Source organism: Schistocerca cancellata, chromosome 2, assembly GCF_023864275.1.
Source record: "Schistocerca cancellata isolate TAMUIC-IGC-003103 chromosome 2, iqSchCanc2.1, whole genome shotgun sequence".
Taxonomy (NCBI): Eukaryota; Metazoa; Arthropoda; class Insecta; order Orthoptera; family Acrididae; genus Schistocerca; species Schistocerca cancellata.
Genome location: NC_064627.1, coordinates 865,676,079 through 865,748,167, shown reverse-complemented (window position 1 = coordinate 865,748,167; position 72,089 = coordinate 865,676,079). Strand labels below are relative to the sequence as shown.

Here is a 72,089-nt window from a genome sequence, read left to right as displayed (position 1 = left end):
TGATCGACGGCAGAGGATTTTTCTCTTCAGCGGCCTCACCTCCAAGGAAGGTCATACCCTTGTGATGGAGACCTCGATCAGTATGTTGGGAGCGTCCTCTCCAGTGGCTAGCTTTTGGCGATGGTGACCTATGTCGTCCTGCACCCACATCTTCTTGTTCATATTTGTCATCCCGGAGTTGGCGTCAGCTAAGATTGGTCTGCTATCTTCGGCGTACGCATAATCAAATATCTGCCGTCTTTCTCGACAATAGCACACCACATGTCCCTGTTGTCTGCAGTGGAAAAATACTGGTTGGTTATTCTGGGTCCTCCAATCATCAGTCTTCCTTGGTGCCCAAACAGGTTCCTCATGCGGCATTGTAGGAATGTAACTTCGCCTGCATCTTGACTTTTTACCATTTTAAAGGGAAATGAAGGACAACAGATTGGGTTCAATGTCTGTTCCACTTCCTCCCTTATAACCTCTTGAAGTGTCTCAGTTTTCCACTTGCTGCACAATCCAACTGCCTTCAGAACTTCCTCTCTCACTATCTGATGAAGACCACTTGTGAAATCATTTTCTTCCTTCATCACAGACATCGATACAACATTTGGAAGCTGTTCAAACTACTTGTGTGTAATTCTTTTTTGATGCATTGTCTCGATATACTGGCACCATTTTATGAAGTCGTCTGCTGTCAAAACCTCCTTCAGAAGTAGGGCTTGATACATGTCCTCAGCAACACCCTTCATGAGATGTGCAACCTTATCTTCCTCCTTCATTCAAGGATCCACTATTTTACACATATCCAAGACGACTTGAATGTAGGATGCTGTCATTTCTCCTGGACCCTGTGCTCTGCACTTGAATTAATCTTCAGCCTTGCATTTCTGTCATTGTGTGTTGCCGATATACTTGTGCAGTTCTGCCTGGAATACTTCCCAGCTTGTGAACTTCTCCTCGTTGTTCTCATACCATTGCTTGGCAGTGCCCTCCAAGTAGAAAAATATGTTAGCCAAACACATGGTGTCATCCCATTAGTTAAATTTGGCTCTACACTCATATACTTTCAGCTACTTGTTTGGATCTTGGCTATTGCCACAAGAGAACCTGGAAGGATGTCTCATGTGGTGGCACACAGTTGCTGTCATCGTGACATTCTCTTCTTCTTCTTCTTCTTCTTCTTCTTCTGTCTCCAATAGATTGCAATCTGTTGAATAAGGCTCGAACTCAGGTTTCTCGCCACGTAAACGGTGGCTCTGTCATAGGCTGATGGGAGCCACTGTATCGTCGATAATGTGCGGTATCACAAGTTCCAATACCCAGCGTCTCCACCAGAATAATGTCACGTAGAGGGCGGTGTAAGCAGATGAATAACGAACACTAACGCCACTTAACGGAGGTTTATTCAGCACTTGCACATACAAGAGCGTGGAGCGAACTGCCTCCGGCCAGAACACATATGGTATATATATAGCTACAGAACATTCCAGTACAATGCTTCTTGCCATTTGTGGATACTTCTAGAAATTAAAATTTTTCAATTCAGGTGAGTTTTGAACTCACGACCCTCCATGCAACAATCTAGTATCATAACCACTAGACTGCAGCAACTGCACTACTCGGCTTCTTCATCAAGGAATTCCAGTTTGTGTTAATTTTTCAAGAAATTATATGTTTAGACTGGCTATATGGCTGCAACCAAGGTCAATAAATAAAATGATGATGATGATGATGATGATGATGATGATGATGACTACCTGGCAATGTCAATCATGTCCGTCCAGCACACACATTATTGTGGTGCAGTAGACACAGTTCTACTTTACCACATTCATCTCTAAAATAATGTGTGTTCGAGATGGTGGAAATAGGAGGGTCTCTAGAATTTCCCCCAAAATTCTCAAGGCACTACATATCCCTCCCCTTAGTTCGACGAACACAGGATATTTTATACATGTACATTATGTACATCAATATTGTATTCATACAATATTACTTAATGTTTCCTTCAATTTATATAACATTTTTCTAGCTATCAGTTACTTCATGTATAGCTCTCTTTCCTTTTCCATGTTAATACCATTATAATCATGGACCTTTTGATCAATGTAAACTTTGTAAGGACAAGAATCTTTCTGTTCCCTTTCCAATCATAAATTCCAAGTGTGTATTACCCAAGAGTGTGCTGTTACTTGCCTTTACTTCGCGTACTACTTTTTCTAAGTATGGATTTATTCAATACTTTTTACAATCTGGAGGAACTCTGAGTAAATAAAGGTGTTCTTTTCAACACATGTAACTTCACACAAACATAACAATGGGAGTGGAAATGAGAATTCAAACTTACCACAATAATCTCTACAAAATGTGTGACTTTTGTCATGATACTGCCCTTTTCCTTTAGGCACAGTACCTATACCTCACATACGGGTTGATACTATTAAAGCACTTTCTCCTTCCATTTTGGTAGGTATGCCACTTTAAACAAATTCCTAATATACTATGGTACAGGTCAATCCCCTTCTTGGTGCCCCTGCCCGCACAGTATAGGTCAGCCTTTCTTGGGTCTGCCTATCTGCCCTTTTCCATCCAATCAATGTTGGGTGTGCCCTCCTTCTGCTTCCTGAGTAGGCTTCATAATCCATTGCCCTAGCATACATCTTTATGTACCCTAGAATCTGAATACCTCTTAGAGAAATTAACATTCTACTTCACTCCTTACACTCACTTCTCAACACTTTCTGTAATCCTTTAGAGTCCTCCATTACTCTTCCAGTACTATGTTTCCAATAGAACCACACTTGGAAATATTATATACTCTCCTACTTATACTCTGCTTGTCCCATTATCCTACAACCTACAATTCATCAGAATAGTCATTAGACTGACACCAATTCTGTCCACTTAAGTATATGATCTAACATGTTCTCCTTCTCCAGTGTACACATACTAGTGTAATACTGTCATCATAACCATAAATACTCTTAGATCTTACATACATAAATATATCCCTCTGCATACCTTCATGTGATGTGGACCTCACATAACCAGGTGTGCATACCTATCACTATGTGCACAATTTTCCCCCTCCAACACATGACGGTTCCCACATTATTTTAAATTGTACACTTCCTGTTTGTGTCTTTTTGTTTCATTGTGTGTATGTGTATGGGTAGTCATGTAGCCTGATTCTTCAGCTTGCTTATGGAAAATAAGTTGAAGGTTACAGAAAACCACGGAAATTGAGAAGGACTTCAGCGATAAAAGTGTGTGCATATGGACAGAGGGAAAGATAGACTGGTACTCAAAAGAGAAGTAAGAAAGGAAAAAGTAGAATTGGTTGCTAAGATCAAAGAAGAGAAAGAAGATAGCCCCAAAGACTGGAAACCCTTCCCACTCCCTTCCCCAGGATCCCCACTTTGCCGGTATTTGAGTGAGAAGCCGGAGGAGGTATGATGTTAAATGTCTCCTGCAGAACGGACATTCTCACCTTCACCTTTGAAGTCCGTGTGTGTGTGTGTGTGTGTGTGTGTGTGTGTGTGTGTGTGTGTACCTACACTACCCACCCCTTTGAAAATCGATACAAACCCTCCCCATTCATATGATATCTCACCTAAAGGTATAAAATATTCTATAAAAATAGAAAATTATACACTATAATCAAATAGCTGTTCAGTTAGTCACTTCACACTATATCATTCCTAAATATACAACTCTTATTCATTTTATGTCATCGAGATAGCACTCTGCTTACCACCTGATTATTATTCTGTTTGATCCATATTATGTCTAGAGATCATTGGTTATTCATGATTTCCTAAATTAGTCACAATCGTGTAGTCATGTTCGGTCACTTAAATACTAATATGATAGGATAGTTTAAGAGGTTATGAATAGATTACAGAATAGTCAAAGATTTGTAGGGAATTTGGTGTGGGAAAACTAATGTGGAAGTAACACTGAACCCAACTCAGGAACCAACAGTCGTCACTCCACCAATTAACACAGAATGTTAATGTCCCTGGGGTATATACCACTTTATACCCTTAACATTATATTTCCCTTTTTCTTCTCCAGTTGTAGGGTCCACTAAAAATAAGATTTTTGGGTGGATCAGCGACTGTACTTGGAAAGGCCCCACATACTTTTGAAAAAATTTATGCGTTTCTTTCTTCAGGGCAGAGCTCTGGAGATGTTGTTTTACTAAGACAAGGTCATTGACCTTATACTGAGGTTCTATGGCCTGTTCATTATGCCTGCCAACTTGCTGTTGTGCTCTCTTAACTAAGTTCTCAGCAACTATCATTCGATTCAGTTGGTAATCAGTAGTAGGTTGTTACGGCCAAGTAAAACCTTTAATAAGTGGTTCACCTACAAAGGGTTTACCTAATACTTCCAAAGGTGTTAATCCAGTTGATAAATGTAGTTACTCATTTAAAATAAGCTCAAAATCTTTAATTTTTGTTGCCCATGATGTATGGTTTTCATGGCAGCAAGTGCGACATAGTTTCCCAATTTCCTTCATAATTCTTTCACACAAGTTAGAAGATGGGCTACAGTTGGATATTAATATTTGACAAATTCCTTCCCATGCTAAAAATTCTTTAAACTCGTTACTAGTGAACTGAGGTCCATTCTCAGAAAGAAATCGTTTTGGTTTACCTACTTCGAGAAAGTATTGTTGTAGACAATGTATCACTGTCGGTGTGTTTGCTTTTTAAATTGGGTAGAGTTTAACATTCTTTCACCAACACTCTATGAGGACAAAAATGTAGGCCACTCCTCCTCTTCCGTTTGGAACTGGTCCAAAGAAATCTGCAGCCATTAGATCACATAACGCTTTAGGAATAATTGGATACATTTTATATTTAATGAGGGTGTTATCCTTTTTTACTTTCTGGCAAATCTCTCAAGTCTTAATGACTGATGCTAATTTATGTCCTAGCATTTTAAAGTAATAGAAGTTATTCATTTGTTCAATACATTTCTTTATACCGAAATGTCCATATCCCTTATGAATGTTCCACACCAAATCGTCTTCTACTAAATTTGGTATACGTAAACGCCAATGTTGTGTTGTCCTACTGTCTCTCCAGAACAGATTATATCGTACAATCTTCCATCTTCCCTCTTGATTAGACACTAGCGATTTCCTAACACACATCAAAAGATGTCCGTAAAATAAGGGTCATGTTGGATGTTCTCTGTTATTTTCTGAGCCATCTCTTGCACCTTGTTGTGTGGGTAGTCTAATGTCAGAAATCTCAAAGATTACGCTAGGTCCTTCTGAATGCTTTAGTTCTTTCATGCCTACTGGTAACCGAGACAAAGCATCGGATACAATGTTCTCTGAACCCTTTACATACTGGATCTTAATGTCATACTCTTGAAGAAACAACATCCACCGCATCAATCTACTATGTAGTAATCGGCTATTCATTAGGAATGACAGAGCTTGGTGATCTGTAAAGGCATACATTTTGGACCCCCATATCAGTGTTTGGAATTTTTGTATGCCCCATACTATGGCTAATAATTCCTTTTCTACTGTCATATAATTTAATTCATGTTTGTTGAGACTCTGGCTAGTGAAAGATATTGACCTATGGTCTGTACTGTCTAACTCCCATTCATCTTGGAAAAGCTCTACAGCTATACCATAGTCTAATGCATCGGTCGAAATCTACCCTTCCCCGGATGGTCCGGTATCGGTCATTCTGATAGCGCCCTCTTTATATGTTCAAAAGCATCATGTGCCTCTTGGTCCCAACTCCAAGGTATTCCCTTTCATAATAAATGCAAAAGTCGAGGGTCGTTCAACTCTTTATTTTGTAAATATCGTCTGTAATACCCTGCCATTCCAAGAAATCCCTTCAATTGTCATGTCTCTAGGTGGTGGACACTCCTTAATAGCCTTTATACATTCTGGGTCAGGCTTAATTCCTTGTGCACCTACGATATGTCCCAAGAATATTAGTTCTTGCCTTGCAAAGTGTGACTTAGACAATTTTATTGTAATATCCTTTTCTTTAAATCTTTTTAGGGTTTCCTCAAGGTTAGGCAATGCTCTTTCCAGGCGGGTGATATATATCATCTACATATATAATTAAATCCTTTAATAACTCTCTCCCTATCGCTTCATCCAGCACGCATATAAAAACGGATACCGAGATATTTAGTCCAAATGATGCCACATTAAAATATGATTATCCATCAAAAAGGAATGCTGTATGTTGCCTTGAATCTGCATGTTACCAAATCTGCCAGTACCCAGCAGTCAGGTTCATTGAGCTAAAGTACTGTGTTTCCTCAAATTTGGATAATAACTCGTCAATGTTAACAGGTCTATCTCTTTCGGTTTCTACATGTTTATTCAGAGTGCGCACATCCAGTATGAGCCGCACACCGCCTGTAGCCTTTTTCACCACTACCAAGGGATTATTTATAACGCTAGTATTGCGTTCTTTATTTTGTTATGTACCATTTCATTTATCTCCTCCGTAACCGCTTCTTTTAAACTCACCGGTATCAGGTATGGTTTACAGAAGAATGGTGTATCATCTTTGATCTTAAATTTACATATGTAGTCACTAATACTACCTGGACTATCTGAAAATACCATTTCATATTCTAATAGAGTTTCGGCTAAATCTGATTTCTGGTCGTTGGTTAATATTGTGGATTTATTTACTTTATTTTGTATGTCAGCTCGTTGTGATGCATGACTTACGTTTTCCATCTCTGGTGACAGTTGCGCTGTCGCAGTTAATCATAAACTCTTGTGTTCAGTCGTTTGTTTTTTCAACATAACTGTCTGCTAGAAACTTAACACAATATTTATCTTCCCCGAGTCCAAAATAAAGGCAGCTCTCTTCAAAATTCAATATAACTTTATACTTTGACAGCCAATCTAAGCCAAATAACACCTCTCTATTAATATTTTCTACTACCAGCAGTGTTTGCCGGAATGTGATCTCACTGATGTTACAATTTACTTGGGTTTCGTATTTGACAACCTTGGTTTTAGTTCCAGTTATACCGATTATATATACTCCTGTTACTGGTAATACAAGTAAGTTGTTGCTAGTTCTTAACGTATTAAAGAATCCACTAGAAATAAGTGACACTTCACTACCAGAATCAATAAATATGTCCACTTCGGAATCTTCCACTTTTCCAACTATAGTCGGTTGTGGAGTAACTGTAGCTACGGCAGGTTCTTCTAATAGCAGCCATTCTTTTGTCGGTATTTTATGCATAAAGGAAACATACTTATTATGAGATAGGCCTCTTAATATATTTCTACGTCTTATGTTTTTCTTACTATTTATAATCACTGGCTGGTTACCAAACCTACATATGACATTTCCATTTTGAGCCCTATTATTGCTAGGTAAAAATTCTTATGTAGTTACTGGGCCTATATTCGAAGGAGGATGACTTTTTTGATAATTTTCATTATCCTTATTCCTATTATATTGGTGTATTCTAGCCAATTTTGTCTCATGTCTTTTGAAATTACCAGAGCTATTATTATTACTCCTCCTGTAGTTTTGATTCTCATTTTGATGCATACTCTCATTTCAGTCATCCACAAAGGATAGTAACTCTTCTACTGTCTTCCACCCACTACGTAATATGTCTTTCGTAGCGTAAGTGGGTAATCACCTTATCAAAATCTGTACCAAACCCTCTTCCTCCATTGGTTTATCTAAATATTTGGCTCTTGTTAAATGCCAGTCGAAATATTTTCTCATTGTACCCCACATACTATTGTAATACTTTCGGTCCCATAAATCAGATATTAACTTCTCCTGCGCACTTGATGACCAGTATTTCTCCTTAAACTTTCTCCGAAAGTCCGCCCAAGACGAGTAATTTTCTATATTCACTGTGCCCCATTTGGAAGCCTCTCCTAGAAGGTAACCCACAGCAAATTCTATCTTTTTTGCATCTTCCCAATTTTTTGGTAAGGCTTGATTAAATCTTTTTAAGAAATGGGTTGGATGCACGCCTTCACCTGGTCTAAATTTGGGCAATTGTCTGGCGAGTCCAGAATTTGCTCCCCATTGTAAATCTGTTACTACTTCACTAGTCAACACTACATTCTGTGAAGCTACCCCCTTCTCTATCTTATTCTGGATAAGTTTAAATTCCTTCCACAAATTGTCTATGCCTCTTTTAGTATCAGCAAGTTCTGACACTAAATGTGGTGGAACGCTGTCTGTGTTTACCGTCTCAGCAACCTTCCGGTTGATTAATTCCTCTACCTGTTCCTCCAGATCGCTTATATTTATGGTGTCTGATGTTGCTAGCTTTTCATTAAAATTTCTCTCTACTGCATCTACACAAGTGTTGACCCCTGCAATTAGCGATTGGACAATAGGGATCAGTTTGTCGTGTCTTTCAATGGTATCTTTTAAGGTATGTAATCTCTGTTTCACTGCGTTGAATGTAACATTACACACATTTTGAAATGACCCTAACTTCTCATTAAATTCAGACTCTATATTGGTACACTTGTCCCCAATATCAAATTCTAATTTCTGGGTCAACTTCTGAAATTGGTCATCCTGCTTTTGGTTAAAGTCCGTTTTGTACAGTTAAAGAATTACTTAATTCATTCTTATATGTAGTCGTAAATTTTCCACTTTATCATTTAACATCTCCAATTTAGAATTTAAAGCATCACCATGTGCTTCTAATTTTTCAAAAGTTTTACTCTGTGCTTCTAGTTTTTGAATTAAAGAAACCTTTTGCTCACTTAGTTGTGCTCCTAGTTTTTCACTTAAAGAAAGATGTTGGTCACTTAGTGCTTGTCTCTGTGCATCTAATTTAGTATTTAACTGAGTATTCACTGAGTTAAACTTCAGACTTAGTCCCTTAATTAAATTTGCTACTTCAGTCCAGTCTGACGTGACTTCAGTCCATGTCATCACCATGGCTGGTTTTACAGTTTCTGTAGGTTGTTGTTCCTTTTCCATAGCCCTAATTTTCTTTGATCAAAAAATGGTTCAAATGGCTCTGAGCACTATGGGACTTAACTTCTGAGGTCATCAGTCCCCTGGAACTTAGAACTACTTAAACCTAACTAACCTAAGGACATCACACACATCCATGCCCGGGGCAGGATTCGAACCTGCGACCGTAGCGGTCTCGCGGTTCCAGACTGTAGCGCCTAGAACCGCTCGGCCACTCTGGCCTGCTTCTTTGATCTTGTGATCATTAAAAAAAAATCACTTCTGTGAATAATGACCACCCTAATTTACATTCAAATAGTTATCATCTTGAGATCACCCTGTATAGGTTTGTAGGCTGCGTTGGTGAGATGTGGAAACGGCACCAGTGAACTGCACGGGAGCCGGCAGCATCAAATGTTGGTCGCTGCGTTGTCAGCAGGCACTCAAACAGCAACCAGCAACAATGGTGGATTATTGCATTGGCGTCGGCTGGTTACTGCGTTGGTGTCGGCTGGTCACTGCGTGTCATCTCAGTCATCTTTAAAAAATTCCTTCTTTTCATGTCCTGCTCACTTTGGTCGCCACTTTCTGGCAGTTTTAACGTGACGATTTACTTTAGCAGTTAATCGATCAGTCACACAACAGCTATTGTACACTTCAAGTGGACAAAGCAACTATACACACTGAGATTCTCTCGATCCTTTGACACATGAATATTGATGTTTAGTAAATTCCCGTACATCTTCTTAACGTCAGAAACTATTACGTACATTTTCAATAAATACAGTTTCAAAATTATCTCAAGTTTAACAAGACAACTGTCCAGACCTTATGAAAATAAGAGAATGAAGAATAAGTAATTGTCTCTTCTCTTCTTTCAACAACATTCAAATGTTCACACAATAATGTATGACGTTGCACTGTCTCAGTTACTCCTTGTGCTAGACATGTAACTTCTGAGGCAGGTTCGGCATCTACCTGCCCACGCTGAATATCTGTCCGATGCACGTACGTCCTGCACACACATAATTGTGGTGCAGTAGACACAGTTGTACTTTACCACACTCATCTCTAAAATAGCGCTTGCTTGAGATGGTGGAAATACGAGGGTCTCTAGAATTTACCCTGACATTCTCGAGGCACTCAACTCCTTCTATTCTGTTGAGGAGTTACTTGAAAAATCAACCTGATTCTTATGTTATATTGTTGATTGCATTTACTTAAACTTATGGCTTGACTTTTTGGGTTCATAAATATTTTATTTTTATCTATTATTACTTTTATGTTGTAATTTTATCTCACGTTCAATGACTGTGGAAATTTGCTCCTCAATTTGGTCCTATGGAACTAGACGTGTAAATAAAAAAATTTTGAGCTTGGTGTGAATCTGCATTGAGGGTCTTATTAGGTGTGTTTTTATGATATATATGTGCTCTCTGTTCTTTTGGTATGTCCAAAAGATTGGACACCATTTTGATCCGGCAGCCACTAGGAATCAAGACAAAAAAGAATTAAAAACATTAGCTAGAAGTAGCCATTGATGTATATCAACAAGGCAAGTTGAAAGTTTAGGGGATTCGAACCCAGGTTTCCTAAGAGACAGATATGCTGATCATTACACCATCCGGATGCAGTGATCACTGTAACAGCATGGACTACCCTACTTCTCTCGTCAGACCCAAATTCTCATCTTATACCACACACTACCAGAGTAGTGCCCTGGCTCAGATGCATATGAAAGAATCAGACACCACATATGTAATTATGATTATGGGCAATGACGACTAATGATCCCTTCAGTGCAGGTGCACACCAAGCTCAGACTCATGGTAACTGACAAGATGGCATGAGTAATGAGATTAATGAGCAGAGGCAATACATCATAAGTGTGAGGTATAGGTTGAGAATTTGAGTTTGACAGAAGATGTGCTAGGGTAGCCAGTGTGGGTGTGGTGACCACTATTTCTGGATGGCTTAGTGGTCAGTGCCTCTGCCTAGTAAGCATGAGAATCCTCATCTGGTGTAAATTTTCAATCTGCCCCACTGATATAAATCAATGTCTACTGGCTGCTAATGTCTTTAATTTCTTTGTGTCTTGATTCGTAGTGGTTGCAGTATCAAAATGGTGTCCATTCTTTCACACATGTCCTAAAGAACAGACACCACATTATATGCTTACACATTAGCTTTTGGCCAAAGCCATGTTCAGAATAGGAAACTCACATTCATTCATTCATTCATTCACACACACACACACACACACACACACACACACACACACACATGACTGCCATCTCCAGCTGCTTAGGCTGGAAAATCAACTGTCACTTAGACTGGAACCAGCAAGCTGGAGAGAGCAGGGAAGGGGAAGGGATGGCAGCGTGCAGGTGGGGGCCGAGAAGAGTGCTGTCTGGTTGAGTGTGCAGAAACCAGAGTGCAAACTGGTGCAGTGTTGGGAGGCTGTTGAGTAGGGAGGTGCAACGGGGGATGAAAAAGATGAGGAGCTGGGAAGGGGAAAGACAGGCAAGTGCATTGGCAGAGAGTGGCACACAAATAGAGTTCGGCGACGAGAATAGGGAGGAGGTGACAGGACAGAGAGAATGGAACTGTTGGGTGGTGGGTGTGGGGACAGTAGGTTACCATAGGTTGAGGCCATGATAGTTACAGCAGCAGAGAATGTGTTGTAAGGATAACTCCGATCTGGGCAGTTCAGAAATGCTGGTGGCAGATGGGAGGATCCAGATGGCTCAGATAGTGAAGCAGCCATTGAAATCAAGCATGTTATGTTCAGTTGCATGTTGTGCTACAAGGTGGTCTACTTTGCTCTTGACCACAGTTTGGTGATGGCCATTCATCCTGGTGGAAGCTGTTTGGTTGTCATATCAATACAAAAAGCATTGCAATGATTGCAGCAGAGCTGGTATATACTGCTTTCACAGGTGGCCCAGCCTCTGATGGGGTAGAATAAGCCTTTGACAGGACTGTGATAGGAAGCGTTTGTTGGGTTAATTGGGTAGGTCTTGCACCTGGGTCTTCCAGAGTGGTATGATCTCTGTTGCAAGGGGTTAGGGTTGGGAATAACAGGGATGGATTAGGATGTTGTGTAGGTCGGGTGGGTAACAGAACACTACTTTAGGAGTGGTGGGAAGGACCTTGGGTAGGATTGCATGTTGATAGTTAATCAGAGTCCTGATGAAGGCTGTGGTTTGGCTTTTCCTGTCCAGTGTGGTAATGGGTGATGAAAGGCACACTCCTTTGAAGCTGGTTCTTGATGGCATCGGGAGGACTGGTGGTGTGTCAGGAAATGGGACAGGTGATCTGTTAGTGGTCTAGGTCTGGGGGGTAGTGCCTGTCTGTGAAGGCCTCGGTGAGACCCTGAGCGTACTGGGCAAGAGAGTTCTTGTTGCTGCAGATGTGCCATCCCAGGGTAGCCAAGCTGTATGGGAGGGATTTTTGGTGTGGAAGGACTGACAGCTGTCAAAATGTAGATACTGTTGGTAGCTGTTGGCTTTAATGTGGACAGACACTTGGATGGAGCCATCAGAATCGAGGAGATCAATAGCCAGCAGCAGTAGCTGAGAGGTTCTAGGCGCTTCAGTCTGGAATCGCGCGACCACTACGGTCGCAGGTTCGAATCCTGCCTCGGGCATGGATGTGTGTGATGTCCTTAGGTTAGTTAGGTTTAAGTAGTTCTAAGTTCTAGGGGACTGATGACCTCTGATGTTAAGTCCCATAGTGCTCAGAGCCATTTTAACTATTTTTGAGGAGATCAACGCCCAGGAAAATGGCACTCTGGGTTGAGGAAGAGCAGGTGCAGCAGATGGCAGCAAAGGTCTTGAGGTTGCGAAGGGATGAGAATATGTTGTCCTCGTCCTGCATCCAGATCATGTAGATATCATCAGTGAAACTGAAGCAGACTAGAGATTTTGTATTTTGGGAGGCTAGAGAGGTCTCCTCTAGATGACCCATAAACAGATTGGCTCAGGAGGGTACCATGTGTGTGCCCATAGCTGTGCTGCCGATTTGTTTGTATACCTTTCCTTCAAAGGATAATAGTGAGTTATGACAAAGTTAGTAAGGTGTGTGAGGAAAGAGGTAGTGGGTTCAGAATATGATGGATTTTGGGAACAATAGTGTTCAATAGTGGTAAGACTGTGGGTATGAACAAAGTTGGTATACAGGGAAGTGGCATCACCAATGACATGCAGGGATCCAGGAAGTAAAGGGGTGGGTATAGTGGAGAGTTGGTGAAGGATGTGGTTGGTATTTTTGATGTGGGAGGCAATGCCAAGGGCAGTTGCTTGCACATGTTGATTAATGAGGGTCAAATTTCTTTCAGTTGGGGCACAATAACCAGCCACAATGGTGTTTAAAGGATCGTTGGGTTTGTGGATTTTTTGAAGCATGTAGAAGGTGGGTTTGCAGGGTTTCATAGAGGTGAGGAGGAAAATGGATTCAGGGGAGAGGTTCTTGGAAGGGCCTAAAGCTTTAAGCAGGGACTGGACATTATGTTGGGGTTCTGGATAGGAATCACTCTGTCAGAGTTTAGCTGCACGAATCAGGTGATTGATTGGCAGAGGTCTTCTGCCAGGTAGTCACTGCAGTTCATAATACAGTGGTGGAACCTTTGTCTTCAGGCAGGATAATTAGGTCAGGATTTGTTTTTAGGTTGTGAATGACTGTCCTTTCTTGTGCTGAGATGTTGGTTACCTGGGGAAGGATGTGAGGCCAAATTGGAGATAAGGAATTCCTGGAAGGTGTCCAGAAGGTGCTTAGGTGGGGAGGATTACAGTACGATGGTGGTATTAAGTGGGAGAGACAGGGTGCATTGTTGGGATTAGATTGTTTTTGGTTGGAGGAATTGGTGGTAAAGGAGTGTTTCTACTGGAGGGATTGGGAGAAGGAGAGTAGGCCTTTGACAAGTCCAACATGGTTAAATTTGGGTGGGGGGCTAAAGGTCAGGTCTTTGGATAGGACTGAAACTTCTATGGGGCTGAGAATCTTGAGGGATGTCACAAGTTGATAGGTCAGCTAGGCAGGTTGTGGGTACTATGAGGGGCTGATGAGGAGAAACATTGTGGATAGGATAGGGATTGTATAGTGGTGCCCCAAGGCAGTGTAGGATGTCAGCAGATTGGATAACTTATGGAGGCGGTGTCTGGAGTGCTCCTCTAGGTGCTGGAGAGCAGGGGATTCAATTTCAGAGACATGATGTCTGTTGCAGGGATAGCACAGTAGCAGTGTCTTGTGGAGGGAGCAGAGGTGGTTCTGGAATACCATTCCTTGGAGATGTATTATTGCAGCACCAGATTTGTGAGGGCCTTGGACTGGTTGAAACTAAGAAGATGAAGGTCTTGAAAGGAGGAATGGGGTCCAAAAAAAGGAATTTTTACAGTTTGGTTATTTGAACAATTTCATGGTTTGGACCGCAAAAATGGTTCAAATGGCTCTGAGCACTATGGGACTCAACTGCTGAGGTCATTAGTCCCCTAGAACTTAGAACTAGTTAAACCTAACTAACCTAAGTACATCACAAACATCCATGCCCAAGGCAGGATTCGAACCTGCGACCGTAGAGGTCTCGCGGTTCCAGACTGCAGCACCAGAACCGCGCGGCCACTTCGGCCGGCTGGTTTGGACAGCACTTAAGAAAGAGGATGTGGGACTGGGTTTTAGGCAGGGAAAGAGATATTTTTCTGAACAGTTACAGAAAGAAAACGCCATACCCCTTCCATGTTTCAGGTTCATTGATGATATCTTCATGGTCTGGACTCAGGGCCAAGACAGCCTATCCTCATACCTTCACAACCTCAATACCTTCTCTCCCATCTGCTGCACCTGTTTCTCATCAACCCATGATTTGAATAAACAACCCAGTGTGGCACATTCCTGGACATTTACCTCCTCCACTCCGATGGCTCCATTCACACCTCTAAACATATTAAACCCACCAACTGACAACAGTATCTGATTTCGACAGCTGTCATTCTTTCCACACCAAAAAACCCCTCGCATACAGCTGGCCATCTGGGGATGGCACATATGCAACAACAAGAACTGTCTTGCCCAGTATGCTGAGGATCTAATCGAGGCCTTCACAGACAGGCACTATCCCCCAGACCTAGTCCGCACTATCCCCCAGACCTAGTCCGCAAATGGATCTCCTGTGTCATTTCCCCACATAACCCAATCCTCCCACCACCCCGAAAAACCTGCTACAAAGGAGTGCCCCCTTTGTCACCCAGTACCATCCTGGAGTGGGACAACTGAACCACATTCTTCATCATGGCTTTGATTACCTATCATCATGCCATGAAATGAGGGATGTCTTACTCAAGATTCAATTAAGTTCAATTTCATGCTCGAAACATGTAATTTTACATGCATGTGCGTTTTCAACTAAGTATAAAGTTTGTACAATTACATTTTTTTAGTTTACATTATTTATTATTACATTATAATTCATGATGAATTTAAGTTATAAGAACATTTTTGGATAAGCCACTGTTTGACTCGCTTTTTAAAAGTATCCCATGTCAATGTCTTAACTTCATTTGGTAACAAGTTATTAAAAAATTGCTCCTTTGACATAGGGGCTTTTCGCTGTTAAAGTTAATCTCCTTCTAACCATATGAAAGGCTTTTCTATACCTTGTTTCATAGTTTCGAATGTCCATGTTTCTTTTTGTGACCCTAGTCTCTTCATTCATTAGTGTTATAGTTTCTAGTATATACATGACATAAACTGTGAGAATATTGTGTCTAATGTGCAGGGGTTTTCAAGAAGTTCCTGCTTTTACTTTTTCTATGATCATCAAGGCTCTCTTCTGCAGTATTAAAACCTTTTTCATATTAACTTGGCATATTCCACCCCACAGTACTATACCATAAGACAAGAAAGGGCACACCAATCCATAATACACAGTCTTTAGGGTTTCAGAATTACGTAAGATATGGTGATAATCTTCTTAATACATATAGACTGGGTGTTATTTTTTTACAGACATAATCAGCTTGCTGCTTCCATTAAAGTCGATCATCTGTGCATAAACTGAAGATTTACGATCTATACACGTTTTTGTTACAATTTCATGAGTCACAATATTTTAACTGATCGGACCACTTGGTTTAAAATGAATCATATTAGTTTTTTCTATGTTTACTTTTAGGTTGTCTCTTTCAAAGTGAGCTCTTGCATTTTCAATAATGTCATGTATCTCTTCATCTAGGCTGGGCTCACTGTCTGCATAGCAGACACCAGATGTATCATCTGCATACATAGTGATCAACTGCTTATTCTCAAGAGAACTTGGAAATCATTTACATAGCATACCAATATGACTGGACCTGAAATGGAGCCCTGAGGAACACCAAAATGTGTATTTCTTATACTTGATCTTCTCCTCTCCAGTGTTTCTCCATTAGAGTACATAATCCTCATTCACTGCTGTCTACCCACTAAATATGTTTCTAGCACTTGCATTAGTTTTCCAGTGACACCACTCTTCGCAGTTTTTGATAAGAGCACATCATGATGTACTCTGTCAAAAGCCCTTGAGAGTTCCAGGAACACTCCTGCTGCTTGGGATTTTTCATTTATTTTTTCAAGTACATGATGGACAAATTGTACTGCCGCTGACATGGTACTTCGACCTCTTCTGAAACCATGCTGGAAATCACTTAATATGTCAACACTATTGTAATGTTCCAGAATTTTTTTTTACATTATTTTCTCTATAAGGTTGCTGAAAGTTCAGATTAGGGCAATAGATCTATAGATACTGTACATTCTTTATTTCCCCCTTTTTGTGTATTGGTTTAACTACAGACAGTTTCAACTTGTCAGGGAACACACCCTCTTCGAGAATACAGTTTATTAGATGAAATAGTGGTTTCGTTTTGCATTTCTTCAATAGATATGGAGATATTTCATTTAACCCTGCTAATTTTTTGTTTCTGAGGCTATCAATAAGCTGCAAAATGTCATATGTGCTTACTGCGGGTAGTGTACTGCAGTGTTTCATAGAGACATCATTTTCGACAGCGTGTATGAAGTAATTATTAAAACAATATTGCTGACTAGAAGGGGATCAGAGATATCTTCATTATTCACAGTTAATTGTACATTATTAACTTTAGTTGCTGTTTAATTGTTTCTGATTTTATTTACGATCTACCAGCAAGTCTTTGAAACTTTATCTGAACCTCTTTCTGATTTTAATCACCTGACTTCTTTGCAGTACTTAATATTTCCACTACTTATAGAGTTCTTTCCACCACTCCGAAAGTGATATTCTATTGCCCACCCAACCTCCACAGTACCCTAGTCCATCCCTATGCCACTGTCAACTTTCTTTCTGAGGAACGTTGATGGTACCTTGGTGTGACGTGGCGTGAGAGACTGCATGTTTGAATGGGACATGACGTGTCGGTCATTGTGAATTGGCATTTAGGCTGACAGATATGTCTCAGTGATCATAAATGATGCCAAACTGTTCAGCCTTTCTTCACTCATTGTTGTATAAAGGATGATTTTATTAGTTTAAGTGAAGAGGAGCTGCACTGTACAAAACAAGTGGATACTAGTAACACAGCGATAATTTTTAAAACAGTTTTTAGATTTCTGAAAAATTCATTTGTCTCTTGATACACATATGCTGTTGTTTGGGGGAAGTTTTCCCTGTCTCTCCTAAGCTGCTTCTGCAGAGATATTTCTCCCAAAAATGAAGGAAGTTGAGGCATGTCGCTGCTGCAAACATGTGCAGCTGCCACTACTGAATTCAGATTTTCTGTTTTTGTGATAGTACTTAGTATAAGGATGAACAGGTCGAGAATTGAAGAGTGCTATGCTCTCAAAAATTGATTCCTGAACTGTCTTAATATGAAATCGATGGAAGGAAAGAATGCATTGAATCTGAAACAAAACAGATCATGACTTTTCTCAGGCTCAAAATAATATAACAGAAAAGAAAGAAAAGCTGCAGCCAGAAAAAAGTGTATGCATGTAGTAAAGGTTTATTTACTTATACTAGTCCTTGGCAACTGGTGTCTTAATATGAAATCGATGAAAGGACAGAAAGCATTGAATCTGAAACAAAACAGAACATGACTTTTCTCAGGCTCAAAATAACATAACATAAAAGAAAGAAAAGCTGCAGCCAATATATATAATTTACAAATTGTGATAGATTCAAACTTTCTTTTAATACGGTTTGACGTAGTTGACAATGAGAAGTTAAATACATCACAGCTCACTCACTTAAGTATCAAAGTTTTCAGAATCTTGGTGGCTTGAAATAACAATGTCATCAGGTTGAATTTCAGAAATGACTATTTCATTTTGCGGATTTCCAGCAATTACGATTTCAACAGGATTTTCAGGTTCATAAGGTGACATCAACGAATGTGCAGTGGATGTGGTTGATTGTTCCAATTCTTCCAAAAGAACCTGCTGAATTTTTATCCTGGCTCTCAACTGAGCTGCTGGTGATAGTTTTCGCATTGCTGGCAGCAAACTCACTACAAAATGATAACTGTCATCTTGCGTTTTTGATTTCGACATTTGTTGCTCAATTAGCTTCAACTTTTGCTTCTCTATATTTAGCAACTCAGAGTTTGTCGATTTCTTGGATCTTTTGTTTTGGTTTGTGTGTAGGGTGGGTGAGGGAGGAGGCATCGAAACGCTACCCTCTGAACTTACAGACAGTCTTGAAGAGCTGGCTTGGTTGGTTTCATCACGTGAAACACTCTCTCTCTCTCTGTAGGAGCTGGTGAAAATGGTACGTCGTCGGGTGCGTCGTGGTGTTACGATGCTGTTCTTTTACTGTGATGAACATTAGTCTTCGTCTTCCATGGCGTCATTATGTCAGTCAGGAAGGTCATTAACTCGTACCATGGCCAATTGGATTGGAAAGGCGGCATGCCACCTTCGTCTCCTGAACGTTCAGCACGAGTTTTTTTGAGTTCAGAACGGAAAGTGTCACGTAGGTTCTTCCATTTATTCTTCAGTACCTCGCCTGAAAATACAGACGTGAAAATATGCATAAATAATTAAGTACACTGTATACTTAATACATTTTTGTCCTTAGTACATTAACTGCAAATCCTACGGAGATCCTACACATCCTTCAATTACGCTCATTTCATTCATTTTCAGATATTTGTCGGTTGGGATGTCTTTCCATGCACTATCACAGTCGTTTCGGATGGGTCTAACTACAGTCGCACAATGTGTGCATGAAACGTGCACCACAATACGTGAAATTCTGAGCCCTGTACACCTGCCTTCTCCTACTATACCACTGCTTCAAACCGCTGCAAAACACATGTATGCCAACTGAAATTTTCCGAATTGTGTGGGGGCCATTGATGGTAAGCATGTTCGGGTTAAATGTCCACCTCATTCTGGGACAATGTATTACAATTACAAAAAATATTTTTCGCTTGCTTTACTAGCTGTAGCCAATGCTAATTGCAGATTAATAGCAGTTGACATTGGAGGCTATGGCAAGCAATCAGATGGTGGCACATTTAGAGCAAGTAACTTGTACAATAATATTTTGAACGAAACTGAAAACTGGTCTCCAACAAAAGAACTACCAGGTACTTCAGTAAAAGCCTCATTAGTGTTGGTTGGAGATAAAGCCTTTCCACTACTGGAAAACTTAATGCGCCCTTTCCCTGGACTGTCACAGACTGAGGAAGAGAGGTTATTTAACAGGAGGCTGTCGAGGGCTAGAACGGTGGAGGAACGCTCTTTCGGAATTATGGCCAGCAAGTGGCGTCTTCTCCGAAAGGAAATTGAAACTTCTGTAGAACATGCAGACATTATTATTCAGTGCATCTGCGTCTTGCACAATACAATAATCGATAAAGATGGGCCTGACATTTCCCTTCAATTGTCTATTGACCAGGACATAACAGAACACAGTGCTTTAGCAGCATGCTTCCAAAATGACAGAGCAAACAGTAGTGCTTCAAGAAGAGCGAGGAGTGTCAGAGAGGCCTTCAAAAACTGTTTCAACAGTCATTAATGCAAAAATATTTCATGTCAAAATTATCAAATACTGTAACTCTTGTGAAAGTCATTTCATTATCAAAATACTGTAATAGTATCTATACACAATTAAAATTAGAAAATAAACGAAGTTGTTTGTTTACTTATTTCTTGGAATCTTGTAGCTATTTATTTTACTTTTTTGTACTTACTGTCTGTTCCACAATCTTCAGCTATTTCGTTCCATGCTTGACGAACAAAATCCCTATTGTGGTAATATTTATTTTTCTGGTCCCACAACGCACAACGCACATTGTTAATTAGTCTTTCGACGTCCATCGCAAGCAAGCAACTACTCCAGACGCAAGCGCAAACGAGCAATCGCTCCAAACACTCGCGCGAAACGCAAACTCGGTTGCGACTGCAGCGGAGTCATCGCACCGCATCACATCGCTCGGCCCAGCCTGCAATCTAAACGGTCATCGCTCTGTTGCCACTGTTAAACCAAGCCTGCCCATTGTCACGTGATTTCAGCACTTTATCGCTCCGCTCGGCTCGGCATCGCATCACATCGCGGGCAGTGTAAATTTAGCCTTACACTGCAGCATAATTTCACTGTGCAGCTGGCAAGAGTAGTAAACAGGTGACATGTCGTTTCTGCAGCAGAAAGTCTTTGCAAAATTCATTCCACGTTGTCAGTTGGACATCAATTATACCTCACAGACAGGCTCGTGAACAATACATGCAGATGTCAGTAATTGAGAGACGACATATAGTTAGCCTCAAGGAAGCCGACTGGACCAATCCATGAATCGCTCAACATTTGAGTAGGAGCGATGCCACTACTCGACGATGTTGGCAGGAATGGGTGAACCATGGCCAAACACAGAATAAAGAAGGAAGTGATCGACACATTCTGCCTGGAACCCCACTGGTTAGACTAGAATTGCCTTCAGTGATGAGTCCCGCTTTGAATAGAGTCCTGTTGACCAGCAAAGATATATCTGGAGACGCTCCAGACAGTGGCGGAGTACCAACCTGACTGTCGCCCACAGTATGACCCAAAAACCAAGGATACAATGTCATTTCATAGCAGGCCCCCTTTGGTTGTCATTTGTGACACCCTAACAACAAAGCAGTAGTTCGACGATATTCTATGCCCCATTCTGTTGTCCTTCATGGGGAGCCATCCTGGGCTTACATTTCAGCAAGATAATGCTCACCTGCACATGGCGAGAGTTTCTACTGCTTCTCTTCGAGCTCGCCAAAGTCTACTTTGACGAGAAAGGTCGCCGGATTTCGCAGCACTGAGAACTTTTGGAGCATTACAAGCAGGGCCCTCCAACCAGCTCGGTATTTTTACAATCTGAAGAGCCAATTAGACAGATTTTGGCGTGATATACGTCAGGAGGAGATCCAACAAATTCATCAATCAACGCTGAGAGGGGGTTGTCAGGTTCGGTAGAAGCTGCTATGGAATACCTCACACCAGTAATTTCAAGCAACTTCCATAATATGAATTTGACCCTCACTACCCCAACAGAAATAATGTCCATCATAAAATCTTTAAAATCAAAAACATCTAGTGGGTATGATGAAATATCAACAAAGTTAATTAAAGAATGTGATTCTGAGCTAAGTAACATATTAAGCTATCTGTGTAACCATTTATCAGTGAAATATTTCCTGAATGGCTGAAATATGCTGAAGTTAAGCCACTGTTTAAGAAGGGAGATAAAGAAATAGCATCAAATTTCCGTCCAATTTCACTGTTGCCAGCAGTCTCAAAAATTTTCGAAAAAGAAATGTACGGTCGGCTTTATAACCATCTTATCTCAAATAATATACTGTCAAAGTCACAGTTTGGATTTCTAAAAGTTCTGATATTGAGAAGGCTATCTACACTTACAGTGAAAATGTACTTAATTCATTAGACAAAAAATTGCAGGCAACTGGTATATTTTGTGATCTATCAAAGGCATTTGACTGTGTAAATCACAATATCCTTTTAAGTAAATTAGAGTATTATAGTGTAACAGGAAATGCTGCAAAATGGTTCAAATCTTATATCTCTGGCAGGAAACAAAGGGTGTTATTAGGAAAGAGACATGTATCAAGCTATCAGGCATCATCCAACTGGGAACTAATTACATGTGGGGTTCCATTTTGGGGCCCTTACTTTTTCTTGTGTATATCAATGACCTTTCATCTTTAACATTACCAGATGCCAAGTTCGTTTTGTTTGCCAATGATACAAACATTGCAATAAATAGCAAATCAAGTGTAGTCTTAGAAAGATCAGCTAATAAAATGTTTGTGGACATTAATCACTGGTTCCTAGCCAATTCTTTGTCACTAAACTTTGAAAAAACACACTGCATGCAGTTCAGAACTTGTAAGGGGTGTCCCACGAAGAAGTGGACAGTGTTAAATTCTTGGGATTACAGCCTGATAATAAATTCAACTGGGAGGAGCACACCACAGAACTGCTGAAGCGTCTTAACAAATCTCTCTTTGCAATGTGAATTTTGTCAGAGATAGGGGATATAAAAATGAAAAAGCTGGCATACTATGCTTACTTTCATTCCATAATGTCATATGGGATTATTTTTTGGGGTAATTCATCAAGCCAAGCTAAATTTTTCTGGGTACAAAAACGTGCAGTAAGAGTTATATGTGGTGTGAACTCAAGAACGTCCTGTAGAAGCCTGTTTAGGGAAAGGGATACTAACTACAGCTTCCCAATATATTTATTCCTTAATGAAATTTGTCATTAAAAATATATCACTTTTTCAAACCAACAGCTCAATTCATGGAATCAATACTAGAAGTAAGAGTAATCTTCACAAGGATTTAAAGTTACTTTGTCTTGTACAAAAAGGTGTGCATTATTCAGGAACACACACTTTCAATAACTTGCCAGCAGCCATAAAAAGCTTAGCAATATAGCTTCTGCGTAGTTTCAGTGCAGTAATGTGTTCATTGTAAATACGTGTGTGTGTGTGTGTGTGTGTGTGTGTGTGTGTGTGTGTGTGTGTGTGTGTTTTAAGTACAATCTAACTTCTGCACCATTTCAGTGCAGTAATGTGTTCATTGTAATTAGTATTATAGTAGTTGTATTACATGTTTATTACCTTATAAATAAATAAAAACACTTTTTTATTTTAAATTCAGTGCATTAGTATTTGTATAATGACTTTCATATAGTGTTCATTAAAAAATGTCAGTCATTCCACTTGGGACCTGTGGAATGGTACATTAGCTTATGTGTTTTAGTTGTAAATATTTATCATGTATTGTTGTTTTTCTGACATGTTCCACATCCTGGAGGACCTCCTCACTACAGATCAATTGGAATGAAAGTAAATCTAATCTAATCTAATCTATAATTGATTGCATAGAGGCCAGAGTTAGACGCATGCGTTATTGACCCGCTCAATTTGTGACACTTTTTATTTTGCTATCGATTTCTGCCCCATTCGAATAATTCCTTCATAGTGCATCGTTTTTTCCTTCTTTTTTTCTTAGAGTGTGTTTGCAAAGTGGACGAGTAACTAAATATCTTAGAGCCATAGAACGCTTGCCCCCACTATCTGGAGCAGAAAATAATACACAAGGTAAAGAAAAAATGCAGCGTTCTGTTGTTGGCTATAGACTAGCCAAGAGTACTCCATTAGGCGTTCCAATTGTAACTTTCTGTCTTCTCCACCCTCTATGTGCTCTAGATATTCATAATTATGTGGTGGTTCTGAAGACTCCGTCAGAGTTCGTACTTTTCTTTGTCCCTGAGTGTTTTTTCTGTTACATAAGAAATATCAAAACGATTTTCAGCGAAAATAGTGTATGTACTAGTCAATCCCACTAGCATTGGTTTCGCCTCTGTAACAACAGCAATAAAAAGCTACAAGTTGTACATGAAGTGGAGAATCATACGTAGTCAAATCAACAACTGACCCACAACTTAACTAAATCTTCAGAACAACTTTGCAGAGTTATTTAAAAACGGCCAATAATCTTTTAAGGAGTTAAAATATTACTCATCAGTCAATAAGAACAGCTTTTCTTTTATTATGGGAGCATCTTCGAAATCGTGAAAAAAATCAGCATTATCTACAAAAGTTACATATTTACTAACCTACTTGACCAAACTGTGCCAAACAGCTCATTTTCGTTGCGATTTCGCAGTTGGTGTCATTGTAGAAGTTGTTCTTATTGATGAGTACTTTAACCCCTAAGAAGTTATTGATCGACTATAGGTAAATAACGCGGTATGGAATTATGAACTTCATGACAGCAGAAAGCATGCGAAGATAGCTAGTTGAAAAAGAATTAAAATCAAAAAAACATCGATTGACTGTATATTACATTATTTTTGTAAAATATTACCTCTTGCTGTCTCTTATAGGGCAGGCGGAAAGGATGGTGTACACAGACTCCCCATACCAACTGAAAGATCACTGAATTCAATACAAATAAACTCGACTAATCATGTTATATGAATTTCATTGAAATAAATACAAAATAATCAGAAGGATGTGCCTGATGGCCTTTGAGTCAACATTGGTTGTTTGCAGGTAATTTTGCTTCACTTTCAATTGTGTCACTTTCTTCTTTCTTCATTCACAGTAACAGTTAGACGTCTTTTTCAAAATTTGCCAAAAAAAAAACATAAAAACGTCTGGATAAGAATGAAAAAACCCTTGATAGCTCATTTTGTAATGTTCGATTCAACAAACCATACATCAAAGGCCTATGCGTACAGTAGCATCGTTCTCCCACTTGCAAACTGCACATTCATATCTCAAGTTCCATGTGTGACTACGTCGTGGGCAGGTGGCGGTGGTGACACCTACGCCCATATTTTTTTTAAAGATTAAGTGTAGCCTCTCCTTGCCTACACTTGCGAGGTGACCATCCTAAAAGTCTACTATCACCTCCGTTTTGGTTAGTATCTAAAAATTAATTCCGCTAAAAATGCAACAAAAGCAGCGATTTATTTCCGGCTGAGTTGTTAGCCATTTGTAACTTTCAGAGAAGCGTAAAGAGTGGCGAATTTTCAGAAAATCCACTTTTCTCTTGTTACCATGTTAAAATTTGCTTCGTTTGCAAAGCACAGCGGATTTTACGTAATGTCCCCTCACTAACATATGTTGCAGACATAATAGCGAGAGAATTCCGAAACAGTGAACCATTAAGTTTATTAAGTGAGAAATTCAAGTCAAGTAAGGTCAACTGCTTACGAAAAAGGACATCCTCAGTAACAAAAACAAATGTGTAATGTCTTCACTTATGTTGTTCTGGAAGCCACAGCATTTCTCGTTTCACCAGCTGTCAATGGTCCTTACAAATTACATTCCTTAGTTGCAAAAGTCTTAGTGGAATAACACGAGAGATATTGAAGTTAAGAATAGTAACCATATGGCAAAATATTCTCCTCTTTGCATGCTAGTACTTGCCAAACTCTTTTCGATACCCCAAACTGTTTGTGAGGGATGAGGAATTTTATGTATGTTTCATTCTGGCTTTGTTGGTGGCGTGCGTGATCGCAAATAAGTGTATACATAAGATTAGTTTTCTCGAAATTTGTGACCGATAGAGACCTCCAGCCAAGTCTAAAGAAAAATTCAATATGTCAGCTAAATTTCATACGCAGAAACATATTACTTAATATGCACCAAACGCAAAATCATAGCGACCCCTGTTTTTCATTGCAAACTTTTTTTTCGAATTACGCGCAGTGTTTTACTTACATGTAATTATCACAATGACTATGACTACGCTATGGCTCTTAACGAAATGATGGACGTATCATCATGAAGCTGGCATATAACGCAATAAGTAACGCACAAAATGGTTTCTGTAAAATCGTTTTAGAAGGACTGGACTGCGATTCAGTCAGCGCAGCGTGTCGCCAACCGACCAAAAGCGGGCAAACGAAGTTGGCCTCCCCTTTCGAACAAACGAATGAAGTACGTCAGCGATTCGGACGAAAAATGGTTACTGTAAATCACAAACTAAATAATTACGTGAAATATATCGTCGCTCGATCTGGAACGATCCTCGATTTTTTACAGAATTCTTTGTACTATGAGACTGTTATATCTTTCCTTAGATTTATTTGTATCCCGGTTAACGTCTCTTCCGGTGTATGGTTGCTCTTTGAGTAGTCGTTTAAGCAAGGTGTCGGATGGTAATTGGAAACTGGAGTCGTGTTTGTCTCTAAAGCTGGTTTGTATTTGCTGTAATTCTATTTTGTTATGTTTATTTTTTGAGTGTTGACATTGTTAAATTGATGTCTCTTTCGGTAAAAGTTTAAGATAAGTGGATGTTTGTAGATTAGTTTACGAACTTTCTTCTCAGTCACATGGTCTGCTGCATGATGGTAATTTTTGATGTTCTTTCGCATTTTATTCTGCAGTAATGATATATCTTTCGCCATTAACCTAGTGACGTTATTTCAATTGTAGTTTTTCAGTAGGCAGTTTTGAATTTCCTCGCCATTAGGGTGGACAGGTGTTTGATTTCGAGACGCAATTTACATCTAATTTGTATTACGTATTTAACGTATCATTCATCCTAACAGGGATAAATTTGCAGTGGAAACAGATAGTCCATATATATATGTACTCAATGTGAACAACTTAATGTTTGAGGTTAGCGCAGGTAGTGGCCATAGTTATGCTTACGGAGCATTTGCTGAAACAATTTCGGAAAGCCTAAATGAGGATGGCCGGGTGTATCAAATTCCATCTACCCTTTTTGGTAGAAATCGTGATTATAGCGACGTGTTAAATTTGCAATGTAGCCGTAGATCTAGATTAGGTTAGGCGTCGGGACTTCAAGGCGCTTGCTTATCGTTATGGCATGCTTGATGTTACGTATTTGTGAATACAAGAAATGAAATGTACGTACACAATTAAAATATATATAACTCACTATTTCGCAAAGAAATAAAAAGGAAAAAAAATATAAAATTACTTAGGTGTTCGTTAATAACAATTGGAGGCCAGGATAGTATAAATAAGGCTTAGGGAAATGGTTTCTTATATTATAAATTTCATTGCTGAGCTATTATTGGTGACAAATTTAAAGATTTTATGTTGATTAATGATCCCGTTTACTTAACTGATAGTGTCATATGGATATGCCACATAGCAGTGCTTAATTCATAAAAAGGTTCGGGTACTAAGACTTTCTTGGGAGAGGGTTTGGAACCTAGACTTGTTAAAACTTTATTTTAACACGTCTGTATATTTTAAAAGTGCGGTTATAACCCTCAGCTCAGTACCTAGGTTTCCTATTGTGAAACCATATTTTTCATATGGGACCTAGAACTGACGTGCAAAACTATAGGTCAGTACCACTTAAATCAGTCAGCAGTAAATTAGCTGAAGGGTTCTTAGTTCTCAAAGTAGGTGGTGACTTTATCTCTGGCGTCTTGTGGCTGATTTCCAATGTGGCTTATGTGTGCACAATATCTGCTGCTGTGGAGTTTGTGCATAGCACTTGGCAAGCTGGTTGCAAGGTAGAGGTTTGTGACTTGACCTGTAAGTTTTTATATCAAGCGCTTTTGTAATTTTTTAGGAACGTTTTTGATGAAAATTTTACTTGGAACAACGATAATCGTAATGTATATTTGGCATTGGGCAGTATTGATCGGCTAAGGTTTTCCCTTCATTTGGACACACACACACACACAAGGATGGTATATTTTGAGGTAATATATCCCTTCACTGTGTGTGGTTTGGTATTGTGAAGAGGCATTTAGTTACCACAGTGTTGCAAAAGAAGAGCAATAAGGCTGGTTGCCAAGGTTAATAAAAGATCATGTATAGAATTACGTATTGGGCACAGTTTGCTCACATATCACTGTCACACCATTAAGCTGATGAAAGAGGACCAAAAATTCAGCCAGTAGTAGAGTACATCTGTTAAGTAATAGACAGAAGGTTGTGTATACAGCACATGTTTTAGAAGTAACTTTTTCCTGTAAGCAGCCCATCCATGGAAGGACTAGTCTTTCATTATAAATTTCTAAGATACTGGGGACCTTGAAGGTTCGAAATTTAAAACAAAGCTCGGAAATACGGAAGTGTCCGATCCCGCCCGTCTGCTTTGACCCATGACGTCACAAATATGGCGGAAACAAAAACAAACACACACACTTTCCACAAGAAGCCTAATGTCGTTATCGGGACAAGTGCGGGAAATGGGGTGTTTTGGGTGGGCGGGGCAAACTAAATATAAACAAATTTAGACGTCTTGCGTAGCTAGAACGTGTAAGTGAAGACAGCCATGCATGAATACCCACCCACCTCCCCAGGGGTCGTAACCCCTGCAACCCATAGAAGATAAAGATGCTTCAGTAGCTGATTAGTGTTTTTGGTCTTTTTTAAAAAAATCTCACGGGATAGAACGGACAGATCAGAAAGATAAATATAATAAACTAAAACAGAAATTGGAGGAAACAGATAATTAAAATAAGTAATAAGCGTTTTTAAATTTAAAAAAGGTCTCGCGAGATAGAACGAACAGATCAGAAAAGTAAATAAAATAAGATAAAACAGAACTGGAGACAGCCACACTCGAACCAAACTCCGCGCCGTCATGACGTCACACACGACAACACCCTTACGTCACGGGTCAAAGCGGGACGCATGGGATCGGACGCTTCTGTCGACCCAGTTAGGTTTACTTAGTTCTAAGTTCTAGGCGACTGATGACCTCAGCAGTTAAGTCGCATAAGTGCTCAGAGCCATTTGAAGTGTTCGATTCCATTTTTGTTGTGGTTTTTTTGAGGTAGTAATGATTGTGGACGTGGTTGTAGTTTTGGGTTTTATGATTTGGCATCGGTAGTTTCTGTTGGCCTATATAACTCAAGGCAAGTGTTCGATTCCAGTGGATATTGTTTTTAGTTGATTTTGGGAAGGTTGTGGTCGTTTTATTTTATCGTTTTTGTCGTTTGGTTTAGTGGCGTGTGTTTATTTTTAGTTTGTCCCCACCCAAAAACCCCCAATTTCGCCTGCTTGTCCCGTTAGTCTCATTATATTTTTGGAGGAATATGTGTTTGATGGTTTTTCGATCTTTTTTTGTGTTTGTCGTCATGTTTACGTAATGACGTCAGTCGCGATATGGGAGTTGTTGTGAATGGTCGTTTCCGCCATATTGGTGACTTCATTGGTCAAAGCAGACTGGTGGAATCGGATGATTCCGATCACCCCAAAGCTCAAGAATCAGTTTGCAATAAAATGTTCCTATTGCTGTGATTACCTGTAGTTATAAGCATTGTTTACCTTTTGATACATTGCCTGTTTTTATTGTGGGCAGTTTAGACTTATTTTATCTCTTATATTAAGATTGTTTATATTTTTACAGTTATTAATGGAAATGCACGAACTTCCTGTTTACTGGGTTTGAGAATAACAAAGCAAGCAAATTGGCAGGGTTGCCAGAGGTTCTGGGAATCGAATTTGAAACATGCCGAGGAAGTTTGGGAAAAAGTCATTTCAGCGTATGAAATGATTTCCTGCACACAGTCACTGGCTTGAGTGCAGCTGATTACATTCACCGCTTCCCATCTGCCTCATTTCTACTGCTTGTCCCCTTCCTATCACTCCCCTGTGCCTACAGTGTGCTGCCACTAGCGTAGCAGTTGCCAGTGAAAGGCAGAAAATGAGTGGTTTGTTAGAATCTGATTCTGGGACTATAGACACAGCAGTCGGAGATGGCGGTCATGTGTGCATGAGTTGTCTGAGTGATTGTGGGTTCGTTTAAGCAGTTGCCAGCAGGCTCGTGCACATGCGCAGAGCTGAATTCGCATATGAGCAGTGCCTTCCCCCATTTCTGGCTACTTAAAGCGCGGCTGTTTGCCGTATGACCAGTAGAAGTAGCCAGATGCTACCCCGAAAAAATAGCAATCTTGAGTTATAGTGGGGTCATTCTTCATGTGACCCATGTATATGCTAATTGCTGTTCTCTCTTCATTTACAACTCCCATGTCAAATGAAATAAAGACAGATTTGTGGCTGGGGGCCACCAATGAATTTTAATGTAGATTCCTATAGTCATGCAAGACTAAAATAAGTTAGTTTGGTTTCCAATTTTATTCCCACATTATCATCAATCGACCATAAATTGTCATAATTAAGTTTTTTTCAGTTTGGTAGATAAATTTGCTTCCATTAACTTTTCTGTCGGCGCAGTCAGTTTATTTGAAACGAGGTCTCATTCCACACTTGTCTAGTTCAAACTTTGTTCAATTTAAAGTGCACATTTTCATTTTTTGACATGAATTACATTATACCATAATAAAGAACCAAAGATGAGATACGCAGTACTGGTCTCCAATAAAATTGGTATCCCAAAAACCACATAGAAAAGGCGAATATCAGGTACTTCCATGTTAATCTGGACATTGAAATGTGCACTTCGAGCTAAATTACGCGTTTTAGTATGGTTTATGAAATTTCGATGCTGTTATAGTAGTCTCAGATGTTCTGTTTTGACACTAACATCTCTTAATGCTGTATACGTATGAACATACGTAAATATTCACTTGAATCTGACTAAGCAGGCACTTGTAGCCAGTAGTTTTGAATTAAATATTTTGTTTCAAATATATTGTCAACTGTAGCAGAATTTCACAAATCTGCCTTCTGTGAAAGTGTTTTCTAGTCACAAGACACTTATCTAGTACTTCCTCTAAGCGTGACATAATTTCTTAATTTGTGTTTTTTTTTCCATCTTAAATTTATGAAATGCCATTCTATGCTAATTGTAGACAGGCAGCATACTGTTTTATCATTCTAACTCCTCACATGGCTTTATATTTATTCATAGAGTAGAATATAAACTGTCTGTTGTATAGTTTCTTTGCCTCAGACAACTTAATTTTTTACACATTTGGAATTAGTCATGAAATAATTTGTCCTCTATTCCTGGGTAAGCTACCCTAGGAACTGTATTTTTAATTTTGCACGAGATTTATATGCCTTCTTAATAGCATTTTTGCAATGCTGGAGATATAAACCTGATTTGAAATGCTACATAACAGTAGTACGAACAAAAAACTGTTAAGTCGTCACATAGCAAAATGTTTGGGTACTTTGAGCTGTGGTCTAGTTTTTAAAGGGATATTATGCCAGGAACTGCTTCCTTATTTGCATTCGTTATCTGGGTAGAGTATGATAAAACAATTGCTCCAGGTACAACACCAGGCCAGGTGATGCCCCACCAAGCACGAAATTCCAAACAGAAATGTGATAAAAAGTGTATGAGCAGAGCTAAGAGCAAGCACAGGCTGCCCATGTCATTGTAGATGTGCATTCACAGTATGGCTTGTTTTCTTGTGCTCTCTGGCAACTGCTCAAATGAATCTTGGTGTGAATGTGTGTATGACCTCGGTTTCTGATAAAAGCTGTGGTTACAAATTTAGTTGAGTGGCTTTCCACATTCCTGTGTGTGGCTCGGCAATCATCTTTACGGTGAGATACTACCTATCCTCATTACTGATTCTCAGAGTATTTGAACAAGGTACCTGTGCACGGATTGATCACCATGGTCTCATTTCATCAATATGCTGCCTGTGGCTCGTGAATTCCTCTCCACACTAGAAGGATTTCCTTGACAAGCAAAAAACTGCAGGCCATTTCTTGCAGGTATCTGATGGGTCGGGGTGTGCCGATTTGAAATCATTCAGTTACCACTATTGTGCAGGCCCTGCCTGTCAAATCTGGTCTCGTCAATCTGCCCACAGGCTGGGTCCATGTGAGGTGTAATGCAGTGGATTTTCATGGTTTGTCAATGGACCCAGGACTGTGGTGGTCCTCAGCAGGCCAGAGGCCATGGGGATGGCTTTCAGTAATTGTGACTCTTGCCACCTGTATGGTGTACAGTGTGGCATTTCATAGACATTTTATTTGTTGTAGTACATTTCGGCATTTCAGAAGTAATTTATATGTTAGAAAGTATGGAAGATGAGAATATGAACACTGTCGCTAGCAGTTTGTACACTATGTACGCCTATATTTCTCGAAAGAAAATTTGCACAATACCTGTAAAATAATAGGTATAACACATCTGGTAATTACCGACAATAACAAACATAGTAAAACCAACATTTTATTGGTGGTCACCTACTGTGTTGGTTTACACAATTCTTCCCTGCCTTATCACTTCTTGAAGAGGCCTACTTCTTTCTGAAATTTGTGAGACACACACACACACACACACACACACACACACACACACACACACACACACACACACACACACACAATTTGGCTTGCTTTCTCCATCTAAAAACAGTTCATCCACAAGATGTTATTGGTACTTAAGGATTTTTGCTTACACCAGGAAACGCCATCTGCTTGAAAGTTTTAGATGTTTTCTTGTTTGCACTATTGTTTCTTGTACTGTAGGTGCAAAGTGGATTTTCATCTTTAACTTACTCTTAAGATCTAAAAATTTGTTAGGGAAAAATGCTAAAACTTGTCTGGGAATTGGGAATTTCAACTGGAAAACTTATGGCAAACCCAAATGGTGGAAGTAAATGCTGTGGTAAGATTAGAGCATTACTTCATGTCTGTGTATGCAGCACACCTGTATTTATAGCACATTTATCAGTAAAACTAACATTACAAGGTTATTCATGAAACCTCAACTATGCGCTTCAGACTGGAACTGCGCGACTGCTAGGGTCGCAGGTTCGAATCCTGCCTCGGGCATGGATGTGTGTGATGTCCTTAGGTTGGTTAGGTTTAAGTAGTTCTAGGGGACTGATAACCTCAGATGTTGAGTTCCATAGTGCTCAGAGCCATTTGAGCCAAACCTCAACTAGGTAAAACAAAAGTCTGGTACTATGTTGCCTATTTTATGCATATAACTTAGTATAGGAAAAATTATTTGCTGCTAGTGAATCTTAGTGCAGTGATGAGTAATGGATATTCTGAATACATTGGTTGCATTTTGCCTTTCATTCCCCAGGTACTGGGATTACTCCCACTAGGTAGCTTGATTCATCTTTTTGTTGGTGTTAAATTTTGGTTGTACATTATCAAATGCTATTTCTAAGTTAAGTAAGGTTGTGCAAAATTCTGTAATAATGTATTTGTTACTGTGTTCACATGGAGTGTATGTGCATGTTATGAGACATGTTTTGTTTAGTGGGGGAAGAAAAAAGGTAGATTGCCTCATTACTGGGCAAGAGACTGAGCAGAATGTCAGAATCTCTAATCATTATGAGGCTAGAAAAAATTCAGAGTTTAATCCCAGTCAGGCTCTCTACCGGACTGATTCATGGCTCTGGAACAAAATTCTGCAATTCTTTTGCATGAGTGAACAAAAGTTTTTTGATTTTAAGCCATATGCATATGCAACATTTGTGAAATGCAGAAGCACATGTGCAAGTGTTTGTCTTCTATAATTTGATTTAAATAGTGTTGTGATCTTTCAAGTGGAAGAGGCCATTCAGCAGAGCTGTGTCAAGTGTGGCTGGCTGCATTCAGGCAACACTGCACCCCATCTGCCCTCCTCTTCCAATAGAATCGTTATTTCATTCGAGCTGTACTTCAGTCAATGTGGGTTGTTTGTGATTCACTTTTCCACTGCCATAAATTTCTGAAATTGGTACCATCCAGCTTGTTTATGGAAACCATGCTAGTAGTGCTGTGTAACTTCTTGTTGTGGCAGGTGAAAACTGTCGGGCATCATTGCTTCTTCCACCTCCAGCAAAGAGCTTCCACTGTTATTGGGATGCACTAAGATAAATTCATTAATTATGCTCTGACACCATCACATATGGCACATTTTCTATGAGTTACTTCGTGCAACTGCGAGGGATTCAGTATCTTATTTTGGTTACATGTGAGGAAAGGCTGTATTTGGAATAGGGAGTTATAAAGCCTTTTTTTAAAGTATGAATTCTATAAAATTAAACTGTAGCTCCTTAGGCCCATGTAGGGATCCATTAAAGTGTTTTCTGTTTATTGCTGATTAGTGTATTGTCTTAAAACTTGAAATAACCAAAAGCCATCTCTTGACATTTTTAAGGATTTTTGAGTTAAAAAAATGTGTCAGAAGCTGTTTCTTTCAGTGGTTAGCATTGAACATATTTGTAGAAATATAATTTTATTGCATAAAATGAGTAATAAAAAAGGTTTCCTGATTGCCTCATTACTGGGCAAGAGACTGGTTTGTATGTCAGAATCTCTAATCATTATGAGGCTAGAAAAAATTCAGAGTTTAATCCCAGTCAGGCTTCCTATGCCAGACTGATTCATGGCTCTGAAACAAGAGTTTTGTAATTATTGTGTGTGGATGAATTCTATAAAATTAAAGTGTAGCTCCTTAGGCCCATGTAGGGATCCATTAAAGTGTTTTGTTTATTGCTGATTAGTGTATTGTCTTATAACTTGTAATAACCAAAAGACATCTCTTGACATTTTTAAGGATTTTTGAGTTAAAAAAAATGTGTCAGAAGCTGTTTCTTTCAGTGGTTAGCATTGAACATATTTCCCCCCTGTGGGTCCGGGGATTAGAATAGGCCCGAGGTATTCCTGCCTGTCGTAAGAGGCGACTAAAAGGAGTCCATCCCCCTCACAGGGGTAGTTAGCGCCTGCGTCCGGAGACGGACGGTTCCACGACCTATAATCGTGGTCTTTTTGGTTTTTCACTTCTCGTTTCTTCCTTCCTTTTGTTGGTTCCTTTCTTTGCTCTTCTCCACCTCACTGTCTTCCTTACTCTTTCCCTTGACTTCTCCTTGCCTTCTCCTTGCCTTCTCATTGCCTTCTTCTCCTTGCCTTCTCATTGCCTTCTTCTCCTTGCCTTCTCTGGTCTCCACCTTGGCGTTTGAGACAGTCTGTCCTCTTTCTCCCTCTCTCTTCTTTTTCCTCTTCTTCCTTCCTCCCTGTGCGTGCCTGAAGGCCGACCCACGCGTTCGCACGCGTAGCCGGTGACGGGGTAACGCGTAAGTCCCCGCCCTGGGTAGACATGTAAGGCACGCGCGTACCCCCTGGTAAAGGCCAGGCCCGGGGAGGGGTGATTGCCTGAGCTGATACCTTCTGACCATGCCGATTGGTCCCTCCGTCTGTTTCTCGGGAGGTGTGACCTGAGGTGTAAACATTCACCTAAGGCGGGAGTGCCCTCTGAGAGGGTCCCCACAAGGAAGGAGCGCGCCATCGGAGATACTGGCAATCATGGGGGATTCCTCCGCAATGCATTCTACTCCATCTCTCTAGACTTCGACCCACAAACGGAAACGTGACCAGCCAACAGTGACAAAAGTACTACCGCCTGCCCCACAGTTCCTCGTAGTTTCTCGATCTGAGGACGGAAAGGATTTTTCCTCTGTCAACCCTTTCGTTATTCAGAAGGGCGGAGATGCCATAGCCGGATCTGTCAAATCTTGTACCAGGTTGCGTAACGGCACCTTATTACTAGAAACTGAGTGCCTTTCAGGCACAAAAACTGCTTCGGGCCACCCTCCTGTACACGTTCCCTGTCCGGGTGGAGGCCCACCGAACTTTGAATTCGTCTCGTGGTGTAGTCTATACTAGCTCCCTCGACGGATTGACTGACAAGGAGCTTCAATCTTTCCTCGCTGAGCAGGGCGTGACGGCTGTCCATCGGGCCATGAAAAAGGTCAACAATGACCTTGTACCGACCCGGACACTTTTCTTGACCTTCGATAGTGTTAAGCTGCCATCGCGCATCAAGGCGGGCTACGAGGTTATTTCTGTTCGCCCCTATGTCCCGACACCTACGCGCTGCTACCAGTGTCAGCGTTTCAATCACACTCGACAGTCTTGTTCCAATGCGGCTAAATGTGTCACTTGTGGCAGGGATGCCCATGAGGGTGACTGTCCACCTCCGTCTCCTCGTTGTGTGAACTGTCAGGGTGACTATGCCGCATCCTCCCGCGACTGTCCTGTCTATAAGGAAGAACGCTGTATCCAAGAAATTCGGGTCAAAGAGAAAGTGTCCACCTTGGCTGCTCGCAAGCTATTGGCTAGTAGGAAGCCCACGCTGCTCCCAGCGGGGAAATACAGTACTGTCCTCGCCTCTCCTCGGACTACCCGGGAGGTAGCAACCCAGACATGCGATCTGACCTTCAGCACCACGGTCGTCCGTTCGGCCAGTGCTAAGATCGCGCGGTCGACGTCTCCTCTTCCTCCCATCACCCCACAGACACCAGCCACTTCCTCAGCTTCTGCTAAGTCGCAGACCCCGAAGTCAGATGCACGGGCCTTCAAGAAGGAACCATCCTGTGCAGACTTCCTCCGTCCCTCGACCTCCCAGCCTTCGACCGGTACTTCCACCAAACGTACTTCCAAAAAGGCGCATAGGAAGCACAGTTCTCCTTCTCCGCCACGGCGCATTTCTTCTCCTGCGCCACCGAGCGGTTGCCGCCCCAGGCCGTCATCCGTTTCGCCTGGCCGCACCGCTGGTAGCTGTACATGTGGCCGTTCACCGGCGGAGGAAGCTCCCCCTCCCGGCCATCCTCCCGAGATGGCCGATGACCCTATAGAGCCCACGGACGATGACTGTCCGCCTACTGATAGCGGCGGCAGTGCTCGCTCGAAGCCAGGCCCTAAGCGGCCTTAGAGGTGACCCTTTCTCTCATCTTCCTTTTCTTACGATGGTACTTATTCACTGGAATATTCGCAGCATTCGCTCCAACCGAGAGGACTTGAAGTTGCTGCTCCGCTTGCATCGTCCGCTCGTCGTAGCCCTCCAGGAAACGAAGCTACGCCCATGCGATCAAATTGCCTTGGCACACTACACCTCTGTGCGTTTTGACGTACCCCCTGTGGTAGGTATCCCAGCTCATGGAGGGGTTATGTTGCTGGTCCGGGATGATATTTACTACGATCCCATCACATTGCACACCGGCCTGCAGGCAGTTGCCATCCGCATTACTCTCCCCACTTTTACGTTTTCCTTTTGTACTCCATCGTCATCTGCCGTTACCAGGGCAGACATGATGCAAGAAACTGTTGTTAACTGGAGACTTCAATGCCCACCATCCCCTTTGGGGCTCTCCAGCATCCTGCCCGAGGGGCTCCTTGTTAGCAGACCTTTTCAACCAGCTCAATCTTGTCTGCCTCAATACTGGCGCCCCTACTTTTCTTTCGGACACATCTCACACCTATTCCCATTTAGACCTCTCTATATGTACTCCCCAACTTGCATGCCGGTTTGAGTGGTATGCACTTGCTGATACATATTCGAGCGACCACTTCCCGTGTGTTATCCATCTCCTGCAGCATACTCCCTCTCCGTGCTCCTCTAGTTGGACCATCTCCAAGGCAGACTGGGAGCTCTTCTCTTCCAGGGCGACCTTTCAGGATCAAACCTTCACAAGCTGCGATCGTCAGGTCGCACACCTCACGGAAGTCATTCTCGCTGCTGCTGAATATTCCATCCCTCACCCTACTTCTTCTCCACGTCGCGTACCGGTCCCCTGGTGGACCGCAGCATGTAGAGACGCTTTACGTGCTCGTCGACGTGCTTTACGCACCTTTAAACGCCACCCTACAGTGGCGAATTGTATTAATTATAAACGATTACGTGCTCAGTGTCGTCGTATTATTAACGAAAGCAAGAAAGCCAGCTGGGCTGCTTTCACAAGCACCTTCAACAGTTTTACTCCTACTGTTGTCTGCGGTAGCCTGCGCCGGCTATCTGGCACTAAGGTCCACTCCCCAGTTTCTGGCTTGAAGGTCGCGAATGAAGTCCTTGTGGCCCCTGAGGCTGTCTCCAATGCCTTCGGCCGCTTTTTCGCAGAGGTTTCGAGCTCCGCTCATTACCACCCTGCCTTCCTCCCCTGCAAACAGGCAGAGGAGGCTAGGCCACCTGACTTCCGCTCCTCGAATTGTGAAAGTTATAATGCCTCATTCACCATGCGGGAACTCGAAACCGCACTTGGCCGATCACGGTCCTCCGCTCCAGGGCCTGATTCTATTCATATTCAGATGCTGAAGAACCTTTCTCCTGCGGGTAAAGGTTTTCTTCTTCGTGCATACAATCGCATCTGGATTGAGGGACATGTTCCCGCATGCTGGCGCGAGTCTATTGTTGTCCCGATTCCTAAGCCGGGGAAGGACAAGCACTTGCCTTCCAGTTATCGACCTATCTCGCTTACCAGCTGTGTCTGTAAAGTGATGGAGCGAATGGTTAACTCTCGATTGGTTTGGCTGCTCGAGTCTCGACGCCTACTTACCAATGTACAATGTGGATTTCGTAGGCGCCGCTCTGCTGTTGACCATCTGGTTACCTTGTCGACCTTCATTATGAATAACTTCTTGCGGAAGCGCCCGACCGCGGCTGTGTTCTTTGATTTGGAGAAGGCTTACGACACCTGTTGGAGGGCGGGCATTCTCCGCACCATGTATACATGGGGCCTTCGCGGTCGCCTCCCTCTTTTTATTCGTTCCTTTTTAATGGATCGACAGTTCAGGGCACGTGTGGGTTCTGTCCTGTCAGACACCTTTCGCCAGGAGAATGGGGTGCCACAGGGCTCAGTTTTGAGTGTCGCTCTCTTCGCCATCGCGATCAATCCAATAATGGATTGCCTCCCAGCTGATGTATCAGGCTCCCTTTTTGTGGACGATTTTACCATCTATTGCAGCGCGCAGTGTACACGTGTCTTAGAGCGCTGTCTTCAGCGTTCTCTTGACCGTCTTTACTCCTGGAGTGTCGCCAATGGCTTCCGTTTTTCTGCCGAGAAGACGGTCTGTATTAACTTCTGGCGCTACAAAGTGTTTCTCCCGCCGTCCTTACGACTCGGTCCCGTTGCTCTCCCAATCGTGGAGACAACTAAATTTTTAGGCCTTACCTTTGACAGGAAACTTAGCTTGTCTCCACATGTCATATTTGGCCGCCCGTTGTACCCGTTCTTTAAATTTCCTCCGTGTTCTCAGTGGTATGTCGTGGGGAGCGGATCGAACCGTCCTACTTCGTCTATATCGGTCGATCGTCCGCTCCAAGCTGGATTATGGGAGCTTCGTATACTCCTCTGCACGGCCATCCATCTTACGCCGCCTCAACTCCATACAACATCGGGGTTTACGACTTGCGATCGGAGCATTTTATACCAGTCCCGTAGAGAGTCTTCATGCTGACGCTGGCGAATTGCCACTCACCTACCGGCGTGATATACTGCTTTGTCGGTATGCCTGTCGGCTACTGTCAATGCCCGACCATCCGTCTTATCGTTCCTTTTTTGACGACTCTCTTGACCGTCAATACGGGTTGTATGTCTCTGCCCTGCTACCCCCTGGAGTTTGTTTTCGTCGCCTCCTTCAACACCTTAATTTTTCACTCCCTGCAACCTTTCGAGTGGGCGAGAGCCGCACGCCACTTTGGCTCCAGGCTCAGGTCCGCGTTCACCTTGACCTCAGCTCGCTCCCAAAAGAGGTCACCTCCGGTTCGGTCTACCACTCCAGTTTTTTGGAACTTCGTTCGAAGTTCATCAACATGACTTTCATTTATACAGATGGCTCTAAGACCAATGACGGGGTCGGGTGTTTCTTTATTGTCGGGGCACAAAGTTTCAAATACCGGCTCCATGGCCATTGTTCGGTCTTCACAGCTGAGCTCTTTGCCCTCTACCAGGCTGTTCTTTACATCTGCCGCCACCGACATTCTGCTTATGTCATCTGCTCAGATTCCCTGAGTGCCATCCAGAGCCTCAGTGATCCGTACCCGGTTCACCCTTTTGTACACCGGATCCAACGCTCTCTTCAGCAGCTGGTGGACGTCGGTTCTCCGGTTAGCTTTCTGTGGGTTCCTGGCCATGTCGGTATCCCTGGGAACGAAGCTGCAGATGCCGCGGCCAAGGCTGCGGTCCTCCAGCCTCGGACAGCTTCTTGTTGTGTCCCTTCGTCCGATTTTAGCAGGGTCATTTGTCGGCGAATTGTATCGCTGTGGCATGCCGATTGGGCTGCACTTACAGACAACAAGCTTCGGGCCTTAAAACCTCTTCCCGTGGCTTGGACGTCCTCCTCACGCCCTTCTCGGCGGGAGGAGGTCGTTTTAGCCCGGTTAAGAATTGGACACTGCCGGTTCAGCCATCGCCATCTGCTGACGGCTGCGCCGGCGCCGTTCTGCCCATGTGGGCACTTCTGACGGTTAGACACATTTTAATGTCCTGTCCAGATCTTAACACACTGCGCCTCGATCTTCACCTGCCAAATACTTTCGATGCCATTTTAGCGGATGACCCACGAGCAGCTGCTCGTGTTCTTCGTTTTATCAATTTGACAAACCTCGCTAAGGACATTTGATGCTGTTTTTTAATCCTGTGCCTGTCAGTCTGTCTTTTATCGTGTTTTCCCTTTTAGTTGTTGTTGTCAACTTGTGCCTCGCGGTGCATTCTTAGAGTAGTCAGGGCGCTAATGACCATTGAAGTTGTGCGCCCTAAAACCACAAAAAAAAATTGAACATATTTGTAGAAAAGTAATTTTATTGCATAAAATGAGTAATGAAAAAGGTTTCCTGATTGCCTCATTACTGGGCAAGAGACTGGTTTGTATGTCAGAATCTAATCATTATGAGGCTAGAAAAAATTCAGAGTTTAATCCCAGTCAGGCTCCCTATGCCAGACTGATTCATGGCTCTGAAACAAGAGTTTTGTAATTATTGTGTGTGGATGAATAAATAATGTTGAAATTAATATTAAGCTCTAGTGACTGGTTTTTAAGGTGTAACATCAGAATGAGGAAATTTAGTTAGTTCTCCTTAAGTGCTTCCAACACTTTCATCTCTGACCATTGTTGTATTTTCTCTGCTCCACTCACAGCTGAAAGAGCTGCATGTCTTATTGAAGCACCAGATGTACTCATGAGAAAGAATCTTTGTAACCTGTTGCAGCCAGTATTTGCTGTGAGACCTGATTTCATGTCAGTGTTTTTATAATTCCTTTCCCTAAATATTCTGCTTGTTGCAAATTGAGTTTATCTTACTATATACTTTTTGTTTGATCTTTTTGTAATTTGTAGGTTCTCATCCCAGACTTACCTAGCTGAGTTTCTCAGTTTCTTCTAATTTGTCAAATTTTCAATCTTGCCTGTTGCTCATATTTAACATTGAAATAATTGTACTTGTACAGATTGCATTTTATATTTGCCGACTGATTATTCAGAAAAGTGAACTGTTATAAAATTACCTTTTTTTAGGTGAAGGCTAGTAACTGAATATGGTTAACGGCCGCATTCCGTCGGTCTTTAGTAAGACCTATGTCACACCAAGGCGTCCGTATGAAAAGGCTCGTCTTGATCAAGAATTAAAGATCATCGGCGAGTATGGCCTGCGAAACAAGCGGGAAGTGTGGCGTGTGAAGTACACATTGGCCAAAATACGGAAGGCTGCAAGAGAACTGCTGACGTTGGAGGAGAAAGACCCTCGTCGCTTATTTGAGGGTTAGTATCGTTAATTTTTATCTGTTCATGGGATGCTTGTATGTGTTTGTGTTAATAGTGGACTACACAAAGAGAAAGGCAAGCAGTTACCTATAGAGGATAGGTGTGAAGTGCACAGAACATCTAACAGAAAAGTTAAAACACTAGTTTATAAGCTCTGGCTCTTTTTCTAGTAAGAATACTAGCATTCACAACCCCACATACCCAAACATCCTTGTTCTCAGTGGCAGTGAGATTGTTCATTGAATATGATTATCAGAAGTAAATTGTGTGGATAGATGGTGGGAGGGGAGAGAAAACATGGGGCAAGGAGTGGTAATGTGAGGCTGGTCTTTCACAAAATGACTGTGGTTGTACAACAAGATGATTGAGTTCAGAGAGCAGGCCATTTAAAGGTTGGTAGTATGGGGGCAGTGGAAGAAGGTAGTGAAGGGGATGTTTTTGGGGGGGGGGGGGTGAGAGTTGAGCCCACATGGGACTGTGTGAAGAGAAAGTACAGTCTGGATGGCGAAGGAGTGATACGGACAAGAGAGAAGGCAGTGAATATGCTGAGGTGGTGGAAAAAAAAGTTAGTGGATGTTAAGGCCAGGGGAGTGGAGGAGTTCCCTGCATAGTGCAGAGAAACTTTCACTGGGTGGTAGTCTCTAAATGACCTATAGTGAAGCTGTTAATGTGATTATTATTGTTGTGTGCGGTGTGTTATGCAAGTGGGGTGGTATCATAACTAACCAGCTTGTCCATTTGCATGAATGGCCACTGCTAGGCTGTGGCGAACCAGAAACATATTGCCACAACAGTGACTTGAACAGCTGCTCCCAAACATGGACACTCCCTTCCAGCACATGCAGATGGAATTCTCTTCAGCATACCCTGTGCTCTTGCAATCCCCCTAGCCTAAACCTCTGCTGACTTCTCTTCCATTGCCTCACCTTAAATTTTCCTTTCTCTACTGTGTGCAAGACTCCTCCCCCATCCAGATCATGTACTGGTTTTGCTGCTATTGTGAGCATGGATGGCTGTGGGGGGGGGGGGGGGGGGGGGGGGGGGGGGGGTTGTGAGCTAGTGTTCATTTTCTCTGTGTGTTTCTGAGGATCATACACAAATCCTCTTTAGGTAAGCAGTTGCCTTTTCTTTATTTCATGTATTTTTCCATCCAGGAATTTAGATTAGTATTTTAATGGTGAGTGGAAATATCTGTGAACGCCATGAAAAACGTTTTGTCATTGTAAAATGAAGAGTCGCATTTTATTGCATTGTACCGGTCGCAGCAGTGCTTAGGGTCTTCAGGTAATGATTACATGTATTTGCTTGAAATACTTCATTTTTTGTGAACACTACAAAAGTATTGTTGTAGGTGATTCTGCTCTGATAGCAAGAGCAAATACAGGGGGAAAATGTTGTATGTTCCATATGTTTCATATTTGTGATTATACTTGTATAATGTGTATTTGTCATTCATTGTTACTGACTTTTTAACAATCGGTTTTTGCTGCTGATTTGCAGGTAATGCCTTGTTGAGGAGGTTGGTACGAATTGGAGTATTGGATGAAGGTCGTATGAAGCTTGATTACGTTTTGGGTTTGAAGATTGAAGACTTCTTGGAGAGAAGATTACAGACCCAGGTTTTCAAGCTGGGTCTTGCTAAATCAATCCATCATGCAAGAGTTCTCATTCGGCAGAGGCATATTCGGTATGTTGGAGAACAGTTTATGAGAATCGCAACATTCTATGTAATATTACTGGAAGACAGATTTTTATTGTTACTTTCTGTTTTACCTAGGTTAATACATGTCAGTGTTTTCGTGCAGGCCACTTGAAAAATGAATATATTTCATTTTTCAACGTCTGCTAAGACTATTTTGCAGTGCCCATACCTGTGAAGTACTGTTGAAATGTTTTGAGCTAGGGTGCCAATGAATTGAGGAAGATATGGAGTGGTAAAATCTTTAGTGTATTATGGTCTTTTTGTTTGTCCTCCATTTTTGTGCCTAAGTTAGTCTACTAGTCAGTAATATTAATGTAGTTATACTTTTCAACAACCTAGTTTCCTTGTAAGTAACATAAATGCAAATTGGTTTGATAATTCATTATAAATGTTTGTACCGTAAGTTACATGATGTCCTTGAAGGTGAGTAGGTGTTAAGGTGCAGATAGGGTGGGGAAACAGTTGTTACAACCCATTGTTATCAATATGCGTAGAAGTCTTTTTGTAGCGAAGATTAAAATTTTGAATTGGAAGATGTGTAGTTCTTTAGGAGTTGCATAGTAGTATAGACATAGGAAACTAAACAGTGGTAATGCATTGTGTGCAATAAGTCTTCTAGCTCGCAGTTCTCAATTTCATGGTCATTGTCCTTTGTGAGGCAGAAAGTTTCTGCTTTTTGTTTCTACCCTTTCTTTCTAGTCCGTTTTGTAAGCTGATCTGAGGAAACACATTGATAGTGACTTTGTTTGATGTTTGCCCATAAATAACGATTTTGTGCTAAAGTGTGACACTATACCCCCGCCGGCGAAACATTGCACTTGACAGTTCGCTTTTTGTCTAGTTAGGTTGGCTATACTGTAATAGCGATGTTGCAACAGCAGCCTCTATTCACCCAGCAGACGATACAGTTTTCCGTCCCGTCTCGTAAATGCAAGCGATTGAGCAATTACAGTGTATATAAAAACTCGTTTTTAGTTGTACTACAATGACCGGAAGTAAACAACCGTATAATAATGCATGTATAAGCATAACAATGCGCACCCTTTCGATAACGGAGCAAAGAAATACAAAAAAACAAGCATCTGACGACTGGTACATTAAAATCAATAATGTACGTAGTTTACAAAATAAATAACAGAGATTGCAATAAATAACCAATATTAGTAATTTTTCACTCACCAATTTACAGCGATAATGGCGCAATTCCATCCAGCTCACCATCGTCACTGTTGTCAGATTCATCGCCAAAACAGTCTTCGTCGTCATCAGCAAGGCAAATCATTAATTGTTCATGGCCACTGATAATGCCTTATATTGTCTGTGCTGCTCGTATAAGCTTCTCGACGTGCTCTACTTTTTTTTTCTCCATGAGGCTGCATCCACAGTCACAAGAGCTTCACGCAACAGCTTTTCCACCTCTGTTGTTGTAAAGGACTTGTTGTTGTTGTTCCTTACATACATTTTTACATCACTCCATATTAACTCAATAGGGTTGCAATAGCAGTGATATGGTGGCAGCCTTATTACAGTATGACCCTGCTCCTTGGCAATTTCGTCTAGTACATATGTAGGTGTCGTAGGCTTATTTTCTTTAACAAGAGAATATAACAGAACCTTTGTCATACTCATATCCGCTGCAATATTTCGAGCCTGTAACCACTGCACCATAACTTCTTTCCGATCATTTGTGGTTGGGACTTTGTTCTGTATCACCGAATGATATGGAGCATTGTCCATTACAATTGTTGTAGGGACAGGAAATTGTTTTAAAAGGTTCCTGAACCACTCAACAAATCGTGTGTGATCCATATCTTCATGGTAATCACCAGTCTTTTTTGATCTAAAAAGTGTGTTGGGGACAAAACCACTGGAGGAGCCTGCATGGACCACAATTAATCTAGCTCCTCTTCCCGTCGGCTGATGGCCTCTACTGCTGGGTGTGTTATCCGTCCAACATTTAATGACAGGTTCCCTGGCATTAACCCACGTTTAGTCTGGCCAAATTATGGAATGAATGTCTCTGCCCACAATGTTGTGCAAGAAAATGCTACGAGCGGTAACAATATGTGCCCTCCCTAACAGTACTTTGCGTCCGTCTAGCGTTTTGTAACGGAAACCCATATTTTTAGCACAATTTTAGTGATGTTTTACCACCCCTGAAGAGTTCACTTTCTTTTAAAGAGATTAATAACTTAGCTACAGTCAGATGCTCTTTTCTGCTGTAGTAAGCATAAACATGCCTATGAATTGCATCAGTCTGGAAAGAATCTGAATCTGTGATAGGACTAGGCCGCTTTTTCTTCTTTCCCAGGGTTGATAAAAATGTATTATTTGATCCAGACAGCTCGGAATCACTACGGCTCACTTCAGTATCTTCCAAGTTTTGTAGTAATACTCCCTTACTACGGTTCTTGCACTAATACCAAGAGTTTTCGATGTACGTTCCACCACTTTGTCGGCAGGAATTGATGGCTGTCCATGAATGCTTACATAGTTTCTCTCCTGCTCGTAAAACTCGTTAGTTCTGCGTAGTAACTCCAGTGCCTGGCTGTTTAGCGGCACCCCTCGACGCAAAGGATTGTCACTAGGTGAACGAAGTCTTTTCGGTGGCATTTTCCAAGTATGTACACTCACAACGTAACAAAAGTCACAACGATATAGCACAGAGTACAACGAAAACACGCAGTAAAAAACACACAATTCACGTTGTATACACATTCACTAAACAAAGCCGGCAACGCAGGAACTTTGACGTCACAGCACGTAACAGCAGTGCTCACTGCGCTGTGATTGGCTGGCGCCCCACACTGTACGCCTAGCGCCTATCGTTCTTCACTTGTTACTCTGTTACGCTGCCAACTTCATACGCAAACGTCAAGTGCAATGTTTCAGCGGTCCAGGTATAGTAAGTCTAAAACACGTTATGTTTTTGTGCCATCATCAAAATCTGTGCCCATTGAAGTTGGAAAGCAGTTACAGTAAGGTAGAAGTGAAAAAGTGCAATAAAATGGTAAAGTTACATGAGAAGTGAAATAGAAGCAAATATGGAGATTTGGACACTTACCAGGCGCAGCTATTCATGTCCTTGCTTTTGTGTGACTGAAAGTGTGGTACTCCAGTAGTGAGTGAGTCTATTCTCCAACAACCTTGATGATGTTAGTTTTAAGTTCCATTAGGAACTGTTCACAATGTTCCCATGTAGTTTTAGGTGGACCTTGCATACTAACTGTAAACGACTGTAGCATTTCTTCTACGATCTCTTTGTACTCGGGGTGCTTATTCTGGCAAAGGAAACAAAGTGCAACATCTGTTTGACACTTCCCATGCCCTTAGCTGTTTGCTGCTTCCTGTGTTTTTTACAGATTTCCACTGTTTTCATCACTTTCAATAGCTATAGAGTAAGTTCAGTTTGAGATATGTAAAAAACAAGTAGAGTTTGAAATGTTGAGGTTTCAACTTCATGTGGAGCAACAGACATGTATATGGAGGATATATGGTTTCCAGGAAGTGATCAGGATTACACTGATTTGCAGAAAAAGTTGGTGAAAATTTATACTTTTATTTAAAGAAGAAATAAACATCGAAAATTGATAATTTATGCTGAAGATATTATACTATTTGCATGTTGGACAGGACTACATACATATCAGCTGTTTACCACAATGTGGCAAAGTTCGAAAAATGGGGTGACACAAACCTACGTTACTCATATTAGGTATAATTCCTCCCAGCTTTCCCAGTAATGGTCTTCTGCTTCACGCTACACAATGCCATTGTCCTTCCAAAATGTACATCAGACTAACTTAACATACATCCAGTCCAGCGAATATCCCTTCTTTCAGCTTTGCAGTAAATAGATTAGAGGAGTAGCTACACACGTATTACAAAATTTCCTGTTTTGTCCAGTGCTTTCATGGATTTTCATTGGTCTTAATTTGATGTACAGTGGAGGCAATAAAATGTTATGTGGATCAACCAGATGCTCTTTTAGTGTTCTTAGATAATCTGTCAGGTTTCTCTTAGGCTACTTGCCTTGTATAATGCACATACGCTCTACAGTCCCACACACAAATAGCAATGCATGTTAGTGAACCCTGTTTGCTGGTTGAAAAGAATGCCAGAGATGAGTCCCCACATACAAGCCACTGGTTTTAGTCATACTTCATTTCGAAGGAGTGCTTTCAATTAATATAAATAACCTTCATTGCTTACTGTTATGCTTTTGAGCTCCTGCTTTTATCACTAATTCGGCAATGTCGTTGGAGAACACCTTTAAACCATTTCCAACTAAAAAATCCCATAAAGTCTGTATCATTATTTCTGTACATTTAACATTATATACTGTGTTCCTGTAAATTATTTGTAGTGACAAGTAGACCATAACATTTGGATCACTTACAGGGTGTATACGACCCGGGACAACCGGGAATTCCGGGAAAAACCCGGGAATTTTTTCATCCGGGATAAAACCGGGAAAAACCCGGGAATTTTTCGGAATTCCGGGAATTTTTCATTGTTTTAGCTTTCAGTTACATTTTTATAGTTTTGACTGCAGAATTGATTCTCTAGCAAAGAATGTTATTGTATCCTGCTACTGGAGAATGATACTGCAGCAATAAAATATAAACGAGAGGGGAAAAAATAAAACTGTAGTGGCAAAGGAAATGTGCATTTTACGACAACAAAACACCGTGCACGCACAAGCGTCTACAGATAGCAAAAATATGTTAAAGGCCGTAGGGCGCAGACTGTAATTCTTCGTAACAATAAACTGCTTGCTATGAGCATGATGTCACAACTGTTCACATTACGTTCGTTTGACCAGTTGCCAGCGGTCTGTTGCGCATGCGCATTTGACTCGCGTATAAGCAGTACCTTCTCTCGCTTCCCGCTTCTTGGCTGTTAGCTGCATCGGTAGTAGCAGCAAGCAGCCAGATGCAAACGAGAAAAATTTTTCTCGCGCGCCCTAGCTGCCAGATTCGCGCTTGCACAGAGTTGTCTGAGTTGTAGTGGGGAGGAGGTTAGTCTCCACGTGACCCGTGTTTACGTTAAGTGATTTCGCTGCTTCTCTTCGTGTACAGCTCCCACGTCAAATGAAAACAAAACGGATTTCTGTGGCCGGGAGCTATCAAGTGAATTAAAATACATTCACATAATTATGGAGGGCAAAAATATATTATTAATTTCAGTTTTCTGATTTTATTTTATTTCCAAGTTAGTAGCAGTCAAGCATTAATCGCCTTGCAGAAGAATGAAGTTATTTTTGCAAGTTTGCTAAAGAAATTTCGCTGAGGCAATCATTTTATTTGAAACGAAGTGTTTCATTTAACAATTTTGGGTACTTCCAACTGTTCGGTGAATTTCAAGTGCACGTTATCATCTTCTGCCATGTATGGCATTATGCCATAATAAAGAACCAAACATGAGATCGTAGAGTACTGGTACTCCAAGAAAATTTACATCCCAAAAACCACACTGAAAAGCTTAATATCAGATGGGTTCTACTTCATTGTGAATCTGGAAAAAACCAATGTGCACTTCAAGCCGAATTATGCATTTTAGTATGATTCACGAAATTTTGATGCCTTTTGGAGTATCCTCTGATGCCCTGTTTCTTTTATGGTGTAGTGTAAGCTCTCTTAGTGCTTTATACACACGAACATGCGGGCTTCCTACACCACTGCAGTTGCACACGCACAATAATTCGTTTTTGGCGCTCTCTGGCAACTGGTAAATCGAACCTATAACTAACAGTATTGCGAACGGTGGTTAGAAAAGTGTTACTTTCAAAGTAAATTTCTTTTTACGCAAGATGAATTATGTTACGTGTGTGAAAGTGGGATGGATATCTAAATCACAGAGTGTTCGAAACTGAACAGTTTGAGGACCAGCCACTTCAAGAATTTCGAGCCGAGGCATTTATGTCACAATTTTAAATTTACTGGCACATTTGTGTGATGTATCTTAAAGTATATCACACCAAAAAAAGACCAATATTACACGCTAAAGCTTAGCTTTTCTTGTAGATATACGGTACTGTGTACATTCATGTAAACCGTTAACTTTTCCTCTTGTGTGTTCGCGCTATGTAACCAGTAATCTTGCTAGTGGCTGACTATAACACGTGCCCTATGCTCTGAATAGCTGCTGTCATCGGCTGGCGAGATCTCGGGGCTTGAGATATGACTCGCTTACAAAAGGACATCACAACCTCGGTTGCAACGCTCCGGAAACTAACAAGCTGTGTTTGGTGCAATTCGAATTTATACTTTCGTAATACGAAAATATGCAGCGTATATGTTGCTGCAAATCAAAGGTCTTTCCAAAACTTCTCTGCTCCGGCTTTTCTTTTTTTTCCGGGAAGTTCTACGCGATTATATAAAACGTTAACCATTCAAAGGATTGATAAGTTTTACAGTTCCGAGGGAACTTTTTCTGTGCTAAGTGACAGTAGGTCGCCCGGGAAAAAGCATATTTTTTAAACGGGATATCCGGGAGAAATCCGGGAATAATCCGGGACTTTTTTTTCCTTGTCCCTGTATACACCCTGACTTATTTACTTAAAGCTATGTACACTTTTTGTAGTACATTTGGACAACATAATATGCAATTAGTAAGGTGTACTACTATGCAGTTTCGAGCAAATTGCAAGAGAAGTTTTATGAGTCAGTGATGTACCTGTGCATTTCAATCCTGAGTGTGAGATGATCATCATGTGGGTAGTGTTCAATCTCTGTAATCTGTGGATAGTCTCATGATTTTTTCAATTTATATTTTTTCAAAACGATTCGTGTTATTTCATACAATTCAAACTTCTTAGGTAATGATATAAAGTAGTCTGCTAATTTTTATCATAACAGCAGATATTGCACTTACAATTGTCAACAAGTAAACAACCAAATGAATAACATTTTCCTCATAATGTATGCTTGAGGGAATTTCTGAAATGTGAAATTGGGTAAGGTACTGGGACTGCTTTGCCCCGAGACACTGCAATCTGCAGACACGGTTTCAAGGACAATGAACAGGTTTGAAAGCTCTGATTGTCAAAATCTAAGTTTGTATGCAAGGTTTCTTACCTTCCTGCTGCTTTTGTCATATAGAAGTAACAATCATAGATATGTGATTCCTCTGTGTTTATTCCATGCTGTGGGAATAGTGAAGTTAAAACCCATAATTTTAGCTTCACTCAGCTTCCTTGGAATTGTTCCATGCAGGTGTGGAGCAAATGGCTTGTTCTTATCTCTGAACTTTGTGCTGAAACAAGCAAATGAGGATTTCTCCACAAATTCTTTTGTCAATGTCGTTTACTTAAAAGTTCCACTTATCTGGGCCATTCACACACTTTTCGAAAACAGCTTTGATGAAATGACACTGCTCACAAATGTAAGAACCTACCTGTCTCAGGTGTTTTTTTTCAGTGGTGATGATGGAACTTAAGCTTTGAAGTCGTTCTCCCCCTCTACTTTACCATTCTACAAACAAGAAGGGTTGCAACATTCATGTATGTTACATTATGTAACCATAGATTTTGAAGCCAATAGTAATTAGCCTGAAGTAGTTTGGGATGAGTGGTAGCTGTGCAGAGAAGACAGTATATAAGGGATGAAAATTTTTTCATGTTTAGGAGTGCCAAATTAGTAAAGAAAACTACTTGGTTGGTTTCCAAACACCAGAACTCATGTATACCCATGTAATCAGTAAGTGAATAAAGGCAACAGTGTTGAAAAGTTTTTGATCCAAAACAAGTTTTAACAGTTCTGAAATGTTTCTAGGCTAGGTAGTTGTAAATTCTGTGCTGAATGTTATAAACTTGTTTCCTTCAATAATGTTGGGTATGAGGAAGCATTATTGCCTTTTTATGGCAATTGTATTCGTGTGTTTAGGGGTCATTCTTCTCTTCAGAAGAAACCGTTCATATTACAGAGGATATTGCGTGCTAAGTGTTGCCAGTTCAGTCTCAAATGCCATAAATGAATTTAGTAGCTTTGAAAACTCATTTAAATTTACTAACTCCTCTAGCTATAAAGAATATTTTTATTTATATGCTTCTCATTTTCTTCTTTCAGTGTTCGCAAACAGGTTGTCAATATTCCGAGCTTTATTGTTCGGCTGGACTCTCAGAAGCACATAGATTTCTCATTGAAGTCTCCCTTCGGAGGTGGACGTCCAGGCCGTGTCAAGAGGAAGAATCTGAGGAAGGCCACTTCAGGTGGTGGAGCAGCAGATGAAGAAGAAGATTAAGTGTTGTTAATTTGGAAGATATGAAGCATCAATAAAGTACTAATGAATATTGTAATAACTGATGTTGCCTGTGATTTTTGTCTGATCTTGTTCCACAAAACCCAATGACAAGCAATTTTTTCTAACCTGTTGCAGAATATATATAACACTACAATATTAGTTTATATGCTGTAATATAGATGGACAGATAAATCTACTCACAAAGTGGCAGCAGGGAACAAACATGAAAAAGGACTTAACTTTCACAAGCTTCTGGAGCCAGTGGCTTCTTCTGGCAGAAGAGGTCAAGGGGTGAAGGAAAACGACAGAAGAGGTTTAATGGAGACTTAAGGGCCAGTAAGTCTTAACCTTCTGGGTGACTTTTCTGAACTGCATCCAAGGAGTATGATGTGGGAGATTTGGGAATTACTTAAAGTTCCAGGAATTTTTCATTGTTTTAGTTTTCTGTTAAATTTTTGTAATTGACTGGTAAGAACCAATACTCTAACAAAGGATATTACTATATCATGCTACTTCAGAATAATATTTCAACAATAAAACATAAGAGGAAAAAACTAATTATAAATTGCAAAGGAAATTAACCATATACAATGACAGTGCTCATGCAAGCATCTGCCAACAGCAAAATGTCACAGGCTTAAGGAAGACTATGCAATGAATCATAACAAAAAATTGCCTCCGATGAGCATGAAGTCACAACTGTTTACATTAAATTCATTTTACCAGTTAAGAGTGGGCTCATGCACATTTGAAATTTAATCGCGTTTTAGTAGGTTCTCCCACTTCTGGCTACGGGAATGTGGCTGTGCAAGCTGCTAGGTGCTACTGGGAAAAGGGGGTGCCAAATTCATATTCTTGAGGGGGGGGGGGGGAACTTGTCACAGAAGTGCCTAGCATCCAGTGCATGTTGGTCTATCGATTATTCATAAAATTTTGAAATGCATCCCTGTTTGTTTTTGAACACATTTTAAGTTTATTTCTGAATTAATCATAAGTTGAGTTTTGAATGTCTGCATAGTGTACGTGATGTCTGTCAGGAGAATTCTTGTTGCATCTAGAAACAAAACTTCCCTCGGACAAAAGGGGACGGCACTAAATGAACTGAGCAAAGTAAAGCTGAACGGATGAATGCCAATTGCTGTCTGATTGTGTGGGTGATGGGTTTGCGAATGATCAGTGTTCTAATTACTTGCGAAATCCATAGATTCAGACAACCAGAATGGAAAATGACTAACAGGAATAAAAGATGAGAAAGATTATGTATTATCTTCTCAGTGTATCCAAGAAAATGAAACTGACAGAAAATTTTTGGTCAGATTGCTACACAAGTGAGGACCAGTTGTACGGTTTTATACTTGAAGTAATGTCAAAAATGTGTTATAGGAACATGTGACGCCTAACAGGAGAATAATAGTGGGATAACTAAACCTGTGATTATGGCAGGGTTAGTGAAGTTAATTGGCGAACAAATTTTGACAGTGGCAGGAGTAGCTACAGAATTGATGAAAAGATTATTAGAATGAGAAAGGAGAAGATACGGGGACATGGCACAAATTATAGAAAAAGATGATTTCAAATTTATATAAACCTATTGTAATACTACTATTTGATCTCTTGCTTGAGAAACTGATGTGTATGAATGAAATGTGAAACACTTTCCTAACAAAGAGCTTTTTGCTTGTAGTAGGCCTAATAGGAATTTGATATTGGTACTTTTTGAATTATATTCTTGTAGTGTTATAAAAATGAAAAAAAAAAATTGGCGTTCTACAGATCTGAGTGTGCAATGTCAGATCCCTTAATTGAGCTGGTAGATCAGAAAATTTAAAAAGGGAAATGACTTGGTTTACAGTTAAGATGTAGGAATTTGTGAAGTTCAGTGGCAGGAGGAACAATACTTTTGGTCAGGCGAATACAGGGTTGTAAATACAAAATCAAATAGGGGTAATGCAGGAGTCAGTTTAATAGTGAATAAAAAAAATAGGAATGCGGGTAAGCTACTACAAACAGCATAGTGAACGCCTTATTGTGGCAAAGATAGACATGAAGCCCATGCATACTAGAGTAGTAAAAGTTTATACACCAACTAGCTCTGCAGATGACAAAGAAATGTATGATGAAATAAAAGAAATTATTCAGATAGTGAAGGGAGACGAAAATTTAATAGTCACAGGTGACTGGATTAGGTAGTGGGGAAAGGGAGAGAAGGAAATGTAGTAGGTGAATATGGATTGGGGCTAAGAAATGAGAGGAAGCCGCCTGGTAGAATTTTGCACAGAGCACAACTTTGTTCAAGAATCGTAAAAGAAGGTTGTATACATGGAAGAAGCCTGGAGATACTGACTGGTTTCAGATAGATTATATAATGGTAAGACAGATTTAGTAACCAGGTTTTAAATTGTAAGACATTTCCAGGGGCGGATGTGGACTGTGACCACAATCTATTGGTTATGAATAAAACTGAAGAAACTGCAAAATGGTGGGAATTTAACAAGATGGAACCTGGATAAACTGACGAAACCAAAAGTTGTACAGAGTTTCAGGGAGAGCATAAAGGAACAATTGACAGGAATGGGGAAAGAAATACAGTAGAAGAAGAATGGGTAGCTTTGAGAGATGAAGTAGTGAAGGCAGCAGAGGATCAAGTAGGTAAAAAATTGAGGGCTAGTAGAAATCCTTGTTACAGAAGAAATATTGAATTTAATTGATGAAAGGAGAAAACATAAAAATGCAGTAAATGAGGCAGGCAAAAATGAGATCGACAGGACATGCAAAATGGCTAAGCAGGGATGGCTCGAGGACAAATGTAAGGATGTAGAGGCTTCTCTCACTAGGGGTAAGATAAGGTTCGTATGAGCAGTTGCCAGCGGACACATGCGCAGAGCTCAATTCGCGTACGAGCAGTGACTTCCTCCCGCTTCTGGCTACTTGAAGCGCGGCTGTTTGCCGTATGGGAGTAACAGCAAGTAGCCAGATGTTACCCTGAAAAATTTATCCAACGAACCCAAGCTGCCAGTTTTGCGCATGCGCAGATAAAGCTGAGTTGGGTGGGGGTGTCCTTCCCCACGTGACCTGTGTATATGTTACGTGTCTTCATAATATTGCTGGTCTCTTCTTTTACAACTCCATCATCAGTTACTTTGCTCCCCAAATAGCAAAACTCATTTACTACGTTACGTGTCTCATTTCCTAATCTAATTCCCTCATCATCGCCCGACTTAATTCGACTACATTCCATTATTCTCGTTTTGCTTTTGCTGATGTTCATCTTATATCCTCCCTTCAAGACACTGTCCATTCCGTTCAACTGCTCTTCCAAGTCCTTTGCTGTCTCTGACAGAATTACAGTGTCATCGGCGAACCTCAGTTTTTATTTCTTCTCCATGGATTTTAATACCTACTCCGAATTTTTCTTTTGTTTCCTTTACTGCTTGCTCAATATACAGATTGAATAAGATCAGGGAGAGGCTACAACCCTGTCTCACTCCCTTCCCAACCACTGCTTCCCTTTCATGTCCCTTGACTCTTACAACTGCCATCTGGTTTCTGTACAAATTGTAAATAGCCTTTCACTCCCTGTATTTTACCCCTGCCACATTCAGAATTTGAAAGAGAGTATTCCAGTCAACATTGTCTAAAGCTTTCTCTAAGTCTACAAATGCTAGAAACATAGGTTTGCCTTTTCTTAATCTAGCTTCTAAGATAAGTCATAGGATCAGTATTGCCTCACGTGTTCCCATATTTCTACGGAATCCAAACTGATCTTCCCCAAGGTCGGCTTCTACCAGTTTTTCCATTCGTCTGTACAGAATTTGCATTTGTATTTTGCAGCCGTGACTTATTAAATTGACAGTTGGGTAATTTTCACATCTGTCAACGCCTGCTTTCTTTGGGATTGGAATTATTATATTCTTGAAGTCTGAGGGTATTTCGCCTGTCTCATACATTTTGCTCACCAGATGGTAGTTTTGTCAGGACTGGCTCTCCCAAGGCTGTCAGTAGTTCTAATGGAATGTTGTCTACTCCTGGGGCCTTGTTTCGACTCAGGTCTTTCAGTGCTCAATCAAATTCTATAGGCAGTATCTATAGGTTCGTTTGAGCAGCTACCAGACGGTGTCGGACAACAGGCTGTACTGCGCAAGCGCAGCTACGATGACGTAGGCAGCCCGTGTTTGGTGCTTGCTCTGCTCATACGCTTTTCGTCGCATTTCTGGTGGAATTTCGTGCGTGGTGAGGCATCACGTAACCCTGCGGCATGTTATTGAGACGACATACAGAGTTGTACTTAGTGCAATTGTTGTATCATATCCCAGTCAGATAAAGGATGCAAATTAGGAAGCAGTTCTTGGCAAAATATTTCAAAATTAGACTCCACTGCTCGAAGCACCATAACATTTTTCTTTGGGGTGACTTTGCCAGATTTGTTTCTAATTCGTACTCAGCAATATTATGTAGCATTTCCAACAGGTTTACACCTACGCAGCACTGCAAAAAGCTAGTAGGATGGAATACAAATTTCTTGGGAAAAAAACAGTTTCTTGTGTAGCTTGCACCAGAATAAAGGACAATAAATTTTGACTATTTCAAAATGTGTAAAAAAAATAAGGTTGTCTGTGAAGCAAAGAAACAGTAGAAATGACAGTTTATATTCTACTGTAGTAATAAATATGAAGCCATTTGGGGAGTTAAAAAATGATAAAACATGGTATGCTACCAGTCTACAATTTAGCATAGAATGGCATTCTATAAAGTTAAGACATAAACACAAATTAAGAAATAACTTCTGGCCTAGAGGAAGTACTAGACAGGTGCCTTGTGATCGAGAAACACTTCGCAGAAGGCAGATTTGTAAAATTCTGCTACATGACTCCTTACCCTCTCCCTTAAAACCCAAATCCTTTTGTCTTTCCCTCTCCTTCCCTCTTTCCTGACGAGGCAACTGTTGGTTGCGAAAGCTAGAATTTTGTGTGTATGTTTGTGTGTCTTATCGACCTGCCAGGGCTTTCGTTTGGTAAGTCACATCATCTTTGTTTTTAGATATATTTACATATGTTTGTACGTATATAGCATTAAGAGATCTTTCAGTGTCATAAAATGAACAGGACATCAGAGACCCCCCCCGTGAACCATAGACCTTGCCGTTGGCGGGGAGGCTTGCGTGCCTCAGCGACACAGATAGCTGTACCGTAGGTGCAACCACAACGGAGAGGTATCTGTTGAGAGGCCAGACAAATGCATGGTTCCTGAAGAGGGGCAGCAGCCTTTTCAGTAGTTGCAGGGGCAACAGTCTGGATGATTGACTTACCTGGCCTTGCAACGCTAACCAAAACGGCCTTGCTGTGCTGGTACTGCGAACGGCTGAAAGTAAGGGGAAACTACGGCCGTAATTTTTCCCGAAGGCATGCAGCTTTACTGTATGGATTAATGATGGCGTCCTCTTGGATAAAATATTCTGGAAGTAAAATAGTCCCCCATTCGGATCTCTGGGCGGGGACTACTCAGGAGGACGTCGTTATCAGGAGAAAGAAAACTGGCGTTCTATGAATCGGAGTGTGGAATGTCAGATACCTCAATAGGGCAGGTAGGTTAGAAAATTTAAAAAGGGAAATGGATAGGTTAAAGTGAGATATAGTGGGAATCAGTGAAGTTCGGTGGCAGGAGGAACAAGACTTTTGGTCAGGCGAATACAGGATCATAAATACAAAATCAAATAGGTGTAATGCAGGAGTAGGTTTAATAATGAATAGAAAAATAGGAGTTCGGGTAAGCTACTACATACAGTGAACGCATTATTGTGGCCAAGATAAACACAAAGCCCACACCTACAACAGTAGTACAAGTTTATATGCCAACTAGCTCTGCAGATGACAAAGAAATTGATGAAATGTATGATGAGATAAAAGAAATTATTCAGGTAGTGAAGGGAGACGAAAATTTAATAGTCATGGGTGACTGGAATTCGAGAGTAGTAAAAGGGAGAGAAGGAAACATAGTAGGTGAATATGGATTGGGGCTAAGAAATGAAAGACGAAGCCGCCTGGAAGAGTTTTGCACATAACATAACTTAATCATAGCTAACACTTGGTTCAAGAAGGTTGTATACATGGAAGAACCCTGGAGATACTAGAAGATATCAGATAGATTATATAATGGTAAGACAGAAATTTAGGAACCAAGTTTTAAATTGTGAGACATTTCCAGAGGCAGATGTGGACTCTGACCACAATCTATTGGTTATGAACTGTAGATTAAAACTGAAGAAACTACAAAAAAGGTGGGAATTTGAGGAGATGGGACCTGGATAAACTGAAGGAACCAGAGGTTGTAGAGAGTTTCAGGAAGAGCATAAAGGAACAATTGACAAGAATGGGGGAAAGAAATACAGTAGAAGAAGAATTGGATAGCTTTGGGGGATGAAGTGGTGAAGGCAGCAGAGGATCAAGTAGGTAAAAAGATGAGGGCTAGTAGAAATCCATGGGTGACAGAAGAAATACTGAATTTAATTAATAAAAGGAGAAAATATAAAAATGCAGTAAATGAAGCAGGCAAAAAGGAATACAAACGTCTCAAAAGTGAGATCGACAGGAAATGCAAAATGGCTAAGCAGGTATGGCTAGAGGACAAATGTAAGGATGTAGAGGCTTATCTCACTAGGGGTAAGACAGATACTGCGTACAGGAAAATTAGAGAGGCCTTTGGAGAAAAGAGAACCACTTGTACGAATATCAAGGGCTCAGATGGAAACCCAGTTCTAAGCAAAGAAGGGAAAGCAGAAAGGTGGAAGGATTATATAGAGGATCTATACAGGGGCGATGTTCTTGAGGACAATATTATGGAAATGGAAGAGGATGTAGATGAAGATGAAATGGGAGATATGATACTGCGTGAAGAGTTTGACAGAGCACTGAAAGAGCTGAGTCGAAACAAGGCCCCGGGAGTAGACAGCATTCCATTAGAGCTACTGACAGCCTTGGGAGAGCCAGTCCTGACAAAACTCTACCATCTGGTGAGCAAAATGTATGAGACCAGTGAAATACTGTCAGACTTCAAGAAGAATATAATAATTCCAATCCCAAAGAAAGCAGGTGATGACAGATGTGAAAATTACCGAACTATCAATTTAATAAGTCACAGCTGCAAAATGCTAACGCGAATTCTTTACAGACGAATGGAAAAACTGGTAGAAGCCGACCTCAGGGCAGATTAGTTTGGATTCCATAGAAATATGGGAACACGTGAGGCAATACTGACCCTACGCCTTATCTTAGAAGCTAGATTAAGGAAAGGCAATCCTACGTTTCTAGCATTTGTAGACTTAGAGAAAGCTTTAGACAATGTTGACTGGAATACTCTCTTTCAAATTTTGAAGGTGGCAGGGGTAAAATACAGGGTTGTAGCCTCTCCCTGATGTTATTCAATCTGTATATTGAGCAAGCAGTGAAGGAAACAAAAGAAAAATTCGGAGTAGGTACTAAAATCCATGGAGAAGCAATAAAAACCTTGAGGTTCGCTGATGACATTGTAATTCTGTCAGAGACAGCAAAGGACTTGGAAGAGCAGTTGAACAGAATTTACAGTGTCTTGAAGGGAGGATATAAGATGAACATCAACAAAAGCAAAACGAGAATAATGGAATGTAGTCGAATTAAGTCGGGTGATGCTCAGGGAATTAGATCAGGAAATGAGACACTTAAAGTAGTAAAGGAGTTTTGCTATTTGGGGAACAAAATAACTGATGATAGTAGAGAGGATATGAAATGTAGACTGGCAATGGCAAGGAAAGTGTTTCTGAAGAAGAGAAATTTATTAATATCGAGTATAGATTTAAGTGTCAGGAAGTCGTTTCTGAAAGTATTTGTATGGAGTGTAGCCATGTATGGAAGCGAAACATGGACGATAACTAGTTTGGACAAGATGAGAAGAGAAGCTTTCGAAATGCTACATCCATACTCTGCAAGCCACCTGACGGTGTGTGGCCTCTATCGGTTCTCCCTTCTATTCCAGTCTCGTATTGTTCGTGGGAAGGATTGTCGGTATGCTTCTGTTTGGGCTCTAATCTCTCTGATTTTATCCTCATGGTCTCTTCGCGAGATATACGTAGGAGGAAGCAATATACTGCTTGACTCTTCGGTGAAGGTATGTTCTCGAAACTTTAACAAAAGCCTGTACCGAGCTACTGAGCGTCTCTCCTGCAGAGTCTTCCACTGGAGTTTATCTATCATCTCCGTAACGCTTTCCCGATTACTAATTTATTTATTTATTTCTCGTTCAGCTACAGGCAAAGCGTGATACACTTACAAACATCAACATAAAAATTTAAATTAACATTAACAATGATTTACAATAAAATTTTCAGGGTTTCCAGCCACAAAAGTGCTTGGTCACTTATCACATGTATGTCCATCAGATTTCCTCCCTTAAGTCCGTGTACGTCGCACTCAACTATATGCTGCATGGTTTGACTCTCTCCGCACTCACAATTGGGGTCCTGGGAGAAACCCCACTTTTTCAACAAATATCCGCACCGACCAACACCTGTCCGCAGACGATTTAGAGTTACCCACACTATACGTTGGAGTTGGAAGCCTGGAACTCGTTGAGATGGGTCCTCAATAAGGAAACTGTTATTCACTTTGCTTTCCTGCCATTGCTGTTTCCACAGGTTATCGATATCAATCTGTTGTTTGAGTTCTTTCCAGAAGGGATTTCTTGACATCAATCTGTCAGGGGGAGGAGGTAGGTCCCTGAACTTTTCTTTGTACCTCTGGATTGCTCTTTCACGTCTAATCGAGGGTGGTTCGATATTGGCAAGGACGGGCAGCCAAGGTTTCGGGGTGGGTCTTACTGTTCCTGTTATGAGCCTCATTGTCTCGTTAAGTTGCACATCAATATATCTGACATGCCTACTGCGGGCCCAGACGGGTGCGCAATATTCCGCTACACTATACAGAAGTGCCAGTGCTGATGTGCGTAGAGTTTCAGTGGAACATCCCCAGGTTGTTCCTGCCAGTTTCATTATGATGTTGTTTCTTGTTTTCATTTTTTGGGCGACTTCGTACAGGTGGCTCTTATATGTGAGAGTGCGATCTAGCTTAACACCCAGATATTTTGGCGTTCTATCGTTTTTCAACAATTTACCTTTTATTTGCACTTTTAGCTCACGATTTGCATCTTTGTTACACAAGTGCATTATTGATGCCACGGATTTAGTCGGATTTACTTTGAGGTGCCAGTTGTCATAATATTGTTGTAGTCGTTCCAGATCCCTGTTTAAAATTTCTTCCAGTTCTTCGAAAGTGTTGGCGTGAGCCGCGATAGCGATGTCATCTGCATACAGATTACTAAATGATCCTGTATCGAAGCGCGCTGCACTCCGTTGGATCTTCTCTATCTCTTCTATCAACCCTATATGGTACGGATCCCACACTGCTGAGCAGTATTCACGCAGTGGGCGAACAAGCGTATTGTAACCTACTTCCTTTGTTTTCGGATTACATTTCCTTGGGATTCTTCCAATGAATCTGTCTGGCATTTGCTTTATCGCCGATCAACTTTATATGATCATTCCATTTTAAATCACTCCTAATGCGTACTGCCAGATAATTTATGGAATTAACTGCTTCCAGTTGCTGACCTGCTATTTTGTAGCTAAATAATAAGGGAGCTATCTTTCTATGTATTCGCAGCACATTACACTTGTCTACATTGAGATTCAATTGCCATTCCCGGCACCATGCGTCAATTCGCTGCAGATCCTCCTGCATTTCAGTACAATTTTCCATTGTTACAACCTCTCAATACACCACTGCATCATTTGCAAAAAGCCTCTGTGAACTTCTGATGTCATCCACAAAGTCATTTATGTATATTGTGAATAGCAACAGTTCTACGACACTCCCCTGCGGCACACCTGAAATCACTCTTACTTCGGAAGACTTCTCTCCATTGAGAATGACATGCTGCGTTCTGTTATCTAAGAACTCTTCAATACAATCACACAATTGGACTGATAGTCAATATGCTCTTACTTTGTTCATTAAACGACTGTGGGGAACTGTATCGAACGCCTTTCGGAAGTCAAGAAACACGGCATCTACCTGTGAACCGGTGTCTATGGCCCTCTGAGTCTCGTGGACGAATAGCGCGAGCTGGGTTTCACACGACCGTCTTTTTCGAAACCCATGCTGATTCCTACAGAGTAGATTTCTAGTCTCCAGAAATGTCATTATACTCGATCATAATACGTGTTCCAAAATTCTACAACTGATCGACGTTAGAGATATAGGTCTATAGTTCTGCATATCTGTTCGACGTCCCTTCTTGAAAACGGGGATGACCTGTGCCCTTTTCCAATCCTTTGGAACGCTAAGCTCTTCTAGAGACCTACGGTACACCGCTGCAAGAAGGGGGGCAAGTTCCTTCGCGTACTCTGTGTAAAGTCGAACTGGTATCCCATCAGGTCCAGCGGCGTTTCCTCCTTTGAGCGATTTTAATTGTTTCTCTATCCCTCTGTCGTCTATTTCGATATCTATCCTTTTGTCATCTGTGCGACAATCTAGAGAAGGAACTACAGTGCAGTCTTCCTCTGTGAAACAGCTTTGGAAAAGACATTTAGTATTTCGGCCTTTAGTCTGTCATCCTCTGTTTCAGTACCATTTTGGTCACAGAGTGTCTGGACATTTTGTTTTGATCCACCTACCGCTTTGACACAAAACCAAAATTTCTTAGGATTTTCTGCCAAGCCAGTACATAGAACTTTACTTTCGAATTCATTGAACGCCTCTCGCATAGCCCTCCTCACACTACATTTCGCTTCGCGTAATTTTTGTTTGTCTGCAAGGCTTTGGCTATGTTTATGTTCGCTGTGAAGTTCCCTTTGCTTCCGCAGCAGTTTCCTAACTCGGTTGTTGTACCACGGTGGCTCTTTTCCATCTCTTATGATCTTGCTTGACACATACTCATCTAACGCATATTGTACGATGGTTTTGAACTTTGTTGTTGTTGTTGTTGTTGTTGTTGTTTGTTTGTTTGGGCGGAAGAGACCAAACAGCGTTTGAACTTTGTCCACTGATCCTTAACACTATCTGTACTTGTGACAAAACTTTTGTGTTGAGCCGCCAGGTACTCTGTAATCTGCTTTTTGTCACTTTTGCTAAACAGAAAAATCTTCCTACCTTTTTTAATGTTTCTATTTACGGCTGAAATCATCGATGCAGTAACCGCTTTATGATCGCTGATTCCCTGTTCTGCGTTAACTGTTTCAAATAGTTCGGGTCTGTTTGTCACCAGAAGGTCTAATATGTTATCGCCACGAGTCGGTTCTCTGTTTAACTGCTCAAGGTAGTTTTCAGATAAAGCACTTAAAAAAATTTTACTGGATTCTTTGTCCCTGCCACTCGTTATGAACGTTTGAGTCTCCCAGTCTACATCCGGCAAATTAAAATCTCCACCCAGAACTATAACATGGTGGGGAAATCTACTCGAAATATTTTCCAAATTATCCTTCAGGTGCTCAGCCACAACAGCTGCTGAGCCAGGGGGCCTATAGAGACATCCAATTACCAGGTCTGACCCTGCTTTAACCGTGACCTTCACCCAAATTATTTCACATTTCGGATCTCCGTCAATTTCCTTCGATACTATTGCACTTCTTATCGCTATAAATGTGGTGCTACAGAAGAATGCTGAAGATTAGATGGGTAGATCATATGACTAATGAGTAGGTATTGAATAGGACTAGGGAGAAGAGAAGTTTGTGGCACAACTTGACTAGAGGAAGGGATTGGTTGGTAGGATATGGTCTGAGGCATCAAGGGATCACCAATTTAGTTTGGAGGGCAGCGTGGAGGGTAAAAATCGTAGAGGGAGACCAAGAGATGAATACAGTAAGCAGATTCAGAAGGATGTAGGTTGCAGTAGGTACTGGGAGATGAAGAAGCTAGCACAGGATAGAGTAGCATGGAGAGCTGCATCAAACCAGTCTCAGGACTGAAGACCACAACAACAACAACATAAAAAATACCATTTGTGCCAAAACAGTCTCATGTAGCAAAACGTTTGACAAACATTGATGAGGTAATAGATTCTTCCGGAGAAAGGAAAGCAGAGCATGTAAAGCTGTAGCAAAATTAGTGGGGGGGGGGGGGGGGGGGGAATGCTAGGAGCTAAGGATTGAAGAAATGTGTACTTCCTTGCTTGTCTCTTGTCTTTATTGGTTTTATGTACCCTGTATTTAATTTTGTCACACAAAACAAAGTTATTAGCTAATAGGCAATAGAGTGCAAATTTTATGAAGAGTTCTTGTTCTCCCCCAAATAATCCCATTCGCTATTAATTGCGATATTTTTTAAGAGGGGCAGGCTGTCAAACTGGCCGACTGGGAGCAGGGGAGGCACCACAGGACATTTCAATTTCCACTGTCCTGAATATAGTTTGATGGCATCCATTACAAAATATACACGTTTCAATTCCACAGAGCGAAATACAGTGACGTGCGGTAGAAGAATGCTGTATGAAGAGGCGTGGCACTGTGCTTTAGCACACTTAAGACCAAATAACATGTCTTACATTTCCTCGCACACACGTTTTATGTTTCAGACTTTTCAGAAAGATGTGCGCTACAAGATGAACATATTTTTGAAAATTCGATTTTTTAAAGTGTTAACCCGGTTAGCAAATATCGGAGATCCGAGACGGATGCAACAGAACAGTCATAGTGGGTTGTCTCCATGTGACCCGTGTGTAGATTTAGTGATTTTTCTGTTTCCCTTTAGTTTACTTTCACGTCAAATGAAAACAAAACGGGTATCTGTGGCCGGGAGATATCAATTGAATTAAAATACATTCACATAATTACAGAAGGCTAAAATGTCATTAGTTTCAGATTTTTCCCCCCACCTTTATGACTGTCAAGCATTAATCGCCTTGCAGGACAATGAAGTTATTTTTGTCTGTTTGATAAAGAAATTTGACTTTTATTAACCATTTCTGCAGAGGCAGTCAATGTATTTGAAACGAAATGTTTAATTCCACAGTACTGGCTAGTTTTAACTGTTCGCTGCATTTCAAGTGCACGTTTTCATCTTCTATCACTTATGGCATTATGCCATAATAAAGAACCAAGCATGATATACCATAGTACTGGTGCTCCAAGAAAATTTACATCCCGAAAACCACACTGAAAAGCTTAATATGAGGTCGAGGTCTTTAAATGTGCACATTTTAGTATTGTTAACGAAATTCCGATGCTCTTGGAGTATCCTCTGATGTCTTGTTTCTTTTATAACATAATGTATGATCTTTCAATGTTTTACACATACGTATTTACGAGCTTCCTGCGACATAGTAGCTGTGCAAGCGTGCTGCCGCCTATTATCTGCTCTTTCTGGTAACTGTTGAAACGAACCTATTTCTAAAAGGTCGCGGGAAAATATTGCGAATGGTGGTTTGAAAAGCGTTACTTTCAGAGTAAATATCCTTTTACGTAAGTTGAACTATGTACGAGAATGTACCATGAATTTCGTAAATCACAGAGCGTTTGACTCTCGTTTAAAAATAAACTCTTTGATGACGAGCCATTTAGAAGAATTTCGAACGCTGAAGTTCAGTCATTTATGTCATTATTAAAAATTTTACTGGCGCATTTGTGCGATATATCTTACAGTGTAACACGGGCATAAAGATCAACATTATATGCGAAAGCTTAGCTTCTCTTGCAGCTTATTAACCTTAGAGGCCAATATTATATGTGAAAGCTTTTCTTGTAGCAACACTATGTAAATTTAACACTCCCGCTACGGCATCGGAGCAGGGGCGAAACTCTCGAGTGCGGGCCGGTAACACACTGAAACGGTAGGTACCACTCGGGGCCGACACTCCTATGCACACCTGAGCTACAGGCTGACGCCAAGACCTTGTAAGATCTGTAGGATCATGTTCTACACTAACTTAATGATGACACCTCAGATGCATTACTTCAAATAAGCTTCGACTGTATTGTGGTCATGTTTTAAAGTCTGTTTGCTGTCTGACACCTATAGGGGTCACAGGCGTCATTCAAATGTTCGTAATTTGTTGGTAATGTAACAAAAAATATAATTCAAACAAGCAACAAATCCACTGCATTCAGGAAAAAGTTTGGATTCCAAAACGCAAATTCTTAAGAAGGAAACTGGATTCATTTGAAATTATATTTACTTCAAATGCGCATTTTTAAGATTGACTCTGACAGAGGTCGTCAATTTAGTAGCATGTTTGCTCCTGGTATGAGAGAATTAGCCGTATAGATTTATCCCAGACGCCCAGATTAGTAAGCGAAACACAACCTACGTAGAGTCTTATCTCGTGTCTCCCATCACTTCAATTGCGGTGCTATTAAAACAAATTTAGCACAACAAATTCTTTCGCAAAAAAAAAAAAAAAAAAAACTGAAGTGAACGCAATACAACGCAATAAGAAACAAGTCCACACAAAAGAAAACTTAATTTTGCTGTCACTCGTGAAAAAAAGTTCTAACCTTTCATGTCATAAAAACAAACCATGCAATGTCAGAAGATGACTGATAATCGGAATTTCCCCGATATTATCGCGTTTTTGCTACTTATGGGGAAATTATACAACAGTTCAAGCAGTATCCAGGTTTGCCTGGACAGGTTGTACACTCGTATGGTGTATCAGTGCGCTTGTCTTGTACCGCGCACTTGTTACCCCCATTCCTCGTACAGTGTGTAAACTTTTAGATGGCAGACCTCTCCCTAGTCCTGAATCGGTAGAAGTCGGTAAACGTCGGGAGCCTTCGGTAGGCACGCAGTTTCGATTGCTGCCAACATTACGTGACTGTCTGTGTTGTACAAGGTAGCCATTGTCGTCTGCTTCGTTATTGTTTTGCGCTGTACTGTTCTGCGTGTTTTTAATGTGCAGTTGTGCTAAACATTATCAAAATGAGTGAAGAGGCAGTTGCTGGCCCATCTTGGGAGTCGCCAACAACCCCTACCGGTGGGCCTACGGTTAGAAGGAAACCAGTTTTACGTAGCGATGCTCGCAAAATTATATTGTGTGTGATTGAATGCTGCGAAAGGGAAAGGGAGCAGAAAAAATTGCTTCACCCCATTTACAAATCTTCAGTGAGAGCTGCTACATACACAGGACAAAGCATGCATAGCATTGGAAGATTCAAACAGTTTTCCAAGAATCATCCTGGCGTATCACCACAAACGCCTGGCAAGAAAAGGTGAGTTTCCATTTCAGATATTTTGTTCTTGATCACTTTGAAGGAGCCCCATATTTCGTCCGAATTACCTTATATTTCATTTTTCCTTGCTACCGTATTGCTTTGTATGGAAACACCACTGGTTACTGTATTACGAGGGCAGTTCAATAAGTAATGCAACACATTTTTTTCTGGGCCAATTTTGGTTGAAAAAACCGGAAATTTCTTGAGGAATATTTTCAAACATTCCCGTTTCGTCTCGTATAGTTTCATTGACTTCCGACAGGTGGCAGCGCTGTACGGAGCTATTAAAATGGCGTCTGTAACGGATGTGCGTTGCAAACAACGGGCAGTGATCGAGTTTCTTTTGGCGGAAAACCAGGGCATCTCAGATATTCATAGGCGCTTGCAGAATGTCTACGGTGATCTGGCAGTGGACGAAAGCACGGTGAGTCGTTGGGCAAAGCGTGTGTCATCATCGCCGCAAGGTCAAGCAAGACTGTCTGATCTCCCGCGTGCGGGCCGGCCGTGCACAGCTGTGACTCCTGCAATGGCGGAGCATGCGAACACACTCATTCAAGATGATCGACGGATCACCATCAAACAACTCAGTGCTCAACTTGACATCTCTGTTGGTAGTGCTGTCACAATTGTTCACCAGTTGGGATATTCAAAGGTTTGTTCCCGCTGGGTCCCTCGTTGCCTAACCGAGCACCATAAAGAGCAAAGGAGAACCATCTGTGCGGAATTGCTTGCTCGTCATGTGGCTGAGGGTGACAATTTCTTGTCAAAGATTGTTACAGGCGATGAAACATGGGTTCATCACTTCGAACCTGAAACAAAACGGCAATCAATGGAGTGGCGCCACACCCATTCCCCTACCAAGAAAAAGTTTAAAGCCATACCCTCAGCCGGTAAAGTCACGGTTACAGTCTTCTGGGACGCTGAAGGGGTTATTCTGTTCAATGTCCTTCCCCACGGTCAAACGATCAACTCTGAAGTGTATTGTGCTACTCTTCAGAAATTGAAGAAACGACTTCAGCGTGTTCGTAGGCACAAAAATCTGAACGAACTTCTCCTTCTTCATGACAACGCAAGACCTCACACAAGTCTTCGCACCCGAGAGGAGCTCACAAAACTTCAGTGGACTGTTCTTCCTCATGCACCCTACAGCCCCGATGTCGCACCGTCGGATTTCCATATGTTTGGCCCAATGAAGGACGCAATCCGTGGGAGGCACTACGCGGATGATGAAGTTATTGATGCAGTACGACGTTGGCTCCGACATTGACCAGTGGAATGGTACCGTGCAGGCATACAGGCCCTCATTTCAAGGTGGCGTAAGGCCGTAGCATTGAATGGAGATTACGTTGAAAAATAGTTTTGTGTAGCTAAAAGATTGGGGAATAACCTGGTGTATTTCAATGCTGAATAAAACAACCCCTGTTTCAGAAAAAAATGTGTTGCATTACTTATTGAACTGCCCTCGTATTTCGAAATACACTCATATTACATTTCCAAATTCAAAAAAATAAGTGCAGTGCAGAAGGCATTTTCTTATAAATCTTTCTCTCTCTTTTAACTTAGGAAAAGAAGTGGAGAAATCGAAGTAATGATCGATGATTTCAACCAGCGTGTCATTCGCGACACGATAGCGGAATTTTATTCAGTGCGGAAGATTGTGCCGAGCCTGCGAACACTGCTTCCAGTTCTGCACGACAAAATAGGCTGGAAGTGGAGTATTGTCTCGCTGAGAAAAGTACTTTTGTCTATGGGATTCATATGGCGTAAGGTGGAAAACAAGAGGAATGTGTTGTTAGAACGTGCAGACATTGTGCACTGGCGATCTCGTTTCATTGTTGACATGAAGAACTTCAGGGAAGCAGGCAGAGAAATATTTTATCTCCATGAATCATGGATCGATAATAACGTTTAATAAATGTTGGCAGAGGAAGGGTGACTTACGTGAAGAGAGTGTCATTGGTGTCACTGCATGGGGGAGCTCATCGAGAAGACTGATAGTTGCAAGTGCCGGATCAAAGAATGGATTCGTCAAGGAAGGGCAACTAATGTTCTGGGCAAAGTCGACAAAGGGCAATTATCACGGTCAGATGAATTCGGCAAACTTTGAGAAGTGGTTCGGAGAGAAGGTACTGCCAAATCTCCCGCCTAATTCAGTAACTTGCTTCTTCCCTACGCTAGCTTCCTGCGTTTGCAAAACGTGTGTTCGTTTCTTGCTCACATTTTGTGGAACATCCTTTGGTGGAAGGAAGCCATTTAAAATGTTCATTTTGTAATCGTACAACGTCATTTTGTTTCCTGTGTATTTTTTGTACAGATATAGAGAATTGAAAACTAGCATGTCAATGACATGAAAGAATAGTTTTTTCGGTCAGCGGATAGTCTTTCGTACACATAAATAATACGATAACGTCTGACCCCAGACACACAAGCATTGTACCTAATAATAGGCAAAGGTTTCGTGACTATTTGCTGGTGCGCATTCTTCACTTGCTCCATAACATTTAGATGTTCTGTGGAAATTTAGGAAACCTCTCGTCGATCCTTCCTTTTTCCTATCATAACTCCATTAGAATACCGCGCAATTGTCTGTCCTCTCCGAAGTTTTGCCGATACAACGTCTAAGGGGGTATACTTCCTATTTATTTTAAGAGTACCTGTGAAAAGTGTTTTTAGGTTCAACACAGTTGTAGCTAAATGAAAACTGTTATAATTGTCCACGTAAATGTGATGACCAACATGCAGCATTTTCTGCTATCAAATGCAAAACGACCTTTTCAGCGTGACCTTTCCCCCCATATCTCTACTTCCTATCACCACTACTTCCCATCTGGATTGTTGAGCACCCTTTGGAAATACCTTTGATGTGCAGCAACATGTACGCTGCGTATTTTCATATTATACATTGGAATTCCACCAAACACAGCAAGTTACTTTCCGAATCATTGATATCGAGACAGCGATGCACTTTTTTAAGCAAGTCATAGCTCATGTCACGTGATGTCGCCAGTCGATATTCAAAGTATAGGACACGTGATGTAGTTAGCCAACAGCAGCATCACTGTTAAGTAGCACGAACACACAAACAGGGAAAGTTAAGGGTTTAAATCAACACTTTCGCTGCGGCTGACGCTTATAAGCGTCAGAACAAACCGAGGGCCAGAGCGGGTGACGCTACCACTGTTGGATTACTCAGTCTAGTTGCAGTGTCTAAGCTAGCATCAAAGCGTGTAAACTTTTGTTTTGTGTGGTCAGTTATTGAACGTATATTGTTCGTAATGGCGGCTAATAAACCGACACCTCGACCTACCAATGTGAAAAGAAGCAGGAAAAGCGTTAAACTGACAGAGGAACAGTTACTTAGTGTACTAGACGACAGTGATTGTCTGTGTAGTGAGGACGAGGCATATCACGGAGATTGTCATTTAGACGCTGCAGAAGAATTGCGGAGTGATGATAGTGTGGAAGCACAGCTTTCGAATCTGTTTCGTGACAGTTCCGAATCTGACGATACAGATCAAAACGCCTGTGTGGAAATCGACGACGAAAAAGAGCCCGAACTGTCACACGGGGATAATGCAGGCATAAAGAACCACATAATATGCAGTATCACCCATTTATGAAGGAAGAAGTTTTGCAAATTCGTCCTGCTGGCAATTCTCCTGTGGATTTCTTCAGATTGGTGGCATTAAAAGGAAACGTAATAAATATGGATATGGCATTAACATGTACAGTCGTGCTCAAAAGTATCCGAACGACCTGAATTGCATTTCGCCTGATTCGCATGCAACCCACATAACGCAGCTGTCTAGCAGGTCCTCTAATCGCTCCTTGGTACAGTCTTTTGACTATTGAAAATGGTTCCAACAAGTCACCACTAGAAAACACTGCTCTGTATCGCAATAACTCAAGATGTAAAGTAATACTACGATACTACAAATATCAGGGAACACCTTATCACAGATAAGACTGTCCTTAAGGCTTGTAAGCTCACATTTATTACAATAAATGACATACCTGAAATGTTACCACTCTCATTATTACGTCAGATAGGTAATGCACGTAGTAAGTTCGTTGTATTCATGATTTCCTCTTCAAAGTAACATACCGTACTTACTATTTAACACAAAATGACATTAAAAATTTAAGTTATTCACGAGCAGATAGTTGAGAATATGTATGAACTTCAAATGACACGACGAACCGTCTTGTTCTGCATATGGATTCAAACCCAGGTTATGCAGACTAAGCAAAGATTTCGTGACTGACGGAAACTAACAGTCATTCCTGATTAGGCATACACAGAGTGATATACCTCGATTTTAGACAGTATCAATTAGCAAATACCAACTTTTAATTACATAACGCAAACATTTTTAACGGACCAGAATTCGTACCCAGCACCTATTGTCCCTGTTAACGAACTACGAGAGATGTTAAATATTGCTTCTTAACAAGTAACTTATTTGAAATGCCGTGAGGTAAAGCTTTATGTTGGACAGGGAGTCGAACCCAGAACCTAATTGGATAGATATCGAAGCACAATCAACTGTGACATATCGCATTTTCTCGGCAGTAGCTAGGTGTTTTAACTGAAATGACGAGACGAAACATTAATTTTTTCCTTCCCAGGACTCCAACCCGGCACCTATCGCTGTTATATTCTAGAGAAAACGAACGTTAAATATGAGTTTGTTGCACCAGCAGCGACATGTGAGCATGTTTGAACTAGAAATAATATGACGAAGAGTTCAGTGCTGACTGGGAATACACATATCGTTGTTGACTACACGCAAAGAGACATCAGCTACCGAATTTTTCTCCACCAGCAGCTCGGAATAACATCTTGAACTTACAGTGATCTCGCAAATAGTTCTGTGTCTCACTGGGAGTCAAAAACGTCAAATATCGTTACTGTTGACAACGAATGAAAGTACATTAAAAATCGAAATTATTATCCACCAGCAGATAGGTGTTCTCATGCTAGATCTTGATAATGCATAATGAAATCTTTAGTGCCGGGCCAGGATTCTAACCCATTCATGCGCAGTATGTGGAGATGTTGAGGAATCTGCAGTTTTGAACAAACAACAAATTGTAGCCAAGCTGTATTGTAACGAAGGGAACAAATTCCGCGTTAAGGGCGGTCTGAGTTGCATTCCCAGTTCAGAACCAATTTTATCGACATACAGAAGCTCAGATAAAAGATGGAATAAGTGTCCTGTGAGCCCACATAGCGTTTGTTTCGTCACTAGTAATAAATAACTAGTATAAGAAAGGTTACTGGTGATAGAGTTTCTACATACCATTTTTAATGTGAATTTTAGACCACAATGCCATTATATCTTCTTCACTTGGTGTAGCCAGTTGAGAATGGCATCTGTCTCTCCCTATCTAAAATCACTGACCGAAGTTGGAATCGAATGAAGTCCATAGATATATGAACCTCTCATCAGCCCAACAGACCACCAAACCCTCTGCTGAGTGGCTCATTTTTCTATCATAACGCCATTGTGCCACACTGGCTGAGAGTTCTGACACACAGGCTCCCT

General features: G+C 41.0%; 1 protein-coding gene across 1 annotated transcript; it reads left to right on the top strand.

Moving 5' to 3' along the window:
• The first annotated feature begins 26,056 nt into the window (after nucleotides 1–26,056).
• On the top strand, nucleotides 26,057–51,370 carry LOC126162814 (40S ribosomal protein S9). The gene is made up of 4 exons (XM_049919559.1): nucleotides 26,057–26,168; nucleotides 41,117–41,359; nucleotides 42,863–43,049; nucleotides 51,134–51,370. Exons 2-4 carry the CDS (start codon nucleotides 41,137–41,139, stop codon nucleotides 51,306–51,308), a joined length of 585 nt encoding a protein of 194 aa, XP_049775516.1. The 5' UTR covers nucleotides 26,057–26,168; nucleotides 41,117–41,136; the 3' UTR covers nucleotides 51,309–51,370.
• The last annotated feature ends 20,719 nt before the right edge of the window (nucleotides 51,371–72,089 follow it).

Coding starts and splice junctions, on each gene's coding strand:
- LOC126162814 (XM_049919559.1), top strand. CDS start 41,137: ATGGTTAACGGCCGCATTCCGTCGGTCTTTAGTAAGACCTATGTCACA. Junction 41,360..42,862: donor CCCTCGTCGCTTATTTGAGG/GTTAGTATCGTT, acceptor GCTGATTTGCAG/GTAATGCCTTGTTGAGGAGG. Junction 43,050..51,133: donor ATTCGGCAGAGGCATATTCG/GTATGTTGGAGA, acceptor TTCTTCTTTCAG/TGTTCGCAAACAGGTTGTCA.